This window comes from Abrus precatorius, unplaced genomic scaffold (assembly GCF_003935025.1).
Source record: "Abrus precatorius isolate BTA unplaced genomic scaffold, Abrus_2018 Scaffold4, whole genome shotgun sequence".
NCBI lineage: Eukaryota > Viridiplantae > Streptophyta > Magnoliopsida > Fabales > Fabaceae > Abrus > Abrus precatorius.
Genome location: NW_020874384.1, coordinates 19,420,311 through 19,479,850, shown reverse-complemented (window position 1 = coordinate 19,479,850; position 59,540 = coordinate 19,420,311). Strand labels below are relative to the sequence as shown.

The 59,540-nt window shown below is 31.9% G+C and overlaps 7 protein-coding genes and 1 pseudogene across 11 annotated transcripts; 5 read left to right on the top strand and 3 right to left on the bottom strand.

Moving 5' to 3' along the window:
- Nucleotides 1-3,052: 3,052 nt before the first annotated feature.
- LOC113866404 (leishmanolysin-like) lies at nt 3,053-10,690 on the top strand. 2 transcript variants are annotated; one of them, XM_027501317.1, is made up of 17 exons: nt 3,053-3,536; nt 4,167-4,520; nt 4,643-4,780; nt 4,992-5,124; nt 5,222-5,335; nt 5,431-5,504; nt 5,584-5,658; nt 6,121-6,213; nt 6,326-6,386; nt 6,608-6,940; nt 7,165-7,291; nt 7,388-7,487; nt 7,829-7,898; nt 8,005-8,157; nt 8,329-8,424; nt 9,038-9,357; nt 9,826-10,690. In XM_027501317.1, the coding sequence occupies exons 1-17, from the start codon at nt 3,456-3,458 to the stop codon at nt 10,081-10,083; spliced, it is 2,580 nt and encodes an 859-aa protein (XP_027357118.1). In that variant the 5' UTR covers nt 3,053-3,455; the 3' UTR covers nt 10,084-10,690. The 2 variants fall into 2 exon arrangements, with proteins under 2 accessions (XP_027357118.1, XP_027357119.1); XM_027501318.1 differs by lacking the exon at nt 8,329-8,424 and having other exon boundaries at nt 3,331-3,536; nt 9,826-10,318.
- Nucleotides 10,691-13,263: 2,573 nt separating this feature from the next.
- On the bottom strand, nt 13,264-14,127 carry LOC113866284 (elongation of fatty acids protein 3-like). The gene has a single exon (XM_027501163.1). The coding sequence runs from the start codon at nt 14,119-14,121 to the stop codon at nt 13,264-13,266; it is 858 nt and encodes a 285-aa protein (XP_027356964.1). The 5' UTR covers nt 14,122-14,127.
- Nucleotides 14,128-16,022: 1,895 nt separating this feature from the next.
- LOC113866405 (E3 ubiquitin-protein ligase RNF185-like) lies at nt 16,023-17,757 on the top strand. Of its 2 annotated transcripts, none has more exons than XM_027501319.1 (2): nt 16,023-16,251; nt 16,711-17,757. In XM_027501319.1, exon 2 carries the CDS (start codon nt 16,711-16,713, stop codon nt 17,410-17,412), a length of 702 nt encoding a protein of 233 aa, XP_027357120.1. In that variant the 5' UTR covers nt 16,023-16,251; the 3' UTR covers nt 17,413-17,757. The 2 variants fall into 2 exon arrangements, with proteins under 2 accessions (XP_027357120.1, XP_027357121.1); XM_027501320.1 differs by having other exon boundaries at nt 16,056-16,241; nt 16,711-17,526.
- Nucleotides 17,758-19,634: 1,877 nt separating this feature from the next.
- On the top strand, nt 19,635-23,924 carry LOC113864639 (probable galacturonosyltransferase-like 1). Of its 2 annotated transcripts, XM_027498590.1 has the most exons (2): nt 19,635-19,656; nt 22,903-23,924. In XM_027498590.1, the coding sequence occupies exons 1-2, from the start codon at nt 19,650-19,652 to the stop codon at nt 23,871-23,873; spliced, it is 978 nt and encodes a 325-aa protein (XP_027354391.1). In that variant the 5' UTR covers nt 19,635-19,649; the 3' UTR covers nt 23,874-23,924. The 2 variants fall into 2 exon arrangements, with proteins under 2 accessions (XP_027354391.1, XP_027354390.1); XM_027498589.1 differs by lacking the exon at nt 19,635-19,656 and having other exon boundaries at nt 22,651-23,924.
- A 4,711-nt stretch (nt 23,925-28,635) lies between these two features.
- LOC113866283 (probable calcium-binding protein CML41) lies at nt 28,636-29,220 on the top strand. Its single transcript, XM_027501162.1, has one exon. The coding sequence runs from the start codon at nt 28,636-28,638 to the stop codon at nt 29,218-29,220; it is 585 nt and encodes a 194-aa protein (XP_027356963.1).
- Nucleotides 29,221-31,249: 2,029 nt separating this feature from the next.
- On the bottom strand, nt 31,250-35,378 carry LOC113866282 (annotated as a pseudogene).
- Nucleotides 35,379-40,169: 4,791 nt separating this feature from the next.
- Nucleotides 40,170-53,668, top strand: LOC113864864 (exocyst complex component SEC3A-like). The gene is made up of 25 exons (XM_027499055.1): nt 40,170-40,344; nt 41,006-41,076; nt 41,366-41,446; nt 41,617-41,684; nt 41,764-41,866; nt 42,140-42,288; nt 42,775-42,892; nt 43,243-43,347; nt 44,675-44,776; nt 44,867-45,004; nt 45,316-45,444; nt 45,533-45,613; nt 45,725-45,799; nt 46,702-46,875; nt 46,954-47,083; nt 47,223-47,287; nt 47,642-47,812; nt 47,899-47,978; nt 48,654-48,735; nt 49,960-50,057; nt 50,143-50,251; nt 50,340-50,411; nt 51,771-51,836; nt 51,919-52,008; nt 53,492-53,668. The coding sequence occupies exons 1-25, from the start codon at nt 40,170-40,172 to the stop codon at nt 53,600-53,602; spliced, it is 2,643 nt and encodes an 880-aa protein (XP_027354856.1). The 3' UTR covers nt 53,603-53,668.
- A 1,732-nt stretch (nt 53,669-55,400) lies between these two features.
- On the bottom strand, nt 55,401-58,878 carry LOC113864865. 2 transcript variants are annotated; one of them, XM_027499056.1, is made up of 5 exons: nt 58,718-58,878; nt 58,546-58,618; nt 58,024-58,389; nt 56,877-57,217; nt 55,401-56,745 (listed from the first exon to the last, which is right to left on the bottom strand). In XM_027499056.1, the coding sequence occupies exons 1-5, from the start codon at nt 58,787-58,789 to the stop codon at nt 56,527-56,529; spliced, it is 1,071 nt and encodes a 356-aa protein (XP_027354857.1). In that variant the 5' UTR covers nt 58,790-58,878; the 3' UTR covers nt 55,401-56,526. The 2 variants fall into 2 exon arrangements, with proteins under 2 accessions (XP_027354857.1, XP_027354858.1); XM_027499057.1 differs by having other exon boundaries at nt 56,567-56,737; nt 58,718-58,846.
- Nucleotides 58,879-59,540: the final 662 nt, after the last annotated feature.

Sequence of the window (59,540 nt, the reverse complement as noted above, 5' to 3'; positions counted from 1 at the left end):
ATATGTTAAGAAAAATGTTAATATATTAAAAATAAAAAGATACCATTCAATTTGTTTAAATGATTAAGATGACTCTTAATAAATTTTTTCACATTGTTTAGTTATTGTCAAAGAATGAGTATGAACCAAAGGGTAAAAGTATTTGATATGAGTTTAATTTAAATATATATTAAAATTTTAATAGTATATATTTATAGTCGTGATTATAATTATTATGCAACGTTTTAACACAAACCCATCACATATCTTCCAACCGAATATCAATCAATGAAGGTTATAAATGCAAAGATGTGACAATTGTCTATGACTAGTGAGTGCCTGAGTGGGACATATGAGGTTTATAACATTTATTTACGCCGCTCGAAAGGTTCCGATATATTTAAAAATATTTATCATAAGTCCTTTTTAGTAGCGTGGACCCCTGACTTGCATCTATTAAGGCAAAGGACCATCTCATTTCCAATCTTATCTGGCGTCCCTAAACAGTCTGGCATTGTGGTGATGTAAATTTATATATTTATATATAACAAAAATTGTATGATACATAACAAATTGTTTTTTTAATAATTAAAAACATTTAAGTGTAGTCGTAAACGTCTTTCATGTAAGAATGGTCCCCAGTTGAAACCTCTATTTTCTTCTTTCTTCCAGGTAGTATGTTGTTTTCTGATTTAATCTGTTTGACAAATTTTCCTTCGACGAAGCTTTTATATTGCAATTTTTCTTTGATGAAGGAAACACACCTTTTATATCCAAAATATGATGACTCGAATTCTTGACGTGTCTTGAAACACACAGGCGTCAAATTAAATTTGCAGAAATCTAGTTTAGGATTCTACATTTTGATCATTTTATTATGAACTCTGCAAACACTTGGATGGGACACATGAGAGGAGTAGAAAAAGCACCGAGAACGGATTTCAACGTCCGCGATTATCCAAGTTGCGGTCGTGAACAGGTGCCCTGCAATATATTATAAGAATCACAAGTTGTCGGACACAAATTGCGATTTGAAAACCTTTATTTATTATTGGACTATAAAAAAATATTGTTGAATTGGATTTAAGATTAACGAACAGTTAATAAAATTTTCGAGAATGGGATAATATTAAACTAGTAATTATGTCAAATTAATATATAGTAATATATTTATAACATAAACACTTAATAATAAATAAGCTGTAGATTACTAAATTATATATATATATATATATATATTAAGATAATATTAAAATAAAAAATAAATTAAAAATACAGTAGAGAGTTAAAATATCATAAACAGGGAAATAATATAATATTTATTAAGAATATTATAAAAACAAAATAAAATAATAGTAAATAAATATTATCATAACTAAATATACAAATAATAATAACATTTTTATGTTTCAGATTGGTTTTATTTTTATCTGAGTGGGCTATTCAAAATAAAAATGTCATTTTAAGATAATTTTTTATATTACTTTTTTTGTATTGATGTTGTATCGATTATATAAACAAATTAATTTTATTTTATACAGTTTTAATACATTATTTAGTAAATATATGATAATTAATTAATATGTATGTTTAATTAAGTTGGTATTATCTAAGTTATATGAATGTTGTTCATTGTTTGGATTTATATATTTAATTAATTTGTTTGATTATTTAAAAATTAAAGAACCATTCACATTTTTGTGTGTAAAATACATCAATATTTTAAATTATTATTAATTTTACTATCGCATGATTTTTTTTTGACCAAATAAGTAATTTTTTTAAAAATTTAATACTCCTTTCTTAAACATATTATAAATAAAGTGATACAAACTAAATTATGTGTGTATATTAAATAATTATTATATAATTACTAAATAGTGTGTTAAAATTACGTTAAAGAAAGAGAAATTAATATAAGAACTGAATTATTATTATTATTATTGGTTGTGATAATACGTGTTTATTATCATTTTAAATTTTGTTATATTTTTTCTTTATTTGTAGTATTATTTGATCAATATATTACCTGTTATCGTTTAACCTTTTTATTATGTTTTTAATAATCTGTTTTTATTTCCTATTTTAGATTATTTCAATACTCACAGATCAAAATTTTGATCTGTCACTTGTCTTTCTAATGAAGCATAATTTACAAATAAATTACTGCTTGCCAACTTAGTTTTTATAGCAAGTAATTACCATACTGTATTCGAACATATTAATTATGAACTAATATTAAGTTTTAATCCAGCAGTGCCTAACTATGATTCTTAATAGATTACGTAATTTAGTAATTTATTTTAAAAGTAATCATTATAAATTTATATGCATACAAAATAAAATTTACTCAAAATATACTTATATTTATAATTTTAATGCATTTTAACTTATTTTTTCGTAAAATGTATTATTTGTAATCGGTATCTTGTGACGTTGATTAACAAGTAAAAAAAGCCATACTTTTTATTTTAGGTTATAAATCTGGTCTCTTAATAAATTTTTATATTCTAAAATTTACTATATTTAAAACTCTTTGTTATTTTATTTCTATTTTTTACAAGTTAGTCTAATTAAAGCATTCATATTATTTTCGATAAAATTTGCTAATCAAAGTGTTATACTTCGCTGAAAGTAAAAATTTTCAACATTTTATTTTTCTTCGAAACCTTAATTTCATGTTACAAAATTATTTAAAATTTAAATTCTGGTGCGAAATTTAAAATTTAAAATGATTATTTTTAATCTTAAATCGCTTTTAAACTCTTGATTATTTTATCTTCAATTTAATTTTTATTAAAATATAATTTAAGGTTTTTACGTAGCTGGGAAAAACTGACAGAAAAATTTAATCACAGCAATGATTAAAATATTTCATAATCAAATTAAAAAGATCGACACATTAGCGTATCTGGAAAAATTATTACAATATATTTTTAAAAATATTAACGATGAACATGGAAATAAATGACAAGACAGAAGTACCACTGATATGTTGTAGTAAATAATTTAGCTGTTTTCGGTTTATTTTATTGGAAAAGCCCAAAATGGTTAAAAAAGCAAGATGTTCTCCACTCTCTCCACCAAATCTATTTGATATTTTTTTCCCTCACCTCTCTTCTGCTTCCTCTTCTTCCGTTCACTGTCAGTACTCTCTATTTTACTCATTCCAGAGATCAGAAAGGGGAAAATAACTATTGCATCTGCGAAGCCACAGTACGAGTCCAAAGCTTATTTTCCTCTATCTGAATCTCTCTACGCGCCAATATCCCGTTCTCCTCACTTCTCGCTTTTCACTTCGAACATTGTTTATTAATCAAAACCACTGATTTTCAAACACGTCGCTTCTTTCTCCGCGTTGTTGAATCTCCAAAATGCATAGGACTCGACGATTTTTGTCCGTTCTGACACCGATCGAAATTTCGCCGGTGATTTGATGGAATCGGTGCCGTTCGTGTTTCAGCGTTCGTCTTCTCATGGAGCTAATGGTTCGGCGCACTTCGTGCACGCTGTCCAGATTTCACTGCGAGCTTCGATTCGCCGTGGTTGTTTTCGAGGTAAACTCTACTAGGTCGTGAGTTTGTGTCTGTTTATTTATTAGATTTCCCGAGTTCAATTTTACTCTGATGTTAAGGGTTTAGGGCCTTTGTGGATTATTTGCTTAACAGTGATTGGGCTCTAATTGGTTGCCGAAGGTAGTAAGAAAGTAAATATTTGAAGTTGATACGCGTTGCGTATTTTTTCTTGTGTTTGTCCTGAAACAGAACTCTGAAGGTTAGGGTTTTGTTGTAAGAGCAATGGTTGATCTGGAGGTGCTGATTTAGTTACAAGACTTTATTCTCTTTGATTTATTGCTCTCTATGCATTTTTTCTGCCCTTAAATTTAAATGGAAGCTGTTCAACTGGCCTCTCTGGCGGCTAATTTCTTACAGGCTATTCACTGCCTTTTCTGGGGACCCTTTGCGTATGGTTTTACATCATTAATTTTGAAATTCTGCCGATCTAAGATTTGGGTCTTGTAAGTGGGGGCCACTCTGATGAGTTGAGATTAACTATCCCCTTTTCCCAAAAATAGGAAAATGTTTCATACCTTTTTAGAAAGGTGGCATTTGAATACATCACACATATGTGGACATAGGTGCCATGGTTGCTGAAGTTGGATATATACTATTTGTTTCATGCTGCAGATTATATTGATATTGGCATGGGCAGAAGTCTACAATGCAAAGCCCCACGAACACCAACTTCAATGGGGAGGCTTGGAAAGGAATACTGCGAACATTGCCTCGCACTCTTGCATACACGACCAGATTCTAGAACAGAGGAAGCGTCCTGGTCGCAAGGTGTACTCAATTACCCCGCAGGTTTACGAGCCTGGTCTCTTGAAGCACCTTCAGCATAAAGGTAGGGCTTTACTTGACGTGTCAACATCACCAAGGCCTCTACAGGATGCAAAGAAACCTATTAGGATATATCTAAATTATGATGCTGTTGGCCACTCACCTGACAGAGATTGTCGAAAAATTGGTGATATTGTCAAAGTGAGTGTTTAGTATGAATAAAAAAATAATAATATTTCGAATTTATTTTACCCACCCAAAACATTGGTATTCTATTTTTCAAGTATTGTATTAAAATTAAATCTTTAACTTTATATGAACAGCTGGGGGAGCCTCCTGTGACTTCTCTTGGTTTTCCTTCTTGCAATCCTCACGGTAATCCTCCAATCTTTGGTGATTGTTGGTATAACTGCACTTCTGAAGATATCTCAGGAGAGGACAAAAAATGTCGCCTTCGTAAGGTCAAATATTTTATCCTTTTAGGTTACTTTAATCACTAGGCAGATAATGCTTTTTCTCTGGAAAATTTACTTGGTGCGTTGTCAGTTATGGCAACTTTATATGTTTCTTTGAAGTGTTGTGTCGTTAGAAGTTAGAACTATAATAAATATTAAAATTTTCATTCACATATATGATTGGATAGAGATATTTACTTTTGATGACTTATTTCAGGCATTAGGTCAGACAGCTGAATGGTTTAGGAGAGCATTAGCTGTTGAACCTGTCAAGGGGAACTTGCGTTTAAGTGGATATTCTGCATGTGGACAAGATGGAGGTGTGCAGCTTCCTCGTGGATATATTGAGGGTACGTTTTATTTGTTGCATGCATTGTATTGTAAAAATTTAATATCAGATTTGTACTTCTGAATTTAAGAGATTACCTTTTTGTTCAACTTTCCCAGAGGGTGTCTCTGATGCCGACTTGGTTCTTTTGGTGACTACAAGACCTACAACTGGAAATACACTTGCTTGGGCGGTGGCATGTGAACGAGATCAATGGGGCCGTGCTATAGCTGGTAATTATCCTACAAACATATGTTGATTTCGGTGGTCTTTTTAAATCTTGCATTTGGAATTTTTCAGAAATGAAAGTACTCTTGTTTTTTTGCAGGACATGTTAATGTTGCACCTCGCCATTTGACTGCTGAGGCAGAGACTTTGCTGTCAGCTACCCTGATACATGAGGTCTGTGATATACACACACCTATATGGATGCATGAGAGGCAATACATGGCACTGTTCATCACATTTGATCCTTTTTCAGGTTATGCATGTTCTTGGTTTTGATCCACATGCCTTTGCTCATTTTAGAGATGAGAGGAAAAGACGGCGTAATCAGGTATGGCTTCCTTTTTGTGCTGTAAGATCAACTTAATTTTTTTCAATATTGTAATAGTCTTGCAAAGTATGAGGTCCTGAATCATAATTATTTCCCCCATGTTCTTTTTGTGATAATAATAATAACTAGTGGTCAGTTTCTTATAAATGAAGTGGTATATACGAGAAAGTTGATAGAAGTTGGTGGAGGCAAAAAATTCGATTGAATAGCGATCCTATACAATTTCTTTGATTTGTATTTAAATAAAATTGAGGAATTGTATCAAATGCAAAAATATTTAGGGGAAAAATAATGAAGAATGATACCAAAGTTTTGTGGCACTTTTGTCTTTCTGGTCTAATTTTCAGACATATATCGTTTGCCTTTTCAATAAGTATATAGAAAAATCTTAATTTCATCATTCGTTTCCATGTTAGGCATCTTAATGGTTATAATGTTGTTGTTACTTGTTTGCTTTTGAAGGTTACTGAACAAGTTATGGATGAAAAGCTCCGACGGATGGTAACACGTGTAGTGCTTCCTCGTGTTGTCATGCAATCTCGATATCATTATGCGGTATTTGCTTGGGAACATATGTTCTTGAATAGTTTCAATGTTATGTTTACTGTTACATAGATGTCCTTTGTCAAAAGATTCAACAAATGACTGATGAATGACATATTGCCAGGCGTTCTCAGGAAATTTTACTGGTTTAGAGCTGGAGGATGGTGGAGGACGTGGCACATCAGGTTTGTAATTCATTTTTTCCCTTTTAATGTAATAATAAATTAATTTAACCTTTCTGGGTAAGATTCTAAAGGAGGATTACCCTTCCTCAACTCTGCTTGTGTAAAATCTTGTCCGAGAGGTGCTTAAAATAATGAAATGAGTCAAATATCAATTCTTTGGCCGCTAATACTCCTTAAAGACACTGTATATGATTAATCCAAGATTTTTGAATGGCTTGCAGGGTCTCACTGGGAAAAAAGGCTTCTGATGAATGAGATTATGACTGGTTCTGTGGATACAAGATCTGTTGTTTCAAAAATGACATTAGCACTGTTAGAAGATAGTGGATGGTACAAGGCCAATTACAGTATGGCAGACAATCTTGAGTGGGGTCGCAACCAAGGTACTGAATTTGTAACATCCCCTTGCAATCTCTGGAAAGGAGCCTATCGTTGCAACACAACACAATATTCGGGCTGTACATATAACAGGGAGGCAGAGGGATACTGCCCCATCCTAACTTACAATGGAGACCTGCCTCAGTGGGCTCGGTATTTTCCGCAAGCTAATAAGGGTATGTAAAATCATGCTTTTGTTTCTATTATGCAAGAAGCCATTTATGATTTGTTCATGCTTTTTCTATGTTTACGTCATTATTTGCCAGATTAGTTGATATGATTTGTTCATGCATATTGATTGATGTGTACACTGCTTTTATTGTCCCATTACACATCATAAATGTCTTTGAACAGTGAGTGGTTATTTGGCTGGAGTTTCAGTGTTCACTGGCTGTTTCAGGTGGACAATCCTCATTGGCTGATTATTGCACTTACTTCGTTGCTTATTCCGATGGATCATGCACTGACACTAACGGTGCTCGAGCACCTGATAGAATGCTAGGTGAAATCAGAGGAAGTAACTCTAGGTCAGATTTGTGACTGCAAACTAATGCCCCTTCTCTGCTTTAAATTTATTTTTTGGAGATGTGGAGTTGCCCACTATTTTTCCCTTTTGGATGCAGGTGTATGGCATCATCATTAGTACGCACAGGGTTTGTACGAGGTTCTATGACCCAGGGAAATGGTTGTTATCAGCACAGATGTATCAACAATTCTTTAGAGGTATGATTTTAAGAATCCATAAAAAGTAAAATATTCTGCCTTTTTATAATGCTATATTTCATTGGATTTTTGACTTGAAACTCTAATACTGCCTGATTCTCCAAAATTTGGTAATAAGAAGAGTTTTCTTTGTTCCAAAAGCAGTATATATGTGCATACATTGTATCATTTATGCTCCTTGGAGTTAATGTGATATATGTTCCTGTGCCATGAAATAATGGTTATACAATAATAGATTTTTTTCTTAAGCCTGAATTTGAATTATATGTTCACCCCTCCCCTCCTTTTATTTGGTTACCGAATTCACTAAATGAAGCTCCATTATGTTACCACTTTTACAGGTTGCTGTGGATGGTATCTGGAAAGTGTGTCCTGGAGCTGGTGGACCCATTCAGTTCCCTGGCTTTAATGGTTAATATTACTGCTATTTTTGTCTATGTTTAATTGTTTACATGGTTGCATAAATTTGTCATATAGTTTACATAGACAATTTACTCCCTTCTTTATTTTCCTGCAGGTGAATTAATCTGCCCTGCATACTTTGAGCTCTGCAGCACAGACCCAGTAGTTGAGTCTGGTCAATGCCATAATTGGTGTAATTTCAATGGAGATTGTGTTGATGGAAGATGCCAATGCTTTCTTGGATTTCATGGTGATGATTGCAGTAGACGTGAGCTCTCATTTCCACTTTTATTTATGTTATAATATGTGTAATCATTGTGCATCTACAGTTGTTTTCACTGTTGACTTATTGTACTTCTACCATAAGTTACCTTCAGTTTGGCAGAAGTGTGTAGTTTTCATTTTTTTCTTTTCACATAAATGCTTTCTCTTTTTCCAGGCTCCTGCCCCAGCAATTGCAGCGGGAATGGAATGTGCCTTTCCAATGGGATTTGTGAATGTAAAACTGGCTACACTGGCATTGACTGCTCCACTGGTACTCACCAATTTTGAGACTAGATATTTGCTACAAGATCATTTCTTTGTACAAGAGATCTACATTTATTAGTTGTGGCTTTTTTTTTTTTTTTTTGGTTATGAAACAAAGTGGGTTGAGGGTAGGTAACATGCTTATTTCTCAGGGACTAAGTTCTTACCAGCAACCTTATGCGTGATTAATAAAAGCATTGCTTCCAAAGTAATAGGATGTGCTAAGGATGAGCTTTTGAAAAATGTAAACTGGTATAAAAGATCAAGTGTTTGATAATAGGTTATATGTTGGGGTTCCTTTTGGATAATTAAGCTCAATCACTTTTATGTAATTGAGACTTTCTAGCTTATGCTATTCCCCAATTTTTTTTTGAATCACAATTACATTAATTAAAACAGATGAGGTCACCTGCAAGGTGATGGGTATAGTGACAAGTGAACTATGATACTGGGAAAATAGAGGTTTTAACCTTGAGTGTCAGGATACCCTAGATAACCCAGAAAAGAGGATAAAAACATTCAATCAATCTTGTCGAGCAACTTTATAAGTAGGAACAACTTTTATTTAGTTCTTAAAATACAATTTGGTTATTGATTTGTCCCTCATACTGTATGTGCAGCTGTGTGTGATGAGCAATGCAGCCTTCATGGTGGGGTTTGTGATAATGGAGTTTGTGAATTCCGGTGTTCTGACTATGCGGGATACACATGCCAGAACAGCTCCATGCTCCTATCTAGTCTTTCAGTTTGCAAAAATGTACTGGGAAATGATGTTTCTGGACAGCATTGTGCACCCAGTGAACCTAGCATACTACAGCAGCTGGAAGAAGTGGTTATCATACCCAACTACCACCGATTATTCCCCGGTGGTGCTAGGAAATTATTTAATATATTTGGCAGCACCTACTGTGATGAGACTGCTAAACGACTTGCCTGCTGGGTATGTTGGCTTTTCATGCTAAAACTATTCTTTAGCTTTTTCTGTTTTGGTGTAATTTGGTTGTTTTTAGTTACGCTCAACTTATAAATTTTGCTTTGCAATCTAGTTTCTGTTGGTTTTCATTCCTTCATATACTTTCCTAGTTGGTTCACACGACACATTATTTAAGTGCCGCATGTGACTCTTCTGATAAAAACCATATATCATAAGCTGGATTTAGTTGTTTCTATAGATGTTCAATGATGTGATTTTCTTTTATTAGTTGTGGGATATGACTATCCAAACACGAGTGATATATGCAACCAACAAAAAAACAGTGATATACTTTTTTACATTGGTCAGAACTGAAGAACACGAGAATCTAGTTTTTTTATTGAAATGTAATGCTTTCGAACATTGTAGATACCCGAGCATTCATAGTTGGTAATGTTGCCTATTTGTCTGAACAGCTTGACCCTTGATTTTCAGATCTCAATCCAGAAGTGTGACAAGGATGGAGACAACAGGCTTCGAGTATGCCATTCTGCATGCCAATCTTATAATCTAGCATGTGGAGCTTCACTTGACTGCTCTGACCAAACCCTTTTTAGCAGTGAGGGGGATGTGGAAGGTCAATGCACCGGTTCTGGTGAGATGAAATTGTCATGGTTTAATCGTCTGCGAAGCAGTTTTTCTTTGAGAAACAGTTCCTTGAAAGGAATATCTGTAAGATATAGGCAGGTTTAGCATTTTCTTTTTCTCTTTTTGGGCATTTTGGGTTGTAATTTTTTAATCCTTAGATTTAGGGTGTTGCTTACTCATCCAAAATTGTTTAGGAAAAATTGGATGAGGTTGCAGATTTGGCTTTCAAAGAAGAGAGCCTGTTGTAGAGAAAATTGGGAATCTAGCGATAGGGAAAATAGTGGGTAAGGAAGAAAAGGGAAAGGAAAAAAAGGTAGTTGACTTGATTGTCAGGTTCGGCCGAAGGCCTTAAAAGGAAAAAAAGAAATTCTGCTTCATTCCTTTCTCTGCTTTGTATATATCACTTGATCTCTTATTTTCCTGTAGTTTGAAACCATTCCAATTTTGCGTTTTTTATACGCCACCGTTTATTTAAAGGTCTACGAAAAAGGTTGTGGATTATGACCAAGGCATTTCTTTATACATTGCTATTGGATACAAACGTTAATTTACATTTTATGATATCTAAGAATGCTTGTGCTTGCAGTGCTTTAACAGTGCGGAAGCGTGCTAGCTAATTGAAAAATCTTTTTGATGTGTAATTAATTTAGAAATTATGTGTGTGTATATATATATTGGAAATTTACTAAATAATATAAAATGATTGATTTTTTTTTTTTGTATTTTTGTCTCAAGATAGATAGATAAGAACAAAAATTGTATACTAATAATGCTATTGTGTACTATGTCACGTATTTTTGTCTCCTATTGTGTAATAGGAGACACTTAATTTTAACATGTACAATGTCACGTATAATATCAATTTTTAGTAAAAGAATTGTCAGACAATTATACTATATTGAAGGACTTGCCAAATGTTGGCTTTGGTTAGATTCGTTGTTTATAGAATTACCATTTCTCTTCCGAAGGGGGTTTGATCTCCATATCAAGTATAAGATTTAACAAGTACTATCGTGAATCCCCATTCCCGAGTTACTCGTGAAATTTGTGCTTTTTTATTGGACCTTTAAATGAACTATCAAGCTAAACAATTATGATCAACCACGGCATGTATAAAACTCAACACAAGTGTTATATTGAATATACAGAAGACATACACAATTGGTTTAAAGTGCAAAAATTAAATAAGTTGAATTTGCATGTTTGGTCATATTCAAAATATTTTCTATAATAAGGAGAGATCAAAGAAGAAAAAAAAAGGTACGCTAAGATAAGTAATATAATAACAATAATATACAAATTGTACTGGTGTACGAGGTGAAAAGAAGATTAAAAAAATGACAAATAATGTGGTGAGATAAGAAAAATGAAAAGGTAAAAAAATTATATACGTGTATGAATATAAATATTGTGATACTACTTTTACATACCATTTAACACTTATTTTAAACATGATTTTGGTTCACATGAGGGGATGAATTATTTTAAGATCATCGTTATTCATCATTGTTTAAATTTAGAGATTTAGGACGAAATTTTATCACAAAAACCTTTCGAAATAAACCTGACAATACTAAACAGGATAACGTTTGAGGTAAAATGGTTAGAAATGTTACGTTAATAAGAAAATGCTCTTCCTAGGAGATCAATTTTTACTACTCTTCACTCTAACCGTTGTTAAAGCCAACATTCACCGTAAGTTGCGTCATCAGACTCATTACACTAGCTACCATTCTCGAGCCATGAAGAAGATCACGGGCGTGACAAAAAACAAACCATTAATCCATGGACTAAAATGGATCAAACTGAGCCTAATGATTATAGTGGCCCAATTAAAATGGCCATTGATCCCCAAAAAAAGTTGCTTATGTATACAAGATATTTAAATTTAATCAAAATGTGAATAAGTTTGTAGTTTATTTATGTTACATGTAATTAATCCCTACAGTTCTACCCATTTCATTGCCATGACTACTGTGAATCTTGATTAATTTATTGTTTTTATTTGGATATTTCGATGAAACAACTGCTGGGTGAATGGGATTTTTAATAGATGCATAAGGTTCGGACCATTGTAACGTAACCAGGCCACAACTATTAAAAAATAATACTTTTCACGTGTCTATTTGTAATAAACTTTAATTTTAAAAGGAAACAAAAAACATAAATAATAAGAGACAAGAAAGACAAACATTAGGAGCATCTCCTTCTGGATGGCTGATGTTCGTAATGATGTGTCAGGGTTTCCCACATTAAGTTCTAACCTTTAATTTCAATTAAATTCAACTATTATATACATAAAGTAAAGATAGACATATACAAATCAAAATCTTGCCATGCAAACTTACAATCATTTTATTTTTAAAAATAGAGATATTGACCACTTCATGAATTGATAACAGCTTAAAGAAAAAAAGAAAAAAGAAGAGGCTATGGCTAGCAATCTCTTAATTTGTTTATCAACCTCACGAACTATTTCTAGAACCACAAGACACGAGAAAAGTCAAATCAAAATATTTTTAACAATGCTAAGGTTTAAATACGGTTGATTAATGCTTTAAAAAACAAATAGGTAAATGATATAATGTTTTCAGTTTTGCTTACCTAACACATAACCATCATTTACATCCCTATAATACTTCATTAACTCCTCTCGTCCAGCGAAAGCTTACATCTATTAAAGGACATTGATATTTCCGTATTATTTATCAATTATCATTATTTATAATCCAACTTTTAGATAATGATTGACTTTATTCCTTGGTATATAATTTATTGTTATTTATATATAGAAAGTATTCATTTGGGAATCACTTGTTTATTGACCATATTTAAATTTAGTGGCTTTTATAGACAACACTGAAAACTAAAGACAGTTCTTTAAGTGCTAATAACGTGCCCCACCTGGTCACTAGTCATACTAAGAAATGTGTAATATAATCATCAATTCTTGCAAAGTTGGTGGTTTCCCTTATCTATGGTGGGAAAATAAAATGGTTTTCAACAAATAGAATATGTGAACCGTGTTTAGATAGTCCATTCCATGGTCTGATGAAAGAGAAGAGGACATTTCTTACATTATTAAAATTGCATTTCCATCAAGGTTCTTTTTTTGATAGACAATGGAAAAACAACTATCTTCTGTTCTAAAATTTAGTTTTTTCACTGCACAATTTCAATTTGGAAGCCGTCAATGAAAGCTTTACAACCTCTGCATTCACAGAGAGAGGCATTACATTTGACATGCCCAATGATGGACTTAATAAAATTAAAGGACATTACATTTCACTTGGCAATGTCCTCCTCGCGTTTTGAAGAAGATAATCCTTCACCCTTCCTTTGCCAACGCATTTTTTTCACATATGACTTCAAGAACTGAACAAGAAAAGCAACATTCAAGACGGAGTTAAAAACCCACGCGCCGATTCCGTTACACCCTCCTCTTGAGTAATGCAACGAAAGCACCCAAACGTGGCACACCAAATTACAACATAACAGCACCATCTGAAAATTAACGCCCAACTTAAACGACGTGCTTGGCAACCCGATTTCCGTCCAAAACCGGTATCCATACACAACGGAATATACCGCCGTCGAAAACAGAATCGCCAGCACCTGAAGTGACTGCGAAAACTCCAACCATAGAAACGACATGAGCAGCAGAACCGAGTTGTTAAACAATCTAAAAAACGACAGTCTCCGATGACGCAGAACGACGAAGAACGTGCGAAACAAGTGGAGAAAACGAGAGAGGTAGAAAACGTAGGACCAAAAGAAGACACGACCGCAGGGACGAATACCGAGTGGAAAACAGAGCAACCATTCGAAAGAGGTTGTTCTGCTACGCTGCCATAGCCAGCGAGTGTCGCGTGCTTCAGCTTCGGAAGAGAAGAGCATGCCGATGAATGTGGCGATGGAGATTGAAGACATGGCGAGGTTGTGGAGTGCGGGGATGGGACCCAGCGGAACGGGACGCCGGCGACGGAGAATTATAAGGAGGAGGTGAAGGGTTACGGCGGCGGCGATGTAAAGTGAGATGGCGGAGATGAGGAACCACCACGTGGCACCATATGATTGTGTAGAACTCCACCTGAAGGACACGATGGAAGGGTGCTCTATTAGCCAATATTTCAGGCTCTCCATTGCATAAGATATATTCGATGGATTAGTGAATATAATGTGTTTGTGACGTTGGTGTTTCTTGCAACCTTCGGTTTTGTATTCTTCTGTGATGAATTTTGGGTTTGCTAATATGAATATAAGGGAGTGGAATTGGGATTAAATTTTGGACCACCAAAGTTGAAATTGAATCTAAATTAAGATGTGTTTGTGTGTTGTACACAAAGACTTTGGTTTTATATTCGTATTGATTATTTGGTCTTCTCTTGACTAAGGTTATTGCCGTTGTTCGAATTTTCTTTGCTTCATCATCGTCTAGAAGGATACATATTGTAGGAATGCAAATCGTGAAGCCTCTAAGCAGTTCAATCTCATCGTTCGCGTCACGGCCTCTTTTGCGATCTTCTTCTAGTTCTTTGCTCATCGTCCAATGGATTGAGGGGATGGGATGAAATTTAAATTAATTTAAAACTTTTAACTATAATTTATATAATATAATCTTTTAATCTAACAATTGATTTAAATACTAAATATAAAATTATTAAATAATAAAAAATCGGTATACTTTATATGGCTGTAATTTGTTATAAATTTTTGTAGACATTGAATTTAAAATTTTTTAATAAGTAGTTGAACTCTTCGAAATTTTAAAATTATTTCAGCATATAAGAAAATGTTAATTATAAACTACATGCTGATAAATATCTAATGTCTATAAAATATTATTAAACAAATTAAGTAATCAAAACCTTGTTCTTGAAATAAATGAATCTTTTATGATGTTGCGTGTATGTGTGTTTGAGAGAGAGTTTTATCTCTTTTAACTAGACATAGAACCGATAAAAATAAAATGAATTAACATGAATAAGTTCGTCGGTTTTGAATCATAAAATTTAAAGTATGAACAAATTTGATCCTTTTTAGCTAAGCCCATAATTAAAGCAGGCTGAGTGTGGATCTGTCCCATTAAATTTGATACTTACATGAGCCCAAATCAAGCTAGGCTGGGCAGCTTAAATTTACTAGTTTAATTCCACTCGTATCACTCTTTTTTTTTTTAATAAATTTTTTATCATATACAATATTATACAAAATATATAAGTTAATATATGTATATGATTTAAAGAGTTTATGTATTTTTTATTTCAAAGAAACTTTAGAAAGTTAGTTTTTGCATAACAGACACGTGATAAAATCATACAATAATAGAAAGTATTAGTAAAAAATAGTAATTAATATATTTTTTAAAACTTACACATGCGCAAATGAATAATTCTCATTTTCTCTCAACAAATAAATAAATAAGAACAGAAAATATTAAATAATTTGATCTAACACTCTTAAATTGTCAATGATAAATGACGAAATTAATTTTTTTAATATTATTATTTCATATTTTATTTATAAAAAATAGATATATAATTCATCAATGTCAATAAATGTCATAAATTATATTATTTAAAAATACATAAAATATTTAATACTTAAATTAATATTTTATATATTAAATGAATAATATATTTAAAAATAAATTTTAATAGTCAAATGGAGATCTTGATTCACATTTATTCTATCAAATTCAAATAAAATTACTTCAAATGCAGAAATATCTACAGTTTAGAAAAATTTATTTTTTAATAATAAAACTAAAAATAATATTATATAACATATAATAGTTATATTATAATTTTTTTATGAACTTTAATTAATAAAATCTACAATTGATTAAAGTATATTTTTTAATCAATTAAATTATATATTTTTGTTCTCTTAAATGACAGTGTTACAATACTTATCACGTGCGAGTATATACATTTCAAGCATAAATTTTTAATTTATATAAAACAATATATAATAAAAACTTATTATAAATCATAAAATTTAATATATTTCCATAAAAACTCATCACACTAATTAATAATGATAATCAAACCACGCACGAATTCCATGAACTTATGAGTTATGATTTGTTCCCAATAATGTTAAACGAAAGAAGTTTCTTCGTCTTTACCTTCGCAGTTAAACCAATTGCATTTTGCAGGGCACAAATATGATATCGCCTCCCTCTCCTCATTTCTCTGTACGCTTTTGACTATTGACTTTGATAATCGATCGATTCTTAGCTTCGCTCTCTCAATTTTTCGGTATCTTCAGGTTCCAACTTCCTATTCCTTTCTTCTTTCTTTTTTCGTTTTGGATTTTGTCTCCTTAGTTGTTACTGCCCGAATCTGTAAACCCTGCTTTTTCTTATTTGTAGCAATTCGGAATTTTTTTTAAATGCAAGATAGACTTTATATTAGGATTTTTTTGTCCCCTTTTCTTATTCGTGTTTGTTTGATTCTTTCTGCCTAATCATTTTCTTTAATATTTTGCAATTCATAGTGTTTTCTTAATTTCGCCAAAAATTGAGTTTCGTGGTTTACGTGTGGCTTTGTGTTTGTAAAAGAATTTTGCTTGCTTTAAAACGATGCAACAGCTTTTTGATTCATGAATATCACATGTAAAATCTTGATTATATTTATCCCAGAGTGTGTGTCTGAAGATAGAATATGAAAGCCCATTATTGCGTATTATAGATAATTGTATAAGCATCTGAAGGTTAGGGTTTTGTAGATGGCAAGTGGGTTTGGGGAATCAACAAGCAGGTCACCCCCAAGCCCTTCTTACTCCAACAACAACAACAACAACAACAACGATGCAGGCAATTTTGAATGCAACATTTGCTTTGAATTAGCACAGGATCCAATAATCACTTTGTGTGGTCATCTTTTCTGCTGGCCTTGTCTTTACAGATGGCTTCACTTTCACTCCCAGTCAAAAGAATGCCCAGTCTGCAAGGCCCTCGTCGAGGAGGAGAAGTTGGTTCCCTTATATGGGAGAGGAAAAACTTCAACTGATCCAAGATCAAAATCTATTCCGGGAGTTAACATCCCGCATCGTCCGGCTGGTCAAAGACCTGAAACTGCTCCTCCGCCTGAATCAAATCATTTTCATCAAGATGGGTTTGGATTTATGGGTGGGTTGGGAGGCTTTGCACCACCGCCAATGGCGTCCGCAAGATTTGGCAATTTCACATTGTCTGCAGCATTTGGTGGTTTTTTACCATCCTTATTCAACTTTCAGTTGCATGGGTTCCATGATGGGATTATGTATGGTGGAGCGGCAGGTTTTCCTCATGGATTTTCCAATTCATTTCATGGTGTCCATGCTCATAGATATCCTCTGCACACACATCAAGGGCAACAAGATTATTTTCTGAAGAAACTGCTTGTGTTTATTGTTTTCTGTGTTGTTCTTGCTTTTATTTGGCAATAGATTGAATGTGTGCTCAGACTGCTAGCAGAACCAGACTTTTGCTTGCGCTCTTGGTTTTGTAACTAAGTAAATTGTTCATATAATAATACTCTCTTATTACTGTGGCATTCAATTGCATGGTATCCATGTGCGTAATTTCGTATGTAAGAAGCATGGAAGCAAACACACCCATCGCCATGGTAATTTATATCTGAAATCATGGTTTTTGCGCATTTAGCTGTATTTTCTTTCAGATTGTTTTTGTATTCTATTTTTCTGTTGTGGCCAGGGATGGCTTTTTACTTTAAAAAGTCGAATCTATAGAAATACAAGGTTCCTGGATACCGGTGACCTATCTATTCACGCTATGTGTGGATTTACTTTATATAATGTTCAGTTTGATGTAGGAGGAGTTTAGCATCTTCATGTAGTACATTAGTAGTAGACATGTACGTTATAAAATTGGCACTAGTTGACAAATAAAAATTAATTCTTTCAGAATGATATGGCTGTTTTAGGTGGACACATGTTGCTCTATATCAAAATTTTCTTACCTTCTCATTATGTTTCTACTCTCTACTTGCTTTTCTGCCCATCACCTGGTTGGCCTTGAGTGCTTGTCTGTTTATCTTCATTGTAATATATTGTAACTTGCCACATTTCAATAGCTCGTCTGAAAGTCACTGTATCTACTGCCTACTTTTCTGTTATGATTTTTCCGTTAAACATGAAATTTTGCTGGAGATGATTTGCTCGCCGAGTACATTTGTCACTGATAAGATATATATGCTTGTAAATGCCAAATGTTGTTCATTGTGTTCTGCTAAGCCAATAACAATGTCATCCGGTTATGCCATTTTGCACACTGTGCTTCCTTGAGCTCGATCTAATTGGCTCCCCATGAAGAGCCACGTTAATGTGTCTCTTTTACGGAGCCACGTTAGTCTGTGTTTTTGCCATCAATTGCCATAGATGAAGGGGTGATCTTTGTTTGGTCCAGGGACCCAAGTTCTTAATCTTCTGGAGCTGTAATGTTTGAATGATTCTGTTCTAGTGCACTAGTCGTTGTTGTGGGTTCCGTTTTAGGTGGAAAGGTGTTGTGGCCAAGAATGATGATGGAGAATATGTGAAGTTGCGTTTGTTTTAGGTATGTAAATTGGTAATCAATGCTAAGCGTTGAATGGTTTATATAATAAATATAAATTTTTTTATTAAACGCTAACCCTAGCTAATGAAATCCTTAATGGATAACACACCATTCAACACTAGAACATGTTAGAGGTGAGCACTAAACACTCAACCATCGGAAACCAAGTTGACCGAAGGAGGAAAAAACTACAGGGAGTGAGTTTAGTCGGATGTCGTGTTATATGAATAAAAATTTGGTTTAAAACAATTCAATTCAGTTGAATGCGTGCTCTGAGGATTAATTTTGTTGATAGCCGACTCGATCAAAGGGAGACACGTGCTTATTTAGTTCATAATATAGTGCGTATGTGGGGTTCAATCCATTTATTTATTTAAATTTTGAAAAAGAAACTTGATAGTTAGGAGTAATTATTAAATGGTCATAACTTGGTTGTGTTGCTTACACACTTTTCATCGTTTTACTTCTAATCTCTTCTAAAATATCTGTTTCTTAACATGGACTTGTCTCTATCTTTCGAATTTCTTCATCGTCAACTTTGCCTTCCTTGCTCCTCTGTTCCCCTTCACAATCCAACAACGTCCAAAGGAACAATAACACCCATCACCCTCTTCTGTATCCCACATGTCCGAAACGAACAACACCACCCCATTCTCCACAAAGACAATTCTAAATCCACATCCTTCCTCCTTCACCACCTTTCCTACAAGAATGCGATCCAAAATCCCAGCCAGTGAGCTTCAAGACCCGTTGCCCCACAAAGGAAAAAAAGTTAAGATTTAAGGAACCTAATTCATGATAACCTTTGAGATCAAAAGTTGATAGTATGAGTAGGGAGGAACAAACATTTGGTAATATATATATTTTTACTCACTTTTAATCAAACTGCTTTTCTCATTAAATAATCTTAAACAGATGGAGTGAGTGTGAGTACGAGTCAAAATGCATTGGATTGGGTTGAGCTTTACAAGACTGGAGGCTGCCCTATTTTTTAAAGGCTTTCACTCTAACATTTATCTAATATAGATTTTGTTTTATACTTAATTTAGCCTTTTTAAATGTTTGACTTAAAATCCTATTAAATAAGGTTACAATCATATCTTTACATAGAATGCTAAGTTTACACTTATATGTAGGTTAACAAATTTAAATTTTAAATATACTAATAAGTAATAATATCAAAATATTATATTTAAAATTTAATACAACGATAACCATAATAATATCATTATATTTATTCAAATAAATTGATCTTTAAGTTTAAAAGACTTTTTGAATAATTTACAAGTCTGTTTTCTTAATTAAATAATTTTTTAAAAATCTTGACCTATTTCTTTTTAAAATAAATCTGACCTAATCTAATCTGGGTATGACGTGAAATAGATAATAAGCTTTTCGATGAACAATCTAACCTGTTATTGTACCCAAGTGCGAGCCATGGTTCGAACTAGAATTTAGAATTGTGTTTTGGGCCCGATAATTATGACTTCTTAATCTTGATTATTCTAGCAAAACTGCTGAGTTTTAGAATACGAGTTATTAGACAATTTGTTTACCAATGGACCATCTCAGTGGTCGTCTAGGGAGTGCTAAGAGCCATCATCTATTGGTCGTTGACCTCCTGTAGACCTGTACCACTTCAATTCTATCCTCCAAATTTATGTACAACCATCATCCTGCAAAAATCAATTTTTTTTTAAAAATCCTCTCTAGTTTTCTTTTTTGTGCTAATTCTCTAGTTTATTTTTACAACACCAAACACCTAATTTCATAATTCTTCAGTCAATTTGCCTTAATTACTTAATTCATAATCCTTTCGTGGGATAGGTGATGAAAGATTCGATTGCTGGGACATTGTTTTCAGGCGAGGAGGTGATAGTTCAACATTTACTGCAGGAAGAAAACAAAAATAAATAAAAATGGCTGGACCATCAACCATTAACAATATTTTGTTTCTGTTGCTAAGATGAATACAAAGAAAGCCGTAAAAATAACGTTTACTAAGATAAAGAAACACAGCGAATATGAAGAACACTACCACGAACACTCTTTTCTAGTCGTCTGTCTCATTCAATTTAGCATAAAGTAGTCTCTACCTTCTTATCAAAGTTGGAGACCAGAGGGCTCTCTCAATTCTAAAAGACATTCCTAATATGTAATCTATTTAATGATAAAACTACCCTAAATAAATAAAGATAAATTTATGCTCTTCATTCGAAATGAAAAATTGTAAAATTTTGTATCGATTTAATTATATTTATTATAAAATAAATCATTATAAAGAACTATGGAAAAACAAGTTATAAATCGCCAACATAATAATACTTAAATAGTAAATAGAATATAAGTACACACCAGGAATAATTATGTTTTAATGGTGAACGAGCATGTAATATATGGGTTATAATATAATATTGAAAATTTGGAATCATATAGCGTCAAATTATATTGGATAGGGCCACATAGAATATATTTTCGCCAACCCCTAATTTCAATGTACCCTTACCCCTTTTTTTTTACCAGATTAGAAAGTAAATCAATATATATATATATAAACTTAGAATGTGATTAGAAATATTTTTCAGTTGATTATAACATCTTGTGTGTCTAATAGTTGATAATAACATTAAAAAAATGTATTGTGTGTTTTTGGCGCCATCCTCGATGATTGGTTTTTTAATATATTAAAACTTATGATTAAGGATAAAGGTCTCATAAAATCACAGGACATATTTTATAGTTTAACAGCCATTTACAAAAGAATTTATAATTGCGTTAACGGTTAACACTTAGAAATTTAGCTTGATTGGAATTTTATTTCCTTCTTTTTTCACTCTTCTTTCTCCTCTTCCTAATCCCCTTCCTAATGATAATAATATAAAAAAACTAATCTCAACTTGATTTGACTAACTTAGCTGACATTCTTCACTTTTACGAATGTTGTTGATTTACTAACGTACTTGGAAGAAAAAAAATTAATTGAATTAAAGTTTAGTTTTGTGGTTTTAAATCATCGAAAAGCATAAAAAGAAAAAATATATAACAATGTTAAACAGGCATAGTTTAACAGTTTAATCACCAACAAAATTTCAAACAGTTTATAAATTATTAAGTTCCTTAAATAGATTAATCAAGATTTAATTCTTAACTATATGCACATAGAAAAACTTCGTTGATAAATGTAAAGTGTATATAGGCAATCTTTTTTTTTTTTCCTCAAAAAGTTAATTGTTGGTTAGAAAATACTCAATACTACACGTAAAAGGAACTATTTCAACAAAAGCTGTAAAATGAATGGGCAAAATACTTAAATGAATTTTAAATCAGTAATCCATAATTAAAATGTGAAATGTATCAGTTATGTTATAATTTGAAAAACGACTCATTCGATCGATACGACTCTTTTTTATGAAATTTGTTTGGTAAACAAAATATTAATTATTTTGTTAACAAAAGTCTCTTGGTTTCACCCAATATTTTTTTTAAAACCACATCATTATCATTTTAAAAAACAATATTAGCGTTAGTATAATAGCAGATTAAACCATTAAATAAAACAATGTTCAAACTATTAATTAAGTTCCATTTTTCAAGTATAAGGAATAAAATTTCCCATAAAAGTATGAAGAATAAAACTTTATGACAAACATGGTACGCGGGATCATGCTTTATATATTCTTAAAATATATTGAAAGAAGGTAATGCATGATTCATGAAGGCTAATACATATACATATATAAATGAAACCAAATAAATAAAAATTAAAATAGAGGATGAAAAGATGTACAATAATACCTTTCTCAAACATAGTATCCTAATTCCTGAATTAATTTGAAAATTAATAATAGCTCACAAAAAACGACACAAAGCAGAAGTTATGGAGACATGGAGGAAGTTCAGTCTTTAAGGAGGGGGATTGAGGGTCCCAATCCCAAACCTGAAAACGCTAGAAAACCATACACGATGATTAAGTTGAGCAGCAATGTGAACTATACCAAATTCCCCTTCATATATTCACTTTGCAGCGTGGCCAGCCCATTCATCCAGCTACTTTCTTTTCTCTTTGCTTCTTTTTTTTTAATCAGCTTTACTATCCCCAAAGCGTGTTTCAAACCTCAAACTCCAATTATAAGCCACCACCCCACACATCTCTCTTCTCTGTCACTTCAAACAGCAAAGTGAACAAAAAAAAAAAAAAAGAGAGAGAAAAAGAACCACGCGGCTTAGAGAAACACAAGCTATGAAATCCAAGCCAAGAAAACCAAAACTACCACTGCTCCTACCCTTTATCATTATATCACTCTTCTTACTTCCGACTCCATCATCCTCTTCCTCTTCGACCCCCAATAATGAGGCAAACGAAGCAACCACCGTCACCCATCGATTCAAAGAAGCCCCCGAATTCTACAACTCCCCAGACTGCGCTTCCATCACCGACAATTCCGACAACGACAGCTACATCTGTTCTGACGAAGCAGTACACGTGGCAATGACCCTGGACACCACATACATCAGAGGATCCATGGCCGCAATACTTTCGGTCCTCCAACACTCTTCTTGTCCGCAAAACATATTCTTCCACTTCCTCTGCTCCTCCAACGCGTCCCTCCTACGCGCCGCAATCTCCACATCATTCCCTTACCTCAAATTCCATCTCTACAACTTCGATGACTCCATAGTCTCGGGCCTCATCTCCACCTCCATTCGCTCCGCACTCGATTGCCCCCTCAACTACGCGCGCTCCTATTTGCCCAACCTCTTACCACTCTGCGTCCGGCGCGTGGTCTATTTGGACTCCGACCTCATCCTAGTCGACGACATTGCAAAACTCGCAGCTACCCCATTGGGACAAAAATCTGTGTTGGCAGCACCCGAATACTGCAACGCCAATTTCACTTCCTATTTTACCCCTACCTTCTGGTCCAACCCATCTCTTTCCCTCACTTTTGCAAACAGAAAGCCCTGTTATTTCAACACGGGGGTGATGGTGATCGATTTAGAACGGTGGCGAGAAGGGGATTACACGAAGAAGATTGAGGAGTGGATGGAACTTCAGAAGAGGATGAGAATCTACGACCTGGGTTCTTTGCCGCCATTTTTGCTTGTGTTTGCTGCGAACATTGCTCCGGTGGATCACAGGTGGAACCAGCACGGCCTCGGCGGTGATAACTTTCGTGGGCTCTGCAGAGATCTTCACCCTGGACCCGTTAGTCTCTTGCATTGGAGTGGCAAAGGTAAACCGTGGGTTCGATTGGACGCAAATAGGCCTTGTCCTTTGGATGCTCTTTGGGCACCCTATGATCTATTGCAAACTCCCTTTTCTCTCGATCCTTGAACAAACCTCACTTCGTATACGTATTTGGGATTCATATATACACACATACATACGTATATATATATATATATATATATATATATATATATATATATATACATGCACATACATACAGTCGGAGGAGGGAGAAGGGGCAAGATTGAATAATCCATTTTTGTAGATTCACGGAGAGTTTGAAGTAAAACGAATTCAAATGTAAAGGGCGAAGATGGTAAGTGATGAATTTTGAAGTGTTGTATCAGATAACTGTGCATATCAAAATAGCTAGCTCTATGTTTTGGATGCGTGAATTCATGAACTATGTTTTTGGTTTCTAATAATGAGAACGTAATAAAGTTGTGTATAGATTATTGATTGTTCTTACTTCACAACTATATCCTCTTCTTTAATTGCGTTCTTCTTTTGCTTTTGTTTTCCATAATGGTAATAAATGATGGGAGTTGCTTGGGATTTCTTCCTATAATCATGTGTTCATGCACATGGAAGCGATTACTTTATTCTACGAACCTGAATCCTAAGCGAGGCCAGGGAATCACACGTTACCGTGTTCAGTTTCTAATGATTGATTTACTGCGAAATTTCTTAAAATTTTGAGGTAAAAAGGACAATAATATTAAATAATGTTTTATATTTATTTATCATTTTTTAAAGTTTAAGGGGATGTTCATTATTTCTTTATTAATCATACTCTTAATATAAAATAAAAAATATATAAAGTAGTATAATAAAAATTATATGATGATTTCAATAAAAGCAAGGACAATAAATCTATTCTTAACAAATAAAAATGTTGGGAGTATTATTTTTCATTCATTTGAAATATATGCTTTTATCTCCACTATTGTATCTCGTTGTCACTTAATTAAATAACCTTAATAATACGGATAAAAAACATATTTTACTAAAATAATTAATCAAATAATATATATATATATATATATATATATATATATATATAAGAACTGATATCGAGAAGAATAATTTTGTAGGGATGACAAAATATTTCAAATAGTTTTTGTCGATTTGTTATTTAATTTTTTGAGAGATATGGAAATATATGATTGATAAGGATTTCACTTCTAATGTATAAAAAACTAGAAAAAAATTATATTACAGAACATTGACTAAATTAATTAAACAAAAATATAAATATTTTTTAAACTCTAGCAGTGTTTAACAATTTCATTAAATACTTATGATAATTTAACAAAAAATTAATAAACGCCACTTTTAATTCCGTCATAATTTCCTTAACTCATATATTAAAAAGAATAAAATACTTTGACGCTCCATTTTTTTTATGGATAACAAACACAAATTGTCAAATATTAACTAATTGTATTGGAGAATTTGGTTAACAATATTAACATTTTTTATTTTCAATAAATATTTACAATATATATGGTTTAAGAAAATATTTTTTATTAAAAAATATCATTATTTTGTTCTTATTTTCAAAAAACATATAGGAAAAATTTAAAAATATTTTTATACAAATACTAAATAAAAATAAATATAGTATAATATATATATATATATATATATAAATATTTTCTAAAATCAAATAATATTTTTTAACAATCTTGCGATCGGCATTTGTCTTTCTTCACAACTACTTGTGCGTTTGGTTGAATATTTTTGCATTAGAATATTACTGGTTGCCAGGCTTTTGATTCGTAAATGTTAATTGATCTTTTTATTTCGTTTATTTAAAACATAAAAGCAAATATTTTTTTTCATATAATTATTTGTTAGTTTAATTTAGAAACAAATTAATATCACATCAATTTGATAATGATCGGAGTGATAGAAATCGACATGAGGTCAAAGTCAAATTTGATATTAATATATGATATAAATACTTACCTACCATTGTATAAAAAATAGTCTACTGTGCAAAATAAGCAATTGACAAGCGGAAAAAAAAAAAAAAGCACAATATCTCGAATAACAAGATTCTTTGAAAAATGTCATTTTTAAAAATTTATATGCTGATTATGCTCTATATTCTTTGAATTGTAGATCATTGTAAAGTTCATCATTGATCAATGACTGAATAATAAAAATAATAACTTTATTATTCACTTCACAACTTGCAGGATCTTATTAATATTGATTTTATTTCCGCTTCTCATTCCTTAATCCTTTTTGTGACCATAAACCAATTATTACTGATACTTTAGCATTAATATTAAATTTAAAAAGAGAAAAAGAAAAAGTAGTGTCGGTAGGGGAAGAAAGAAAGAAAGAAACGTGGGAAAACATCAAGATATCTCGCAGGGCGAAGAAAGATTCTTATAACGACGCGTGTCGAATAGTGAGTGGCTGAAGAATGGCTTGAAAGTCTTTCTGACAATACGATGATGAAATAAATATGATTCGGTGATGCGATAATTCCTATGATACATAAGATATGATATGTGATCGATGCATACTTAAATACGTATAAAAAAATCATACAAAATAGAAAGATAATCCTAGTATTACTGAGCACGAAGACATTTTAGTTTAGTGTTCTGATTTTAATGCGTATTTTTTTTTGTTCAATGCTTTCTATATTGTTTTTATTTGATTTGAACATAATTATTTTAAAAAAATATTGATAATTTAAAGTAAAAATATATATAATCATATGTCAGCATATAAAAATTTAAAACACTTTTTAATATTATTAAACATGTAAAATTAGTTATTATCATCAGTAATGGTTTTATTGGCTGTAAATAAGAATAGTTTAAATTTTAGTTCATCAATATTTGATGCTTCTACTTTTCTATTGTATACATATTTTTAAATCTCAGTGTCGTCTTAAATTTTTGTACTTTTTTTTAATAAAAAATCAAATACTTCATAAATAAGTATTTGTGAAATGTTTCAGAAAATCACAGTTAGATACATATTCGATGCAGATGTGTAAAATAAATATAAACTTTTTAAAAGTATTTATAGGTATTTCTACATTATTTTTGGATTAATAAGTTAATAATTTTATTTAACAAAAACAAGAACTCAAATGTTTTGAAAATTAGTTTATTAAAAACATCACAAGTGACATTTTATTTAATTAAGTAATTATAAATTATAAACTTTTAACTAAAATTCGTTGAAGCTAACTTTATCAAATAAAACCATAATTTACCATGCGAGTAGCTTTTGTTTATGGGCAGGGCCCTTTTCCATCCCGACGACAATACCTAGCTAAAGATTGTTGTCCTCGCAGACTCTGTATCCCTGTCAAAGATACATTTATAATTTTTTATAAAAAAAATTATAATTTTTTATTAATAAACTAGTAACTTATTTAATAAATGAAAATATAATTTTCAAAGTATTTATAACAAAATATTTCAAATAACATTAAACTTACTAAAAATTAATAAGATATTGTGTATCCTTATGCACATACCTAAAAATAATTTTAAAATGATACAGTTACAAAATTGTTTTCTGTTTTTTTTGGTATTTGCTCATGTAATAGCAGTAGTTATTATTTTATTATTGTAATATTTAAGGTCAACGTTATTTTTTATTACTATTGTTAGAAAATAGAGACTAATAAAAACACATATTCTGTGGCAGAATTGTTATTGTCACTAGCAAATTTTAAAAGGAAAAGTATAGGGTTGACAACACATTTTTATATTTGAAAATCACAAAAATAAAAGTTAAATATTTAAAATTAAAATTTTTATCTTTTCAAAAAAATAAAACTATTTCAATGGACCCAAAAAATTTGTTTTTGTTTTTGATTTTATTGTCTGAATATCATGAACAAGGTAGAGAAGGTTAACCGTTTAAGGATTGGTTCATGCGCATTGGCCAATTGAATTGGTATTTTGGGTTAATGGCATATGGATATTACCTTGATAAATTGCTCTAGTTTATGGAATATGGTTTTTTTTTGGTCGAAGGTCTTTGTAATCTAGTCGTGAAATTAGACCAAAGCAGCCCAACAACCAACATAGAATTATCAGATTCGAGCCTAAATGGAAAGGCCCAGTGAATTATGAAAAAACAATTATTCTCTAACTTAAAGATTTGCATACAATTTTTTATTTTAAAATCTTACAATAAGATCTTATTTATCTTATTCTTTACAATTTTTTGAAAATGAGAATGGTATGCTTGTATAAAATAATGCGGGCAAATAGAATAACTCGTGAAAGTTATTAATTAGTTACATGTTTATCTTGAAACCTTGGGTGGTGTTCATATTAATGTGTAATCCTGTATATTTGGGAATGAGTTTTTAAAGATCATAGCAAATATGAAACCTGAAGTTTTTATTTATTTATTCATCCAAACAAGTGAAATGGGTAAAAAAATGAGAAATAGTTAGGACCTATGTACATATTAAAAACATTTCAAATTTATTTTACATATTTATTGAGTTTAAAGTAGTCAAAATGGAGATAAATATACCCGGTAGTTATAACGACCCGTTTCTGGTAGTCCACGTTCTTTAACCCCTTCCACGGTTTTATCCTGAAAATGCAAAGAAATAGTGTAACATTTTTCTTTCTGCTTCATTGAAATTAATTAAAGAAGTAACTTTGTGAAAGAGAAGTCAAGTCTCGGGGCCGTAGGTCAGTCTCTCAGGCAATTTCCTTGCAATGACAACATCATCATTCGAAGTTCAAACACCTTGTCTTGCAAGTTGCAACAATTTGGAACTCAAAATCTCCAATATCCCTTTCTATATATTTAATTAACACCAACAGCACCCTTTGCAATCCTAAAAGTGTTCAGTGACAAGTAGAGCATGGCATCTTCCAAATGGTTATTCTCTTATAAGAACTTGTTCAAGATAATAACCTTTCCGTGCTTAGCTCCTTCCACAACGCCCAAATCATTACCGGCTATTGACGGTGACACTGCGCCTCCCCTGATTGGGCCGTCGAACGAGCACGGCCCAAAAGACGACGAGAGGCTCAAAGATGTTTTTGATCACTTGGACGTTGACAAAGATGGTAAAATTTCAAGCAAGGAACTAACGGATTATTTTGCGTCGGTGGGTGAGTCGGTGAGCCATAAAGTGGCGATGAGGGTGATAAATGAGTTCGACTCTGACGGTGATGAGTTACTTGATTTCGCGGACTTTGTCAGACTTATGAAAGAAGAGGAAAGCGATGAGTTGGAGGATATTCTAAGAAGCGCATTTGAAATGTTTGAGGTTGAGAAGGGGTGTGGTTGCATAACGCCCAAGGGGTTGCAGCAGATGTTGCGCCAACTGGGTGACGTTAAATCTCAGGATGAGTGTGCGGCCATGATTCGAGCCTTCGATCTTGATGGCAATGGCTTCCTTGATTTTCATGAATTTCAGCAGATGATGTCCCCAGCTACTTAGGTTTTCCCTCAACTCCACTTTGTTGGTGTAAAACCAACATTTCACGTAACACACACGGTTTACTCTAGCCAAGGGGTGATAAATATATATATGTCTTCTCTCTTCTTTAATACCCTAGTAAGAAAACTTTACTGATTTTTGTTTTAAGTTTCCCTGTTTAAATGTGAAAATTTTTACCCTACGTTATTATTGTATATATTTATCTTTGTTTTATATTTTTATATACATTTTATTTTAAAGTTAAAAATTATTATTTTTATACGTTTTATTGTTCACAAACTATTGTCCTTTAATTGTTCATAGTATTTGCTCGTATTTTTTTATTTGTATGGATGAAGTTGCTTTCCAAATCGACGTAGGATCTTTAGAATGCTTAGAAAAATATAAAGGTGGTTTAAAATTTATAGGTCCAGTTAAAGTTTACAAAAGATTCCTTCCTGAAAAGAAAGTTTAAATAAATTTAATGTAAGAACAAGTATGGTTGCCTTTGGTTATTTTGATTAACTTGCTGAAATAAGTTTTAAGAAATTTTAACAAGGTCACAACTAGTCAAATTCTTAAACTTGAACAAATATTGTTTATACGTTAAAGTAAACGTAAATATACTTTATAAAACCTGTTCTAAAATACACCCTGCATTTAAAATTATAAGTATTGATTAATTTAATTTTTAAAAATATAAAAAATTATTCTAGTACATAAAACTTCAAACAACAACTAAAGTCATGATATTATCAAATGATAATCATTTTAGCTTTTTAACTTCAAAATTATACTCTAAAATAACTCATGTTTGATAATTTCAAAAATTGAATGATATTTTGTAATTTTAAAATTTATTTTACTCAACAAGGGATATAAAATATTTTTTATGCATATATCGTTTGTAATAAGGGATAATAAAAAAGAATGATATTTAAATTTTTTATTTTAAATATATATTTTAATTCAATAATTTTTTAAAATAATTTATTAGTATAAATTCAGTATATTATTCATTAGTTAAGCTCTGTTACGTATATCAATTCAACGTATATGTTAAAAAAATATTTACAAACAGTTGATTTGAGGAGAGATTTGAAAACGATTTTACACGTGTTTCAATGATAAAAACTTTTATTTTTGCCATAAGTGTATATTTTTTTTAACGTATATTATGATGGGTCGATATATTTAGCAGAACTTTAAATTTCTGTAAGTCAAGTTAATAACTAATAACAAATTAACAACAGAGACTAAAAATAAAATTTTAAAAAATTAAGAATAAAAATAAAATAACATTTCAGACCTTAAAAAATTACTATATTTATGGGCAACAGTAACAAATTTGAACCTTTGGTTTTTAAAAAAATGGTATCCAGTACTTTAAATACTTTAAGGGTATTTGTATAACAATTGAAAAAATATATAATTTTTTTGTTGAAAAACATAAAAATACATTTGTTTTTATAATTTTTAAAGTAGCTTAATGCAAAATTTTAATAATAAATTATTATTTTATAATGATTTTTAATTGATGCTATAAGGATATTTATATTTAATTTTAAGTTTATTTTTGTCATTGAACTTTAGTCGACTTAAAATTCTTCAACTTAAACTATTCGCTCGATAACCCTGTACGGATGATGACTTATGAGGAATTCGCTTGGAAAGTTTAAAAATAATATTATTTATTATTATTATTTTATGTAAATATTAATTAGTTTACAATTATGTTATGTTTCAACTCTTTTAATAGAGTACAATAATAAAAAATTATTTGATCATAATAATTAGTGTAATTTAATATGTAAAAATGTTGGGTTATGAAAAAATACAATTACGAAAAATTTTGATAACATAATTTTTTTGGGTCAACAATGACGTAGAATTATTGTCACTGCCTGGATTGTATATCCATTAACTAAAAGTGTGAAAAATCATCACTTTGTCAAAGCTAATATGCCTAAGTGCCTTAATTCTGATTCTCAAACCAGTAAGCCAAAAGCATTTTCAATGGAAAGAATGAGATGCAATTTGTATCGATAATTTAAGCTGGAAAATTCCCTGTCATCCGGATATGGTGAAGGGTCTTCGGTAGACCATACTTGCGCACTGCTTTTTGACCTCTCCTAATCCATCTCCATAAACACGGGACGTTTCTGATTCTATCTGATGCTTGAAGAACTCCCCAAGTGTCCTCTCAAACTCAGGTATTTTACCTTTGATAGATGTATTCGATGTAGATAAGGATGAAGGTGGTTCCAACTTGTTATCTGATGCTGATGAAAGCTCTGCCTCCAGCCACATGTGACCCATAAGCTGGCACAAACCTTCTTCAACATCTTCACTTAGGGTCATGTAACCTTCATAAATATAGTATATAATTATAATTAGTATGTTGAAAGATAATACGAAAAATGAAAATCATTAATTTGACATGTTGTAACCTAGGAAAATGCAGATACACTCCACATGCAAAGGACTTCTCAATCATAAACACTAACTGAATAAACAAATTCCTTGCAACAGAAGAGTACCTTGAAGTCGTAACCATGCATGCATCATTTCATGAGCTAGGATTGATCCAGTGAGCAACCTGTAAATTAAACAGAATTGCATCCACCCTTAGAGTGATTCTACTAATCTAAAGATGATGACTAAGGAGTTTTTTCTCTTGGATGTAGGAAAATTTAACAATCATGCAAACATACACAGATATACTTGCAAGCATATGCGGAATACCGTAGAATTATTTATCTACTCACTAAGCTTGGGGCGTGTCTCCAACTGATATAAGTTGTAAAAACAGAGAGTATTAAATTATTACCTTGGAAGACCATACAAAATGAGTATTGCTGTCACCTTAGAGTGTCGAGTATCTTTGTGAGTTTGTGTTCTTATGCCAGCTGTTCTATTTCTTGTCCCAAACCGAGGTCGCTTAGAGATCTACTCAGTATTAATGCAATGTACAATTGATATCTAATTATTTGAGGTTCTTAAAGAAATTGTATCATTTAATAAAAAAATTAGAAAAAGTATCACCAAAACAGAATTTACAAAAAAAAGAATCTGACAGTGCGAATAATCAGTACTTCTAAGAGGCATGCTCCTCTGGTCTCAGGCATGAGATAATAGTGTTCCTGACCCAGATATACAAACAAATAAGAAAATTATTAAAAGCATTTCGCTTCAAACAGCAACTGATTATAAACCAAGCTCCATTTTTGAAAGCATTAAACTTGGATAAAATTATTTACTGTGAAGACTTGGCTTTCAAACATGACAATGCTTGTTTGTTTCATTCAAAAACAAACTAGGGAAAAAATTTTCACTTGAAAAAGTTTGTGCTTAAAATATCACTTTTGAGGAAAGTAACGCAAAGCAGTATTATTTTCTTTACAAAGCGACAATTCCAAACACTACAAAGGGAGCCTTGTATGTCCCAACAGCTGAATATCATTAAGATTAAATTATCAACTGGCTTAAATACATTATCTCTTACTCTCTTTTTTTCCCCCTCTCTTGCTTCATTCAGCACTTGTCTTTCAACTTGGAACAGTGGAATATGATCTTCCAGCTTCATATCTAGACCTTCGTAAAATTTCTGTATGGCAATATAAAGGGTTTGATATTCATTGGTATCCATAATAGCAGATTCCAGACACTCTAAGCAGAGTTTCCGGCCATCAATAAGAGCAATATATCCTGTCTCTCGTGGCTGCATACAGCGAGACACAATCTTTTCGTTACACAATTTACCTTTCCGTTTTTTTTATCTTTTAATTTCCACCGTACATGATAAACCTCATTTTCCTTGGCAAGCCAATTAATGAATCCTATTTGATCAAATGAAAAAACTTCATTCACACACTGACCTCCATTCGCTCACAGCTGCAACAGTGTGAAGTACCATCAACTATATGAGATGGGCAAAACTTCTGGTTCCAGAATAGATGCGTCTTATACTCAACAAGACCAGCAGGGCTTGTTGGAATCTGTCAGAAGATGTAAATGTTTCTCAAAAAATTATCAGCTATTGGGTAATATAACTGAAGTCAGGGTGAAAACTTGATAATATAGCATATGAAAAGTTATAAAAATTAGGAACCACTGAAAATACTGTCACCAGAGGACAAGATGATGCCAGAAGCACCTTATAGCAAGGTAGTTAAAATCCCGATTTGAATCTTAAAATCTTACGATTTTACGATTTTGGAAGTCTCACCGATTTAAATTGTGGATAAAATCCTAATTGAGTAAAATCCTTGTAAAATCCCGATTTGAATCATAAAATCCCTCAAATTGTGGGATTTTACTATTTCACTTCGATTTTGAAAATTTCTCGCAAAGTATTTTGTTGAACCCTATCGTACGCCTCTTTCATATATCTCCTTTTTATGGAATCTAATTTGCCTCTAGCAGCTTTGAACCCTAACATTGTTATTAACATTCAACAGTCCTCCTAGTGCGTGCAACCTGGTCTGCAACTAAATCTATTGTTGTTGTTCTTGCATCTTTTCTGTTTTAGTCTATTTTTTATTCATATAAATGCATTACATTCTTATGGAATAAATTATGATTTGTGAGTGCTACGTTGTTTAAGTACTTTTACTGATTTGAAGCTTTTTTTCCTTAATTTATGATATTTTATATGAATAATATGAATTTATATCATATATATGAATTTTATAAAATCTTACGATTCAATTTACGATTTTACGATTTACGATTTTCACTCTCTTTTACGATTTAAAGTAAAATCCCAATTTTAACTACCTTGCCTTCTAGTACTCTCGTGATTTACTGTGGCAACAAGTTTGTTGTGAGAATAGGATATTCGGTTCTCCTCATCAAGTTTTACATATTATTTAGCCTTAACTATGATTTACTGGATTTATCTATTCCTGACTTAAGGAGGGAAAAGGCCTCTACCTTTCCTAAACCTTAAAGCAAGCCCTTGAGTAACAAGGGCGATCTCCCTAGAACTTACTTATTTATCTAAAAGTAAGTATAAACTCATAGCTTTAACAAGGTAAAACCTTGTTTACACTCCTATTTCATAGGGGACAATCTTTAAGTACTACCTTTTAAGCTTGTATCCCTTAGTAATTATGAAGTTACAGCAGTTGAGGTGAAGTACTTACACTGTGTTTGCATACATCACATTTTGGATGGAATTTTTCCTCATAGCATGATTTATGGTAAGGATTTCCTTTAGATATAGAGAACTACAAAAGAAAGGATATTTACACACATAAGTAAACACAAACCAAACCGTTACATTCACAAGAATAGAAACCACGAGCTTGAGCAAATTTGGCAAGCAAATAAATTCTTGCACCTCATAATCAGATATTGGAAAGTTGCAAATTCGGCAGCAGAAGCATTCAGGATGCCAGAATGCATGCAAGCAACATAAATATCGCCCATAAACAATCTCAGAATTGCATCCAGCACAAACCCTATTCAACAAATAGTTGGACAACTTTATGTCAGCATCACATGTGTAGTTGATATTATATGGTCAACCAGCAACGGTATATAAGACAATGTTTATCAAGCAGTGACAGCATATAGATCTTGGAATATCAAGTTAAAAACATTTTCATGGGTCCCTTTACTCATACCTTGATCCCATTGGAAAACCCGATGAAACTGGTTGACGTTGATATCCATTTCCACATCTGGGAGGGGACCCCAAATTTAGGCTTTCTTGCATAGCTATGGGAAGTTGTTCATCTTCTACTAGTGAATTGCAATCATACAATGGACAGAAACTTATTAAGGAAATCACGATTTAGACAAAATTAGTGGTACACGAAGCGGAAAAGGATTGATCCAAAACTATGGAAATTATCAGTTAATGCTCACCACGTGAGAATAAAGGCGCCTTCAAGAATATGCAGTATTGTTTGAACGCTATATCACTCACCACCTACATTATTTCCATTTTCATTTTCTTCTATCAGAGATAGTGCAATAGCACGATCTATGTCTTCATTCTCGTTCTCTGGCAAAAGATCCTGCATTCAAATCCCAAACTAGGGTGATGGCAGCAAGACATGTAGAACTCTCTAAATGAATGAGAGAGAAAAAAACAATTCTAGCATTTTCAACCTTTGGTAAAATTTCTGAAGCATTTAAATGTGTTTACATACTGAGTGCTGAAAGTTCATTACCCCTGGGGTTGATGGCAAATTTGCATGATTTTGTACTCTGGATTTCTTATGCTTGAATCTCTTAAAAATTTTGCAAAGCCAATCCATAAGGCAGATTGCTATATACATTCATATAGTAGGTGAAATTCGTTCCTGCTCAATAAACATACACAGAAGCATGCGCTATCAAAGTTTAAGACATTGAAAAACACCAAGTCATTGGTGTTATCATTAACTCCCAACCAAAAAGAGAAGTAACGTTAATACTTACTATGATAAAGATTTCAAGATAAAATCTCAGTTCCTATTTTATAACTTTTCAAACGAAGTATTTCATTTCAAAATCAAATCAATTCATATGATATAAATTTCTGGACAAAAGTCTTTCTTTGTAAATAAAATCAATTCCGAAATTTGGCGCTAGTGCCAACCAAACTCAGGAACAGAGTCAGAGATATTCGCGTGTCAAATTTAAACAAATTAACACATCCAATTCAATCAAGTGAAAATGAGACGTCACGTGTGGTTTCTCAGAGAAATATGAATTTTCTTGTTTATAATTATTCTCAATTTCTAATTTTCATTTTCAACATTTAAAGTAAAATACCACGAGATATAAATATAGAAGCATGGAAACGACTTTAAACTGTTTTGCTTTTCTTGTTTTCAAAACTGGAATTTTGGAAACAATATTAAAATGTTTTTTTTTTATATTTTAAAAAACAGAAAATATTTTTTAAAAGCTGAAAAGTTTTGTTTGGTTAATACATGTGGAAATACCAGACAACAGTGCATTTGATCCGGAAACTACTCAAAGTTTTTTTTTAATTGTTTGCATTGTCGGTGAAAAAACAAAGTTTTGCGTTGAAGATTAACCTGAAACCGAGAGTGTGACGGAATACGAGAAAGGATAATTAAATATCTTAGAATACGAGAAAGGAAAGCAAAGAAATGAACAAAATCTCAAAAAGCATGCTGAGATATTAAGAGAATTAATCAAATCCCGCGCATGAATTTTCCATGCGCACTTAACTGAGTAAATGCTTGTTGATTGGAAGTTATGCATGCCATTGGAAGTTATACGTGAATATTCCATGCTCACTTTGGAGACTATTTTAATAAAACCATTCTTATTTTGTTCTTTAACCAGTATCTTAGAATACTTATTAGAATTTGTTTACACAAATTATGCTATAATAATTATAAAAATAATAATGTATATATTCCTTTTCGCTGAAAAGAATTATTAGTTGTAAACTTGGAAAGTTTTGTTAATTTATGCCTTTGATTAAAGAATAAAAAATAAAAAATATTTATGTAAAAAATGTTTTAAAAATATGGTGAAATTTTATTAATAAAAGCTTTAAAAATACTAGTTGGCATTTTAAAAAATAAAAAATAAATATAATTTTAATAAAAAATATAATTATTCATGCAATTTTACTATGATTTGTAATAAATTTTCAAAACGATCTTCAATAAAAATAATTTATTACTGATTCTTTAACAAGTATCATCAATACACTAATTAAAAAAAAAAATTTATTAACTTCATTCTTATGTCTATGTTTAAGCATCTACAAATAAAAACTTTTTATAAAAAAATACAAATTATTAACTTTTTATCTTTAGTTCTAAGAACTGATATTAACAAAATCCATTAAAAAGTTTATAAAATATTTATTTAACTAATGTCCTATGGGCATTTGTGAAACTTCAATTTTGTTTTATATTCAACTTAGTGTTTCACTCATTCTTTTTTATCTCTTTGAAAAAAGAAGTCAAATTATACATAATTTTAGAAAAAAGCTTTTAAGAATAAAATAAAATTTGTTTAAGAATTTTGCTATATACTATACATAGAATGATAGCACAATTTTTAAATGAATTAACGTGTTTGTATTTGATTGGTCAAATAGTCAATTAAAGTCGAGGAGAAAGTTATGATTTGGCAGAATTTATGATGGGTAAGAATTCGTATCATTTAGTATCCATGTTTTTTAAAATGAAGAAAATGGAAATTTTTTTTACATAAATTATTTTTTATTTTAAATCTCAAATTTTAATTACGTATTGACTAAATTTTTAAATTAAAATAACTTTTAAGTTAGTAAATTATAGAAAAATAATAAATCATTTTAACTTTGCTTTTAAATTTATATTTTAAATTTTAAATACATTTTTTAGACCCAAATAGGACAGGACTAGCTTTTAACTTATTGATTAATAAAATATATTACTATCATTTATAATGCACAAATCGAATAATATGAAAAATAATTAATTTAAATATTTTTTGTATCTTCACTTGTAATTTACGTTAAAAAAATATTTTGATCTTTACTTTGAATAAGTTATGTTTGAAAAATATATTATTGAATAAATTTATAACTTCTAAGTAATAGAATGCTAAAACGAATATTTAATTTTGTTATTTTATTTATTTATCAAAGGGTGAATTCAAAATTCGTTCGTCTCTGATTTTGATTTAGATAAATAATTTAGTATTTAAAAAAAGTTATATTTTATATTTAAAATTTTATTTATAAAAATATTAATTTTCCCCGCCGCCTTTAACCCGCGGATTGCAACTATATATAAGGGCAAAACCAAAAACTAACGCACATAATAAAACTTGTGTATTGACAATATTATAATCAATGCACGTTCAGCGCTCCGGGTTGTGACTACTAACTAGCGTGGAATTGTCAATGTGAAGTGGCAATTTCCTTTTATAAGCACGCAGTTGCATGTGACCAAGATCTTCTCGCCTCTCGTATCAGAGGGAACCTCAAGAAACATGCGAAGAGATGTCCACGGAATCATAGGAAGGAACTGGCCAATTTTTTCATTAACACATACACTCAGTGACAAACATTGACTTGAATGGGCTTGAAGGTATCTTTAGCCCAAGGCAAATGTTGCTATTCAAGAAAAGATTCATTCTTGATTCAATTTGGTAGCAATTGAATGTTCAAAGATAGACTGAAAAGATAAGTAAATCAAACTTTTTGGTCTCATAATTCTTTTTTCTTTGGATGAAATATTGGCAAATTCATCTTCAAATACCGTCAATCTCTAGCTACTAATTTTATCAATACCATAACTCAATGACAAAAGACTTGTATGCAGTTCAAGAGACCTTTAGCCCAAGGGACAATGTTTTCACTGAAGAAAAGATTGATTCTTGATAGAAATTGGCAGCAAGTGAACTATTCCCATGATTCTTTCCTTTTTCTTTGGATGAAATTATCTTTTTCATGTTATGGCCAAGTGTTCTCACGAACTCGATCGATTAAACTAGGTGATTATTCTTTCTTTCTTTTTTTATGATCTTCATTAGTCGGACAGAAGTTACGTGATCGAATTTTTTTACCGGAAATCAATCTGGGTTGATTATCTTTGGTTATAATAGCACGGGAATTCGTGGAGTGCCGAATTGAAGAAAAAGGATTTATTGGGAATTGTGGTTATGAGGGATCATCCTTTGGTCGACCAAAGATTGAACGGCAAAAAATTCCTAAGGCCGTGGGGAAGAAAAATAAAGCCAAACAGTGGAAGTCGAGTGCAATTGAACCAATATGAAAAGGATGGCTTGCGTGAAAGTGAAAACAAAATATTTAGAAACATGAATGAGGTGGTTCGCTTCACTTCTAGGGATCAGCTCAGCTTCGCACATGTTTTACGACGATCGAAAGCATTCCAAAACATCAAAACACAAAGAAAGCAACTAGCAAAACATACGCAGAACATCGTCCCCATTAGCAAAAGTGACCACAACCCATCAGGAAGAGAACTCCACACCAATTTTGCCATGGAGTCGGCATAGAAAGGTTCATAAAAAAATTATATCTAAGTTAGCAGTTATAATAATGATACAAAAATTGGACATTAAAGTAAAAATATCTTACACTGACATAGATTAAAATTAAATATACTTTATTTTATTGCTTCTACAATTCTACTTTATGTTTTGTTTTGCCTTTGCATAGATAACGACATACATTAACTCTTTTGTTGCTAAAGCTGTTAAAATTGTTTAATTTTGAAAATTTTTTAAGTTAATTTTTTAGTGAGATTTGCAGATTATTTTTTTAAATATAGTATTTAGAAATTATATATACAAAAATATAGTATTTTTAAAAAAATTAAAAAATATGATGTTTAAAAATTGCCATTTTTTATATAAATATAAAAGTTTAGAAATAAAAAATAAAAAAAAGCAATGGAGGTTAAAAAATCGTTAATGACAAATTATAAAAAAATTAATAAAATAATAAAATAATAAAATTTTAAAAAAGTAAAAAAGTAATTAAAAATTGCCATTACACTATTTTTGAAAAAGAATAATTAAAAGTGGTAAAAAATTGGCAATGACGATTTTTGAAAAAAAAATTATATTTCTATAATTTTATCAAAATTCTTATATTTTGATGATTTAAAAAATCATAATAAAAAAAAAGAGCCGAAATTTGTTTTTATAACTGTTTTATCGTGGAATATCGTTGACAGGCGTAAAAATAATATAAAAATTGGAAACCAATCTGAAAAGACGTGGCTATGCAATGCATGGAAATTTGGAACGTGCAAATTAAATTAGCTTTCAGGCATTGGACCGCCAATGCTTATGACGAACCGTTCGTGGTGTTAAAAAGAAGCGACACGAGTCACGACGGACGCAAAGAGAAAGGTCCAACAGAAAACCGTTATTGACACTTTATTATTATAGTGCTAAAAATAATAGACACACACTCTCTCGTCACAAAGTTTTGATCGGCTCTTGCTTGGAGATCAGAGAGAAGATCGAAAATGGCTAAATCAAGCGCTGATGACGCTGAGCTCCGCCGAGCTTGCCAGGCTGCAATTGAGGGCACTAAGCATAAGGTCGTTCTCTCCATCCGAACTGTGAAGACTCACGGCACCTGGGGAAAATCTGCCAAGCTTGGACGTCAAATGGCTAAGCCTAGGGTTCTCGCTCTCTGCAGTACGGGCCATTTTTCTCTCTATCTTAACATTTAGTATGATGACACATTAACAAGATGCTTTGTGAGAAACGTATAATATTCATTTCGTTCTCTGAGGGAATCTTGTTGACTGTCGCATTGTTTTGTGGGCTACACGGGTTTACTTTGTAGGATGTCGCATTTATACATTCTATTTCGATGGGTTCTGAAACCTGTCAGTTAGGCGGTTTCGGTTTCATGTTAACAGTGGTGGTGCAATTAGAAACTAACTATGCGTCCCTTATTTTAACAAGTAGTTGCACGATTTCCCCTTTTATAGTGGTATGAATGGGGTTATGGGAGGATTTAGCATTTTTTGAGACATAAGTTGACCCTCACAATGTATCCATGACTGGTTTCTTTAATGGTAGGATTCTGTGGGCTAAACGAAAAAGGAATAGAAAGGGATTTGAGACATGAGCTCACCCTCAGTGTGTATCCAGTCCATTAATGGTTGTTATAATGGTAGCATTCTGTGGGCTGAACAAAAAAGGAATAGAAAGGGAGGAGAAAGGAGAATCCTTCCCCCCCACCCCTGTTCTGGGTAGGTGATTGTGTTTGTGGTCACCTCATTGTGTGTTAGATAGTTTGTCAAATTCTTTATTTGTGGCACTGTTGCTGACAACATGCTATTTTGTGTAGCAAAAGCAAAAGTTCAGCGGACAAAAGCTTTTCTTCGAGTTTTAAAGTATTCATCGGGAGGAGTTCTTGAGGTAATTTCCTTCTCCTCTCCCGTATTCTCTCCTCCGCTGGTTGCCCTGTAAATGAAAGGTCCTGCATTTAACTGATATATTTTGTTTTGGTAAAATTATAATCATTATTATTAAAGGGAAGAAATTATCCACTTTTCCTTTGTTAGTTGAAAAAACAGATAAATTAAAACTGACTTAATCGATACTTCAGAGTACGTGTTAGCATAGTCCCTTTCTTGACCCCCTTTAATTTGTCACGTTTGGAGGTTTTAGCATATTTCTTTTGTTTGTAAAAAAATTTCTGCTGCAGCCTGCTAAGATATACAAGCTGAAGCACATCTCGAAAGTGGAAGTTGTTTCAAATGATCCCAGTGGATGTACATTTACGCTGGTAATGTCCCATTCTTTCCTGCTCTCATTGAGAGATCTTCATGTTCTGAAAATAATGTTCCCAGTTTCTGGAACAAAAGTAAATCAAGAAGCAACCATTTCCTGTAATGAAGTTTATTTCTAAATGTCTCTATTTATTTATTATTTGCTTATGAATATATATCTTATTAGGGATTTGATAACCTTAGAAGCCAGAGTGTGGCTCCTCCACAGTGGACTATGCGCAATACTGACGACAGGTTATACCCATTTAATAGCTAATGGTTGTATGTCAGGGGAGTGGAATTTGGCTCATTGTGTCTATTACTTCTCTTGTAGGAATCGCCTCCTGCTTACTATCTTAAATATCTGCAAAGATGTCCTGGGTCGCCTTCCTAAGATTGTTGGTATTGATGTTGTGGAGATGGCACTTTGGGCTAAGGTGCATAATGGTCTTCTAATCACATAAATATGAGCTTGCTTTTCAATCAAGCTGCACTCATCATTTTGTAATAGATAATTTTATTGTTGACATGTTTAATTAATAGTTACTCTGTATTTATTGAGCAATCTCTTTAGTCATTAGTTATCTTGAATTCCTTGATTTCAAGTTAAGGATGTTAAACTTCAATGAATAAACACGGTGACTGGTTGCTGTTAGTTATTATAGACTGTTGGTTCTCTCTGTTTATTTATTTTCACCAATGTGAAATAGGAAAATAAACCTGCAGTTTCCACTCAAAGTAACCAACAAGATGGTGCTTCTGTTGAATCTGCCGTGACTGATGCAGAATTGAAAGTCAATGTTGAGAAGGAACTTGTCAGCCAGGAAGAGGAAGAGGACATGAAGGCTCTTTTGGGAAAGTAGGTGCTATCATTCGCTATCTTAAATTGTATTCTGAGGTTAAATATTTTTTATGAGTGAAAATATGATTAAACAAATGCCTTCTGTTTGCAATAGGTTTAGTGCATCGTCGCAGAAAGTGTGTCTCTATCTTCCCTTATAAAACTTTCGGCTATATTTTGTGATTAATATTAATACAGGGAATTAATAAATTAGTAGCTGAAGTCAAGGTGTAGCATAGGTCGTAAACTGAGTTTCATGTGGGTGGACTTATCTGCAGTGTGACGATACTCATGATGTTCCAACAAAAAGTACCAGGCACTGAACATGATCATTCATTACATGTTTATTAAAAAAAAAGGTCAAATGAAAATATTTATTTACTTGTGTTGGTTGGATACATAGGTAACTCAGTTATTCTTTTATAAAAATGTTCTTCTTAAATGATATCTTCTTTTACAATGCCAATGTGCATAATTAAATTGCTGTAGTTTATGAATGTGCAGTTATATCATGGGTATTGGAGAAGCAGAGGCATTTTCTGAAAGGTTAAAAAGAGAGCTCCAGGCTCTAGAAGCAGCAAATGTGCACGCCATTTTAGAAAGTGAACCTTTGATAGATGAGGTATAACGGTTCTTTATTTCCTTTCTTTTTCTGGTATTACCTTATTGCTTATTTATGTTATTGTAATCAGGCCCCTTGATTCATATATTTAATCGTGGCTTAATTTTCTTCCCTTGTGAATTTAAAATGACGGACTAATTCTATCCCCCCTCCCCCCGAAACTTCAACCTTATGCTCATTTTTTAAGCTGTAGTTTTATCTCATTATTGTCCCTTCAACCATTAGAGCTGTTGTGATATAAGGAAATACCCCTATATTTTTCAAATCTTCATGTTTCTCATCACTAACTGTTTAAGTTTATTTTAATGTGTTTGTTTGAAGTGATTCATTTTAATCATTTGTCCTTGCAGGTGTTGCAAGGGCTTGAAGCAGCAACTATTTGTGTCGAAGACATGGATGAGTGGTTAGGCATGTTCAATGTAAAACTCCGACACATGAGGGAAGATATTGAATCAGTAAGGGATTGTACAATTCAAGTTGGGAGTATAATTTGCCTATTTACAATTTACTTTGTTGTTGTTATAGCACTGTTTACTGGAACCTTAATTCATTAATTTAATTTCTTAGTTCCTTGGCTAAAGCACTACTGCACATGCGTTGTTCTAGTATTGTTTAAATAATCCCACTACATCTCTTTTTTACATCCTCCCTGTTATGGCATTGTAAATAAAACAGTTTTTTATTTACCATGTTATATTGATTGCGCATATCTATTTTATTTTAAAATTATTTTTCTAAAATGTAAAAGGTAAATAGAAGGGGAAGCAAACCATGAAAATAGAACTCCTTATCTTCTTATATTTGTGTTACGTACACCTTTAGCATCAAGTTTCACTTTCTTCCGAAATAATAGGGTCTATCCTTTTATTTGGAGCAATTTATGCTGGTTAGCTTTAAAGGATTGGCAGGATTAAAGAGAGAAAAACTTTATGAAGGAAAGCTCTTTATGCTGGTTTTTAGTGTGCAGAGTTAGAGTGAAATGTTTGCAATTTTAAAAATATTATCTGCCTTTGAATCTGTACAGAGGACACAATTGTACATTTGGTTTCTCTTTGATATTTAGCCGTCGCTTCATTAAGTGGTAGATATGGGGAGCGATTGGAGAACCTTATTGTACTCTTTTTTGTGTCTTTGTCAAGTAGCATATCTTCTCCACCTCTCTTACTGTTTTACACGCTCTTTACTGAAAATCATAAGAAAGTAAATCAGGTTTCATTTTTTTTTCTTTTTAATCTCACTTCTGCGTTCTCTAAAACTTGAAAATGTTATAAATTTAGACATGGTATTGCCTTGTTCATGATCTCAATTTCTCTAAGAAGCCAGCATTTTGTGATGCTATTAAAGTTGATTTCAGCTTTAAACGATATTTTTAGTTTTGCATTTATAGATTAAGTACTTGATGTAATTTTGGACACTAAGTATTAAAAATTAATGATCTCTTCCGAAGGAAAGAAGCAAATTTTTGTGGCAATATGCAATCATTGCCAATCTTTGTTGATATGGTTGGAGCATAATTCTTGCAATCTTTATCAAGATTCCTTTGAAAGAGCAGTTCTTTTGGTATAAGATTTGGCATTTGACATCTATTTGGTGTAAAATTTGTGGTCTTTTATGGGGTTTTCTCTCATAAATATGCTGAGACTCGATAGCTTTGCTTCATTGATGTTTTCTTTGTTTGAAAGGAGGATCTCTCATCCTGCTGACCATTTATTATTGCCCCCACTTTGTCTTAATGAATTTCTTCTTTTACTATTGTGTCTCAACCCTTTTGTGATTATCCAGATTGAAACCCGCAACAACAAGTTGGAAATGCAATCAGTAAATAACAAATCTCTCATTGAAGAGCTTGATAAGCTTCTTAAGCAATTGAGTATCCCGGATGAGGTATTCCTTTGTGTGGTGAATTCGTGTAGTTTGAGTTTCATGAACTTGTTAAGCCTGGTATTTACTTTAATGATGTTTCATTGGGTGTAGTACTCCGCGTGCTTGACAGGAGATTCATTTGAGGATGCGCCGGTGCTTCAAAATATAGAAGCGTGTGAGTGGTTGACAACTGCAATGCGTGGTCTAGAAGTGCCTCACATAGATCCTACTTATGCAAAGATGAGAGCAGTATGTTCTTTGCCGTACTTTTCAAGCTGATAAAGCATGCTGTTGATAATTTAGGAAATAACTGTTCGTGGTACATGCCTGCTTGTTTTCGTTTGTGAGAAAGTTAAATAAAGAAAATAGATTTAAGATGACAATAAACGATTTATATTCCTTAGTTACTACCATTTTGATTGGTCTGAAAAGCCGTTTATATTCAGTACTACGATTTTAGGGCTAAGCAAATAGAATATTCTTGGCTGCAGCCAGTATGGCAAACATATATAGGACTTAAAAGTCATCAGTTTTAACGGTGGTTTCTGCTACTCCTTTAGGTTAAAGAGAAGCGAGGAGAACTTCAAATAATAAAGTCTACTTTTGTTGGGAGAGCTTCTGAATACGTGAGAAGTTACTTTGCTACTTTTGTGGACTTCATGTTAAATGACAAAAATTACTTTTCTCAGGTATTTTTTGCATCAATTCTGTATGGAATTATAAACTTTTGAAGTCTTAGAATCTTCATTTTTCACTTAGTCTGCTTACTCTAAACAGCGTGGACAGTTGAAAAGGCCAGATCATGCTGACTTACGGTACAAGTGCAGGACATATGCCCGCCTTCTGCAGCATTTAAAGGTTTAATTATGGATGTTATAATTTCTGCTCAAAGTTTTGTTTTGCATACATATATTTATTGTGTTAATTTCTTTCTATTCTCCTTAACTATCGTCCTGTAAACTTTTGCAGATTCTTGATAAGAATTGCTTGGGCCCACTGAGAAAATCTTATTGCAGTTCTCTAAATCTGCTTCTTCGCAGGGAGGTCTGAGATTACTACCTATTCACGCACTGTATTGATGCTATGTTTTTATTTCTTGGTCATTTGGCCGTAGAATTCTTATAATGACTTTTGCTTTTTTATGAACTGAGGGCTGTCATTATGCATGTGGAAATGTAGTCTTTGATGTTATTACTCGTATAGAATCAAGATTTTTTTAAAAAAAGCTGCAAAATAAAATCATTTAGGTAGTAATGAATTGTCCTAGACTGGTAGGAGTTGGGATAATTAGTTAGGAGAGTTATAATAATTTGTTAGTTCGTTAAGGAGTTAAATATATAGGAGAATGTAGGGGAAGATAGCTATCTTATATCATTTGGAGATTGAATTTTGCTCTTTGTGAAAAAGGAGAAATCTTTTGTGAATGGGAAAGTGAAGCTGATTGCATATATATATATATATATATATATATATATATATATATTACTTCCTGTTGGAAAGAGATGTCATTTTTCTTCTGATGTTTCAACCGGTTCAAACTATCTATTATATTCTTAACAGCTATCATCTTTTAGTACATCTCAAAGACTATCTTTTAGAAAAGGAATCAGCAAAGAACAAGTTGCTTTTTTCACCTTCTCATTGCTTAACTAATTAGAGATTACCTTATCATACTTAACAAGATGGAGAGACAAGAGGTCTCGAATTTTTAAATATCTTGAGTAATTTTGCAAATAATTGAATAGCGTGTCCTCGAACTATGATGCTGCTTACTCTTTTGGCCTTTACTTGAATGGATATATATAACCTTCTAGTACAATTTTGTATTTGGCAAATGAAATTATGTTATAGTTGTTGTTTGAGCTCCAGTTCACATATTCTAGTTTGTTATGCTTTGGTAGAATAGTGTGCATACGGAGTCTAAAGTTTTACTAATCCCTTTACAGGCCCGCGAGTTTGCCAATGAACTTCGTGCTAGTACTAAAACTTCTAAATCTACAACTGTTTGGCTTGAAAGTTTCACAGGTTCTGGTCAAAATGTAAATTCTACGGACACTTCTACAGTTACTGATGCATATGCCAAAATGCTCACAATTTTTATTCCACTTCTGGTGGATGAGGTGAGTTCTTGATATTCTCTCGGCCTCAAAACTCGTTTACTTTTTTAAATGTATAACTATTCATGGCTTATGTTTCAGAGCACTTTTCTTGCACACTTCTTGTGCTTCGAAGTACCTACACTTGTTGATGGTAATAAAAATGGACACAATGACGATGCTAATGATGATTTGGGAATTATGGACATTGATGAGAATGACAGTAAATCCAGTACATGTATCCCTTTCAATAAATATCCTTTCTGTTCTTTTAATTTATATTTAAAAGTTTAATTATGGAACTACTACGGTTTAATTTTTCTGTGTTGTGATCAGTTTTCCATAATTTGACCATTTCTTCATCTTTGCAGGTAAAAATCCTGCGGATGTTGCAGCTTTAAATGAATCACTTCAGGATTTGCTTGATGGGATTCAAGTATGCATTGAATAAAACTCTATATCTCTCTTTTCATGTAATTTTGAGCTTACGATATTTGGGAGATGAAATTATCCAGATCCTCTCATGTTACATGATAGCCATGTTGGAAAGATAGATTGTTCTGTCTTTTCGTAATGAAAATTCAATTATGTTGTTCTTTATCTTGTTTATCTCTTATGAATACTCCATAGCAACATAGTACATTTTATCTGACCCAAGTTTCATGTTATATGTCTGTAAATGATAAACATTTTGTTCTTTATAATTGGACAATTTGTATCGAGTTTCTAGACGTTATTTACTTAAAGATTTTTCTGCTAAAGTGCAGCTTTACAATTTATATGATTTCAGGAAGACTTCTATGCTGTTGTGGATTGGGCATATAAGATTGATCCCTTATGCTGCATATCAATGCATGGAACTACAGAACGCTATCTCTCTGGTCAGAAAGCTGATGCAGCAGGATTTGTACACCTTTTGCTCGATGACCTGGAGTCTCGAATATCTATACAGTTCAGCCGTGTATGCGACTAATTTCAATCAGAATTGCCCCATGCATTTAGAAGATTGACATGCTAACCCAATTCATCTAATTGGAAATCTTTCAGTTTGTTGATGAAGCTTGCCATCAGATTGAAAGAAATGAGCGCAATGTTCGCCAAACGGGTGTCCTACCGTACATTCCCAGGTGAAATGATCTCGGAATTTACTTTTTTCCAAAGAAAATCGGGATTTTTTTTTTTCTTTTCAGAATGAAAGCAATTTCTTCTGGTCCTATATCATTTTTTTTTTCAGGTTAGGGTTTTTATTTGTTGCAGTTTTCAGTTATCTTGGTGAGGGTTACATATCTTTGTCCAAGGAAATTATTGATTTTCCGTTTATTCCCTTGTCTGAGGAAATTATCTATATTCCATTTATTCCGCAAGGGTCCACGATGGCTTTCATGGAATCGTAGGTCTTTTTATCACATTTTATTTGTGGGGTGAGGGTAGTGGTTATAATATCTACTGTATCTATGTAATGAACAAAAGAGTATAGTAGGTTTTTTTTTCGTCGACCATTTCCAGGAAAAAATCGTATAACTCAAAAGCCAGCAATACAGAGTTCAGATTATAGAAATACCTACTCTACTAGCATCGTGTAACTCTTAACTATGTTACATGATGTTTCATAGGGAAATATTTAAATATCAAAGACAAAAGTTGAAGATGTAAAACTGACTCCTCGTTCTATTTGGTGTGTTTTAGGGAGCAATAAATAAAAAGTTAGAACTGCGATAATATTTACTTTCTTGTCTGTATTTAATATCTCAAGTCTATATACATGTCGGGTGTTCAGTAATGTCTAAATTGTTTTAACATAGATTTGCCTCCCTTGCAACCCGGATGGAGCAGTATGTTGCGGGACAGTCGAGGGATTTGGTTGACCAAGCATACACAAAACTTGTGAGTGACTCCTTTTAAGAACTGTCTTGTTTTGTGATGTCTCACATACAACTTAGCTGAGAAATCTAGTTCATTCCTCTCTGACACTTGCTTTCCAAAGATGATGAGACAAATAAATGGATGAGTTTAGACCTTGTAGTTTTTGAGTGTCAAGTGCATAGATCAAGCATAGGCTTGGCTCCAGATCAAGTGAAGTTTTGTGAGCATTAGGCGGACCTACATACAATTGAAAGTGGGCAAATGCACCCCTCAGTTGGAGAAAATTATAAGTAGGTAATATAAATATTTTTATTTTGCCTCTTTTACCCTCTAGACCCAAAATTATATTTTTAGTCAATAATAAATAGAATTTCATTATAAGAAGGAAAAAAAAAGGCAAATTGCCCTCACTGTCGCAGTTTTCTTTTCGGTTTGTGGGAGAAGAAAGGTAGTTAAGGTATTGCTGAATCATGTTCTATGTTCACACATTGCAGCGCATTTGCTTAGAATGATTTGCAAGAGTTTTCAAGGTCGGATAGTCTCCTTGCATCTAAGTAGGTTTATGCTAATGATTTTTTAGAGGATTCCCTGTTTCTTTTGCTGTTAGGAGGTTTCCTGATTGTCCTGTTCTGTATTATTCTTTCTTCTTGTACTATGTTTGATGCAATTTCATAGAAATCAACCAATTAGAATAGGAATTCTAATTCTATAATTTGGTACGATTAGAAATAAAATGGAATGGAAAGCGACTCCGCTGTTTGATGTATGAGGTACAGTACGTATGGGATCCAATTTATTTGAATGAGATAAAAGAATCTACTGGAAAAAAAAGGAAAAAATTTACTTATTTCTTTCATATATAAATTGCATTCGCACCAAGTATTAGAAAAAGATTAAGCTTTCAATCAAGTTTTGCTAAACTTCCTTATTATTTTTGCCTGCATGTAGATTACCTATTCTCTGGCTTGACCACAAATAATTTTTTTTGTACTCATGATTTTCTATAGACAATGATGCATCCTTAGTGAATGAAGAATTGATAGTCTTAAATCATCTCCACTATGTTGATAGATACTACAGGTGATTTCAATTGTTTACTGCTTAGCCATCTTGCCTGCAGTTAAAGTATTGCATTGTCTTTTAGTTTCATTCTATTTTTTTTTGTTCCTTTGTTATTCTTGGTATATGTTTCAGCAACGTGTATCCAATATGGCACATTGTTTACCAGGGATTGCTGCTTTACAGGTTAGCATAATGTTTGTAACTTTGGAAAAAATTGCACAGATAGATCCAAAGTATGCAGATATTTTTCTTATAGAGAACTATGCTGCTTTTCAGAATAGGTAATGTTTTTGCATGCCCTCCACTCTTCCATGAGGAGGCTCAAGGCTGTTTCAATTTCACTTACTATTTTGTATGTTTGCTCAGTTTGTATGAACTTGCCAATGTTGTGCCCACTTTAGCCAAGTTTTATCATCAGGCTAGTGAAGCCTATGAGCAAGCTTGCACACGCCATATTAGTATGATTATCTACTATGTGAGTATTTTATTCTCTATTTTGTGTCCGCCATACTTGAATTTATAGTTTGTAAGACAACTCATTGTCCTTTTTCTTCCTTGGAAAGCAATTTGAACGCCTTTTTCAGTTTGCTCGAAGGATTGAGGACTTAATACTCAATAATGTTGCCCCTGAAGAGGTTTGTTGCTGCTGATTTTGGTTTGTTAATCTTTCATAGCCTCCTGCTGTGAAACATTTCAATATATCTGAAATTATTTTATTAAACAAATTGATTGCAAAGTTTTTCCTAGATTTATTGAACTATACATCAGATCAAGTCTAAAAATCCTTTCTGGGCATCATGCATAATTCATGGGAAACTACAGATGTATAGGTTGTTATACTAATATTTGGTTAAAATCCATTCATATACTCATCTCCCTCCACAGATTGATTAAAATCCCAGTATATAAACTTTTAACCAAAAAATAATAATCGTACAAAATAGCATTGCTGTTGTTCTTACTACGTTCTTACTACATTTCAGCTTGGCCGTGTTTATGTTTTTTGTTTTTCATACAGGATTCTAAAAGGCCCTACTTTGAGTTATTGTCCTCTCCTTTTTATCCACTAAACTTGTTACTTTTGGGTTTTGCGACGGTGCTGGAGTTCACTTTCCAAGAATCTACGTGTGTTACTCAGTTGCTATGATCTTCAAATTGACATGATATCTATCACATTTTTTATTTATTTATTATTCTTATTAGAAACGAGTTAGGCCCTACTCAACTCAAAAGGTAACTTAATGAAAGAGGAACTATTCTTAGTTGATATAGGACATTTCTTGTTTAGGATTAGATATCTAGTCTTAGAAAATTGCATAGAATGTTGTGTCATGGTAATTTTTACTGTTCTAAAAGAAAATTTTTAGCAATTCTCCGATGCAACCGAATATCCAGCTTAATTTTCAAGGATTACAGAATTTCACAATTGTAGCTGTGCACTTGAAGTCGGAAGCGTTGGAGTTTTACAAATAAATGCCCAAGAAATGAAGTGAAAGCAAGGAGTGGAAAAAGAATAATGTAAAAGAGAAATTTGTTCATTTGAAAAATTGAAAGGAATATTTTAAGTGATTAAGAGAGTTATGAAGATGTTGAAGTTGTTAAATATCAATCTGAGACAAACTAAAATTTAAATCTTATATAATTTATGTTACAAAATAGATTAAATATGTTATCTATTATAAAAATGTCCTGTTAGCATTAATTTATTATTGTAGGACAAAGGGATACAAAAAGAAAATTAATGAACTATATTTGATTATGAACATAAATTTTACCTAAGGTTCTAAATTTCTAAACACAATCCAAGTTTTATTATGATTATTTTGTATATATTTCTAATCAATATAAGATATTTTAAATTTATTTTCAAAGAGTACTGAATCGGTATCATATTTTTTTTGTGTTTGTTAACTAATTAAATAGCTAAACTTATTTGTAACCGGACATATCACTTTGTACATTCACAGTTGTCTAATGTTCTACATCAATTTCAGATACCTTTCCAGCTTGGGCTGTCCAAAGTGGATCTTCGGAAGACCCTAAAATCCAGCTTATCCGGGGTAAGGTGGTGCCTATTTTTTCAGAACCCTTTCGCCAGTGGCATATTTACATTGTTATATATGTCTTTGCTTCCGGGTATAGGTGGACAAGTCCATTGCAGCAATGTATAAGAAATTGCAGAAGAACTTGACTTCGGAGGAACTGCTACCCTCCTTGTGGGATAAATGCAAGGTACGCTCTACTCTATTCCAATTGGCATAAAACGAACTCCTATTTACAGTAAATATTTCTAAGCTTGATTGCATTTTTTTTTACAGTATATTTTAATAACCGTGTCCCCTAATTTAATTGTTTTAGTTTCTCAAATATTTAAAATGAATTTTTCTAAAATTTTGTCTAACAATTAACAAAAATGTAATATATCATTAGTTTATACAGTTTTTTTTAAAAAAATAGTATATAAAATAATTAAATAAAATAAAAACACCTATGATAATTTATACATTTATTTACTATTTTTATTTAATATTCACACATTCTACGTTACTAATTTATTATATGTCATATTTTTATTATATTTTTTAATTATTGGATAAATTTTTAAAAAAATTAATTTAAACAAATAAAAATAAATGACTAAATATGAATAATTAAAAATATAGAGACCAAAATTACAAAATTCATAAAATATAAAAACTAAATATAATTAAGTGATAGTTCTTACGTCAAATTTTGAAGCTCGTATTAGGAGTGAGCAACTAACATAACCCAGTTGGAAGGAGGGGAGAATGTATGTTTTTTTAAGCTTAATTTTTCATTAAATGATTTTGTGTGTAATACAAAATATTAAAACTTCAATTAAGAAATTTATGGTAAAAAAATTAAATTTTAATATTATCATGAGAATTAATTTATATAATTTATTTAAGCTTTTATTTTTTTATCCATATAAATAGTAGAGAATATTTTTTCTTTTATCTATTTAAATAACGTATTTAGTCTACCTTATGAGTTATCTTTACTTAATTTATACTCTTATTTCTTTTATATCTAATATCTAATTTGTTCTTCACCGGAATCCAAAGAGAGTGAAAGTATACTATTCTTCAATTATTTGTTGGTATTGCTTTAATTCATAAATAAAAAAATATTTATTATATTAAAAACATAACAATAAATATTTTTGAATAAATTTTGTATTTATTTAAAATTAATTTTAAGAATTCATGTAAATAAAATTATTAAAAATAGTAAAATAAGAATAACATAAATCTAGATCCTTTCCTGTTATAACAAAAATTAACGTCTTGTTTTATTTGTATTTAAAAAATAAATTTGTTTAAATAAAAAATACACCAAAAAAAATTACACAAATTTCGCTTAACCAATCCTTCCCTCTCCCACCTTCTCCAACTCTCCGACCTCCCTCTACCCGCTTCTCTTCTACCCAATTCTCCCTCTCTTACTATTCAATTGTATTCTTCCCTCCATACTCAACTTTCTTATCCCTTTCCTCCATCCAATTCTCCTTTTAAACGAATTTTATGTAATTCTTTTTATTGTTTTTATATTTTTATTTAAGCAAATTTATTTTTGTTTGAATGAAAAAAAATTAAACGTTCAGTTATTATTACCTGCCTAATACTAAGAACACCAGCGAAATTCTCACTGCTTGCAACAAATTTGATTGTTTCTTTTCAACAAACTATGGCAGAAGGATTTTCTCGATAAGTACGACAGTTTTGTCCAACTTGTCGCCAAGATTTACCCAGCTGAGTCAGTCCCATCTGTTGCAGAGTTGCGAGACCTTTTAGCTACCATGTAAAGATTTGTGTACCTGGACTTTCTTTCCATTTCTCTTTTTAACTAGATACTTTCTTTCCATCTATTTGTCCTGTCGACTGTCCTCACTACTTTTTACCACGACGTAATTTGACTCACTTAATGAAATGCATTTTTTATTTTTGTGGTTTTGGTTACTTGAAACGACCACCTTAATGCATCATAGAATGAATGTGATGAATATCTGTCGTAGCTCTTGCTTAAGTTTAATATTTTGATGGCTGTTTGATAGTTATTCTTTATGTATTTGATTAAGGTCAAGAGTTGAAAGGGTGATTCCATCAGTATTTTGTACAATTCAGTACCAAATCGAATGCCTGTATTTACCCCTTGTTTACTTGCAAGTTTTAAAAACTAACAATCTAAATCAATTAAACAATTATTGAAAATTGTTATTTATTTGAAGATCGAATGTATTTAAGTCTTTTAGACTTCTCAAACATTAATTTTCTTTTGTTAAAAACTTTTTGCAAACATGTACCTTTATGATAGATTTAAAAATTAAAAAAAATACAACTTGTTAAATAAAATAAGTTTTGAAATTTTAAAAAGTAGAAATATTTTCATTTAAAAAATAAAAAAAAATATCCCACTCATGCTAATACAAATTTATTTAAATATAAATTATGTTAAATCTCTTAATGAATTATGACACGTGTATAAGAAAACTATTTATTATTTTTTATGAAATTAATTACATCTTTAAATTTATTTGTTTTTATATTCATTCTCTATTTATTTTTCTTTTTTATCTCTCCTTTTTCTTTTAAATATTTTATTCTCTTTTTTTTCATCCAAGTCACTCCTCATATAATTACTGGTTATAACAATGTTTTCATTTTAACTTTTATCAAATATGAAAGTTAAATAATTTGTAATGCTTTCATGTCATTAATGAAAAGTCACGCAACTAAAAAAAATTGACAATAACATGTGGTTAGTACTAGAATATTAAAGGAGGTCTTAGCTCTTGGTACTCCGGTAAAAAGGAATTGAGTAGGGTTTCTCATTTTCTGTTGATCTTCAAAAGGTGGTATTTTTACAAGAAATCTTCTAACACTCAAAACAGTAGAAATTTGACTTGAATTGTATAGGGTACTGAAGTAGCATTCTTAGGTCAAATGAGGTAGATTTATCGTCATGTGTACCTTAAATGGTAAGGTATAAAATAGTGAAGTAGTTGTTAATGTAAATATCTAACAATTATTGACAACTCATTGTTATTAATCAAGTTTCATATATTTATATGAATTTATATTTGCATCAAATGCCAAAATATCATTTTAATCAGTAAAAATTGAAAGATGAAGAAAATTTTATCACAAAAAAAGATTAAAATAAAACAGTTAAAAGTGATATTTAAATTAAACTTAGCGAATCGAATTGAATTAAAATAAAGTTATCAAAACTTCACTTAAATTTAAAGACAGAAAATATAGTTTAACCCATATAATTAACTCAACAATTGAATTAAGAAAAATTACATTTCATATAAAACTATTAATGATGTAATTATTAATATAAGACACCAATCAGGTCTCTATCCATAGTGGATATATTTAAACATTTATTAAAATTATTTTTTATATAAACAGTTACACTTTAAGTACTAATTAATTTATTTTTGTTTTTAAAAAAATTAATAAATTTTTGTGTTGGTTTATTTTTCTCTCAATTTTTTTTCATTTTTTATTATTAATCTATCCATCTATATGTATGAAATGTGTGATATGAATTAAATAATTATAAAATTTTATAAATATTTTTTCATTTATATTATGCAAAATTATATTACGGTATATAACACTTAAATTTTTAGAAGTTGGCGTATTTCGTTCCTACATACAACAACCTTATTCATGTATTCAACAACGTAGCTGATAACCATTACCCAAGACCGAAAGTTATAAAACTGAACAGTGGATGAGACGGCGTGGCTTCATGGGTGATGAATCTGTAATTAGAATAGAGGCCGTGACAAATAAAAACACTAATCTCTTCTTGCTATTCTCTATTCTGGTTGGATTTTGTTGAATCCACGTTGTTCGAGTTCGATTTCATCATGTCCTCAACCTCTTCATCCCCACTCCAAGTCATCCTCTATTTCATATGGGAAAAAGGGTGCATTGCATGAAGAGCTAATCCCTTTTGGATAACCTATCATGGCTTACCACTTACTGTCACGACGGTTTTGACTCCCTTTAAATAGATTATCTCATTTAGGGGGTTGCTGAGAGAATTTCAGTCACTTGTTTCTCATGGAACAGCTGGTTTGCATAATTTGGAGTTTTGGACGATGCCAGTCTTAATCATATTACTCACAGATCCTTGATTGAAGCATTCTCACAAGCGTTTCAGCTTGAGTACCATTATAAAACTATTTCTGTACCCTTGCGTGGAAGGAAGGGAAATCTGTCAAACCAAAGAAACACAGCATAATTGAAAATTTTCTGATGCTCGCAGTAGTCCCTTTATCATTCACATTTTTCATATTATACGCTATGGAAAACATAATCTATTTTACAAACACACTCGTTACTCCATCTCATATTTCAGAATACTAATTGCTTGCAATGAATAGCTAGCTGATAACATGGTAAACAACTCTCCAATGTCCTAACCAAAAGGGAAAAATAACAATGCAGTGACATTTTCTGAACATAATAAATGGATGCCCCGTTTACCCACAGCATGAAATCCATTCAAGTTCAGGTCTTGCAAACAAAACTACAAGCTTCGTTTTCTTGACAAACGATGGTGCTACAATCGAGAAATTAAAGAAGCAGGGGGTAGAGCGAACAAATTTTTTTAATGAAAAGCCTGGATTAAGATCAATCAACTAATAGTGCTCATGACTTCCCAGATATTATGCAAATATATACAACACTTCCCCAATCCGTGCCAAACTCAGTAATGATCTGCCACAGGCCTAGAAGGGAATAGCCTCAAAAGAAACGTCATCAATGACCAAAGGCACACAACCCCCAGTACTTGGAAGGTCACTAGCATTGCGAACAAAGCTCCACTTCGATCTATCAATTCGGGGGTTGCAGGCAGGTCCTTAAAAGAGAACATCAACCTCTCAACAAAATGAGCAGCTTTTGTAAGCTGATACAGTCTGTATACCTGGAAAATGAACTTGGAATGTTAAAAAACTAATTACAGGTAGAGAGAGCTACACCTCTCCTATAAGTGAGCTGATAGGACAAGCTGCATTAAAATCTTAAATCGATCCGAAAATAAACAAATAGACAAACCTCAAATATAACCGGGACAAGAGGCCAGCAAGATGACCCACGCTTGTCCAAAGATTTCTCAAATGCAAGTTGAGCAACACAGCCAACCAAAAAAGGAGTTACAGCAACAAATGCCGCCATGTGCATTGTTGACCAGGTCGCATACAAAAGAAAGAGAGGAGCAATAATCTTCAAACCCATGGTGAAGAAGGCAGAGAATAGGTATCCTCTGAGGCCAGTGATAAGACCCCATCTTTTTGAGCTGTACTGCAAATATGGCCTCTGGACACGATCAGTCACATGCAAGAATGTTGCTAGCCCAATGTAGAACAGGGCATCGTGGAAGAATGAACTCACAAGATCTGCATTTTATTGGTAATAGAAATGTGCATAAGAAATACATCTTCCCCACATTTTACAAGGTTCTTACAAACAAAACTGGAAAAATTACAGAATTCCATCCAGACATCTAGACTTTTTTTTTAATGGCAAAAAGTAGTTCACCACACTTCTCCAAAAGAACAGCAAGGAAACACAATTTTGCCAAAATTGCTAAAAGTTATACAAGAAACAAAGGTTAAATCTTCCATATTTGTTAGTGTCAATTCTACCTACTGGTTCTTGAACTAATTAATAATTACTTTACTTCTACAGAAATCTACATACATGACTACATCCACACGACCAACAAGCTCCGGAAAAAAAGCAAAATGCAAGGGGACGGGCAATAGCATGAGTCATTCTTAATTTCACAACATAGTTATTATTCTACACAGATAACAATGTCAAAAATTAAATTTGTTGTGTTTTTTTCCAAAGAATTTCTTCTCACATGAGTGTCAAAGTTCTTTCACCTTGTTCTTCTTCCCCCGTGTTTGGTTTGAGATAGGTAGGATAGTCAGGTTCTCAATTAAATGCCTATACAATTTCATTTTCTCAGTAGATAGATAAATAAATACTAGATGGATAATAGTGATTAGTGTCTGGACAGAATCATAAGATTGTATTAGAACCGAGACTGTTGACCACTTGAAAGATACTATTTTTATTTAATTAATTTCGAATATCACTCTGAGACTAAAATTAAGCTAACAACTAATCTGATATCAACAGCAGCAAGAAACTATAACACAGTCAGAGCATGTACAAAGTTCTCTCGGTAAAATACCTATTGAAATCAAATCATTAAGGAATGCCTCAACTACACTGTCAACGAAGAACTGTGGCAGAATCAAAGATGCTATGAACGCAGCAGGAGCTAAGACCCAGAAGTAAGAGCTCCCCTTTTCTTCAAAGGGAGCAGATTCCAGTTTCCCTTCTTCCACCGACTGGTGTGTCAACCCGTGGAAAGAGACACAACCTGATTTACCATGAAACGGCTCCACCCTATCAAACTCAGCAACAGCCACACTAGAACTTTGGTTTGGATGAACTTCCAAGCCATCATTTACATTGGAATCAAAAGCATGAATAACAACCCTCTGGAATTTGTTCAACCCCAACAGTGAAGGCTCTTTAATCACCCATTTTAAACCTGAAATCAAAATTTCAATTCGTAAAATGGTCATAATGAATACAGAGAAACCCAAAATACTAATACAACAAATTCCTTTTTTTTTTGTTAATTTTACGGTGTTATTCTTAACAAGCGAGCTCAATACACGTTCAATGAGCGGGGACAAAAACGTACATTTTGATGCGTTTCCAAACCGAAATCTTTGCCTTTGATTTCTGAATGGAGCGTGGGTTCCAAACGCTCGTGACTGCAAATAAACGTGAACCAGTGGGTGAAAAGTTTTCCAGAATAGCATAGAAGAGTTACACAGAAATTGATTGGGAGGTGTGGATTAAGTTTTACTCACTGAGATCATACGATGATTGGAGAATTGAAATGGTTGAGAGGGAAGAGCGCAACAAAGGGTTTGAAGTTCCATCCCTTGAATTTAGGGTTTTAGAGCAATGGACTTAGAAGCCTATCCACTGCTCCTAAAACCCTCAATGTCCTGTGTTCATTTTGATTTGTAGCTTAGCTCCTTCAATACAAGTCAGTAACAGCCACACAAGGGTACCCTGGTAATTTACGTATATATGCATGTAATGTGTATATTCGCTTAAAGAGTAGCATGACATAAAAGGGAATTGTGTGATAAAAAATCCAAAATAAATTAATAAAATAAAAAATTATGATTTTAAATACATTTTAATATGATTTTTAATAAAAAATTTATTTGTATTTTTAATTAATACTTTAACGGACTGACTAATAAGATTTTAGTTAATTACTAACAATTTATGTTTTATATGTGAATTGTGCATGGTATTTCTATAATTAAGAAAAATGTAAAATATAAAATTAAAAAGTAAATCAGAAATCACCGTTATTAATTAATGGTGAAATTAAGTATTTTAAAGTTAACACAATGGGTTAAAATTTAAATTTATGAACTCTGAGTTTATCTATTTATAAAAAAAAAAAGACTATATTTATCAATATGACAAAATAATCTATACAAATAGTAAAATGTTTGATATGTTCAACTCAAAAATATTTTCAACACAAAAAGTATACATTTTATTTTTAAATAATAATAATAATAATTTTTAACTATAATAATAATGATTGTAATAATAAGAACAATTATCAATGATGAAACGCTAATATGTTTTTATTGTCTGTTTTTGAAT

Bases quoted from the DNA above. Each gene is read 5' to 3' on its own strand.
- LOC113866404 (XM_027501317.1), top strand. From the start codon at position 3,456: ATGGAGCTAATGGTTCGGCGCACTTCGTGCACGCTGTCCAGATTTCAC. The intron at 5,336-5,430 runs GTAATTATCCTA...GTTTTTTTGCAG, and splicing joins ATGGGGCCGTGCTATAGCTG to GACATGTTAATGTTGCACCT. The intron at 9,358-9,825 runs GTATGTTGGCTT...CTTGATTTTCAG, and splicing joins CTAAACGACTTGCCTGCTGG to ATCTCAATCCAGAAGTGTGA.
- LOC113866284 (XM_027501163.1), bottom strand. From the start codon at position 14,121: ATGGAGAGCCTGAAATATTGGCTAATAGAGCACCCTTCCATCGTGTCC.
- LOC113866405 (XM_027501319.1), top strand. From the start codon at position 16,711: ATGGCAAGTGGGTTTGGGGAATCAACAAGCAGGTCACCCCCAAGCCCT.
- LOC113864639 (XM_027498589.1), top strand. From the start codon at position 22,779: ATGAAATCCAAGCCAAGAAAACCAAAACTACCACTGCTCCTACCCTTT.
- LOC113866283 (XM_027501162.1), top strand. From the start codon at position 28,636: ATGGCATCTTCCAAATGGTTATTCTCTTATAAGAACTTGTTCAAGATA.
- LOC113864864 (XM_027499055.1), top strand. From the start codon at position 40,170: ATGGCTAAATCAAGCGCTGATGACGCTGAGCTCCGCCGAGCTTGCCAG. The intron at 45,445-45,532 runs GTATTTTTTGCA...TACTCTAAACAG, and splicing joins ACAAAAATTACTTTTCTCAG to CGTGGACAGTTGAAAAGGCC. The intron at 50,412-51,770 runs GTTTGTTGCTGC...CATCAATTTCAG, and splicing joins ATAATGTTGCCCCTGAAGAG to ATACCTTTCCAGCTTGGGCT.
- LOC113864865 (XM_027499056.1), bottom strand. From the start codon at position 58,789: ATGGAACTTCAAACCCTTTGTTGCGCTCTTCCCTCTCAACCATTTCAA. The intron at 58,619-58,717 runs GTGAGTAAAACT...GTTTATTTGCAG, and splicing joins CCAATCATCGTATGATCTCA to TCACGAGCGTTTGGAACCCA. The intron at 56,746-56,876 runs GTTTGTCTATTT...TTCATTTTCCAG, and splicing joins TTGTCCCGGTTATATTTGAG to GTATACAGACTGTATCAGCT.